Source organism: Rhineura floridana, chromosome 13 (genome assembly GCF_030035675.1).
Source record: "Rhineura floridana isolate rRhiFlo1 chromosome 13, rRhiFlo1.hap2, whole genome shotgun sequence".
Taxonomy (NCBI): Eukaryota; Metazoa; Chordata; class Lepidosauria; order Squamata; family Rhineuridae; genus Rhineura; species Rhineura floridana.
In genome coordinates this window covers 36325296-36395920 of record NC_084492.1, presented here as the reverse complement: position 1 = coordinate 36395920, position 70625 = coordinate 36325296, and the positions used below count along the sequence as shown (strand labels likewise).

Sequence of the window (70625 nt, the reverse complement as noted above, 5' to 3'; positions counted from 1 at the left end):
CTTCAGCCAAAATGACTCACCTTGAGGGTAGGGCTGTGGAGTCGGAGTTGTGGAGTCGGAAGCAATTTTGGGTGGAGTCGGTAGAAATGTACCGACTCCAACTTCAAAATAAATTTTGATTGATAAATTTTTTAAAATATAAATTCAAAATGTCAAATAAGCTTCCCATGAAGTCAGCTGTAGTTGAGCATTTCACCATAACTCAAGATGGAAAACATTTTGTGTGACAGTGTATGACACAGGACCCAGATGAAGACAAATGCTGTGATGCCAAGATCAGCGCATATTCAGGCAGTGATAAAAATGCTCCTATGAGAGCTTCCAAATTAAAAAGACATTTATAGCGCTTTCCAGGGCTGTGGAGTCGGAAGCAATTTTGGGTGGAGTCGGAGTCAGATAGTAGAAAAATAGAGGAGTCGGAGTTGAAGGTTTGGTGTACCAACTCCACAGCCCTGCTTGAGGGACCCTGGGAACTGCAACAGAGGACCATGTGTCTGAAAAGTCTGCTACAATTCACATACTGACCTTATTTGGATTCAGTGCTACAACTATGACAGAGCATTATAGCAGTAGATCCTAGTGAGATGTCCGGAGCACAGTCTTGTCCTGTTTTGTTGGATGAGCTTCAGTTGGTTCAACTCGAGGACATGGACAAGGTGCTTGGACAGGTACGTGCAACCACTTCGGTACTGGATCCTTGCCCCTCCTGGCTAATAAAAACTAGCAGGAATGGAACAGGTAGCTGGGCCAAGGAAGTGATAAATGCCTCTTTACGAGAGGGAGTGGTCCCGGGCTGTCTGAAAGAGGCAGTGGTGAGACCACTCCTGAAAAAGCCTTCCTTGGACCCAGACAATTTTAACAGCTACAGGCCAGTGGCGAATGTTCCATTCCTGGGCAAGGTCTTGGAACGGGTGGTTGCTGGCCAGCTCCAGGCGCTGTTGGATGAAACTGATTATCTAGATCCATTTCAATCAGGTTTTAGGCCCGGTTTTGGCACCGAGACAGCCTTGGTCGCCCTGTACGATGACCTATGTCGGGAAAGAGACAGAGGGAGTGTAACTCTGTTGATTCTCCTTGATCTCTCAGCGGCTTTTGATACCATCGACCATGGTATCCTTCTGGAGAGGCTCGCGGAGTTGGGAGTTGGAGGTACTGCTTGGCAGTGGTTCCGCTCCTACTTGGCGGGTCTTCTCCAGAAGGTAGTGCTTGGGGAACATTGCTCGACACCGCGGGCTCTCCAATATGGGGTCCCGCAGGGGTCAGTTTTGTCCCCCCTGCTTTTTAATATCTACATGAAGCCGTTGGGAGAGTTCATCAGGAGTTTTGGAGTGCGTTGTCATCAGTATGCTGATGACATGCAGCTCTACTTCTCCTTTTCATCTTCTTCAGGTGAGGCTGTCGATTTGCTGAACCGCTGCCTGGCCGCGACAATGGACTGGATGAGAGTTAACAAACTGAAGCTCAATCCAGACAAGACTGAGATGCTGTTGGTGGACGGGTTCTCTGATCGGATGGTGGATATATACCCTGTCCTGGACGGGGTTACACTCCCCCTAAAGGACCGGGTTCGTAGTCTGGGAGTCTTTTTAGACTCTTCCCTCTCACTTGAGGCTCAAGTAGCCTCGGTGGTTAGGAATGCGTTTTACCAACTTCGGTTGGTAGCCCAGCTACGTCCCTATTTGAGTAAAGAGGACCTTACATCAGTGGTACATGCTCTGGTAACCTCACGTTTGGATTACTGTAATGCGCTTTACGTACGGCTACCTTTGAAGACAGTTTGGAAGCTACAACTAGTGCAAAATGCGGCAGCCAGATTGCTGACAAGGACCAAGCGGTCCGAGCATATAACACCTGTTCTGGCCAGCTTGCACTGGTTGCCAATATGTTTCCGGGCTAGATTCAAAGTGTTGGTATTAACCTATAAAGCCTTATACGGTGCGGGACCACGATACCTTGCGGAACGCCTCTTCCGATATGAACCGGCCCGTGCACTACGTTCTGCTACGAAGGCCCTCCTCCGGGTTCCAACTCACAGGGAGGCCCGGAGGGTGATGACAAGATCTAGGGCCTTCTCAGTGGTAGCCCCCGAACTATGGAACAGTCTCCCCGAGGAAGTACGCCTGGCACCGACTCTGCTCTCTTTCCGGCGCCAGGTCAAAACCTTCCTATTCTCTGAAGCATTTTAAGTTACACTGATTTACTTTTAAAAATGTTTATTGTATTGGATTGTTGATTGTATTTTAGTATTATTTTGTTATTCATTGTATTTTTATGCTATTTTATGTTCACCGCCCAGAGAGCTATTGCTAGTCGGGCGGTATATAAATTTAATAAATAAATAAAATAAATGAGCCTGGATGAGGCTTGAGCTCACTTCACTTCCCCCTCCCTTTCTTTTCTTCCAGCTCAACAACAAGGAAATTGGAAGCATTTGCTTCTGTTTTTAACTAACTGCAGTTCAGAATGATGCCCAAGCCTGGATAAACTGTGGCTAGTCTTAACTATGGTTTATTGAAAGAGGGCAACTCCAGTCCATGGTTTATGAGCCTGGCTTGTTTCAATGAACCATAGTTAAGAATAACCACACTTTAGAATTCAGAATATACTGCTGTTAATGGAAAATTGGAAGAGAACGCTTCTGATTTCCTCCTCTTGGTTGCATTTCCCCCAGCCTGATGTTTTGGACTACAACACTCATTAGTCAACATGGCTGTGCTGGCTGATGGGAATTGGTAGTTCAAGGATCTGGAGGGCACCAGACTGGGGAAGGCTACACTAAACAGTAGCTTAGTGTTATAGTCCAACGAAGCCAATGCCTTGGGGGGGAAAGGTATGACGGTTACGCCATCTCACACAACACAGACACACCCCACGCGTTATTTCTTCATGTTAGAAAAACTCTGGAGACAGCAGGAAACCTTTCAAAAGCAGATTCTGCATGGTTACTGCTGAATACTATTATTGCTGTTTCGCATCTTGGCTGTCCTCCCTCTCCCTCCCCCCTCCATACCTAACAACTTCCTTTGGTAATTTTCATGCTTTTTGTTGCTCCTCCAAGATTCCTGGCTTCATTATTTGTTATTCAGTTAGTCACAAATTTTTGTTAGTTAAATATCAGTGCAACGTTACTGAAATGTTACTAATTCAGCCTTCCTGAACTGATGCCTCCAGATGTTCTGGACTACAAGTCCCATCAGTTCCAACCAGCCAGCACTAGCTGGGGGAGGCTGAATTAATTTATTGTTGGGATTTTTGTGCGTGTTTATACTGATGGCAAGTTTTATATTTTTTTGCACTGGCTCATTTGTACTCATAGCCAGATGCTTAGTTTGGAAGCATTCCCAAATCAGGCTTAGTTTAGAAGGAAAATACTCAATATAAAAACGTAAACACTACTTAGGTGTGAAGGTCCACTCTAAAAATACTCACAAGTGCGGGTCTTTGCATCTCCATTTGTTTTCATGATGTTCGTACACATGAACTGTCGGTTCTACGCACTCCATTGTAAATTTAGTATTATCCACCTGACGCAGAACAGAAAGAGGGGACAGAAAGCTCAGTGGTAGAGCATCTGCTTTACATGCAGAAGGTTCAATCCCCAGAATCTCCAAGTAGGACTGGGAATGTTCCCGACAGAAACTCTGGAGAACCACTGCCCATCAGTGTAGGCCAGCAATGAAGACCCTCAGTCCAGGGGGACTAATGTGGCCCTCCAGGCCTCTCTGTCTGGCCCTTGGGACTCTTCTCAGGTGCACACCTTACTGAGTGATACCCCTCCCCAGTCCTGCTTTGCACCCTTCTCAGCTATTTTTTTTGCCCGGCTGGAATGGATCTGTGAACACTTCTTGCTTGTTGGGATGGAGGACACAGAGGGATGTACAGGGTGAAGAAGCTAGCCTACTGGACAAGGTAAAATTCACATTCGTTGCTTCCCCAACTTTTGCCTCCAGCCCTGCTTCCCACTGGCATGTGGCCCCTGGAAGGCTGCTTGGAAGGGAATGTGGCCCTCCAGCTGAAAAAGATTCACCATCCCTGCTGTAGATAGTACTGGACTAGATGAATCATGGCCTGACTCCATAGAAGGGAGCTTCTTAGTTCCTGTTCTGAAGGGGACTCTTAATTGCACATGCACTGGAACATACAATTAGTGCACTGGAAATGGTCCAGCTTGATTCGTCTGCTGAGGAACCCACGACAGTCAGCCACAGATACTCAGCATGTTGCAATATTTATTTATTTATTTTATTTCTTAAACTTATATACCGCCCGAGGTATATAACCCAAGGGTTTGTAGGACATGTTCTAAGGCACACACTTGGTATCAGCTAGGCCTTCTGGGATACAACTGTTGCTTCCATGTTGACCGAGAGTGCGAGCTAGAACAGACCCAACACTCCCTTTGGGGCTGTGGACTGCAGGTCTAGAGCCAGTAGCGATGGTAAAACCATCTCTGAAGAAGGATTATTTTGATTTCTTACCCACCCTTCACCAGAAGGTCCTAGGGCGGGTTACACTATTAAAATCGGTTTAGAACAAAGACAACCAAAGCAGTAGGGTGGGCCCTAAAGAAATGCATTGTCTTGGGTGTCAAAGGCCAAGATAAAAATATGCATTTTCAGGATGTGATTGAAACTACTGAATGACGATGCCAGGCACAAGTTTGCGGGAAGGGAATTCCATAACTTAAGAGGCTGCTTCAAAGGATGTCCTCTCCCAGGCTGCCAGCCCTTGAATGTCTGAAGTACTAAGAGGGGCCCCTCTGCTAATCTTGTTACACACCACTGCATTTACTGAAAGATTTAAATCTCATCTTTAAGTATGAATGTGATCAGGGAAATTATCAATATTAAAACAATCCAGTGAAATAGTAGCTAGCTGCCAGCTGCCTAACCGCTAATGGCAGAGGACTAGTGGAAGGCCTTTGACAGCAACCTCAGTGCAAAGGCAGACAGATGTACAGGAGGGATGGGGAACCTTTTTCACCCCAGGGGACATATTCTTATCTGAGCAACCTTTGGGTGTGTGTGTGTGGGGGGGGCATATCCCATTGGTAGGGAGGGTGAGAGCCCAAAGTGGGTGGAACAATGAATGTGAATTTTACCTTTTTACAGTAGTTATTAGAGATGTAACATTTCTGGAAATTTTGAAGCCATGGAAGAAAAATGTTTTTTTTTCAGAAAAAAATGGAAATTTTCAGAAAAATGGGAAAAAATGCAATATTAGCACTTTTTACAGATTGAAGGTTCACTTTCAGGAACATCAAAAGTAATTACGTACAAGTTGGTTTGGCATAAAATGATTAAATTTGGTATATTAAAAGTACATTCTATTCAAACAATTATTACAAATTGAATTTACTTTTTAAAATTTTTACTTTTTTTGGGTAACAAATGGATCTACAAGATCCTGAACTGTAAGGAACACCTGAACTGTAAGGAACCTCTTTTGTTTAATTAAAACAGAAAAAACCATCAACATTAATAACAAAGAAAATCATTTATGTCTCCGCTAGTCCTCTACAGTGTCAAGCAGACATAAAGCATCCATTCCCATAAAAAGAACTGAGGGGGAAAAAAGGGGGGGACCAAGATTCAAAGAAACATTTTATTCATCATGCTACAATAAAACATTCCATAATCCATTCTTCTTATTTTTTTCCAATTTTTGGGGAAAAAAACAAAGGCTTTGGGGAAAAAAACCAGGTCCCCCCCCCCAATTTTTCTGGTTTTTTCCAGGCCTTCACATCTCTAGTAGTTACTTACTTTACTGAAATACATCCTTCTCCATCTTCCATCCAGGCAAGGAAGAAGCAGGGAAGGAGACATTCCAGCCAGGCAAAAGCACCTGAGGAGGGTGAAAAGCAGGGCTAGTGATGGGTGTGGCCTGGAAGAGTCCTGGGGGCCAGACAGCGAGACCTGGAGGGCCATAATTGGCCCCAAGGTTTCTGACCCCCTATATAGAGGCAGGCAGTCCTTGGGGTACCCAGGTCACAATCCATACAGAGCTTTGTGCTCCATTACTTGCCTTTTTAATATAATTAAATGAAACGAAAAAACCCCGAGAAGCTTCAAGCAACGCAAGATTTTCTGGAACACAGTTTTGAAACACACTGCTTTACGGTATGGTGCGAGTTCACGCTAACAAGGCAGGGTTGCCCAAAAAGACCTTTGAAAATGTTCCAGGCAATCGATGGATTTACTAAATGAAGGGGAGGGGGAACGGTGGTGATGGTGGGGAGCTTATATACCATTATGAGTGCGGGATCACTGAAGCCTTCTGCAATCCGGGAGGCGACCTTTTCAGCGACCTGGTTTGGACTACAAAAGGAGGGCGAGTTACTTATGATTCTGCTGTACTTCACACCAATCATAATGAACACAACTGAGGCATGATCACACAAGATCTAGCAAACAAAGGTGTATCAGCTAAACTGAATATGCTTCTCGATATCTCATCCTGTGCTGAAGAGGAAACATGCCATATCGTCTAGCAGGAGAAGGAAACCTGGGACCCTTCAGAAGCTGCTGCACAGCAACTCCCTTCATCCTGGAACACTAGCCATGCCGGCTGGGGCTGATGGGGTCCAACAACAACTGAAGGGCCACAGAGTTCTCACTCCTGGTCTAAAGCTAAATCAAACTTGAAATAAACTGCTGAGGTCATCACCTGCCCCCATTGTTTGCTCATGCTGGTCCGACCTTGTGTTTAGCTTCTGGAACGTGCATAGGCCTGTGGGTTGGAATAAGCTGGACACGGGCCTCCTTGCAATAGGCATTAAATAAAGTTTAAGAAACCAATGTAATGCTTATGCAACTTCTACAGCCTCCCATAAGATCCTTCAAGGTCTGTCTATACCAGTATTCCCCAAACTTGGTGCCATCCAGATGTTTTGGACTACAATCCCATCCGGCCACCAGGTTAGAGAAGGCTGGTCCACATAATAAACTAAACAGGGTTCAATTGCATTGCGTTTCCTGAAGGAGCCCTAGGAATTATTCTTTTGCAAGGCCACAAAAAAACACAGTACTAAAGAGAGAATTTGCTGCTTGGCATTTTGTCACAAGGGCCAACAGATTAAGGGTACTATCAGGTAGCTTCCAATGAAGTTCGTGCTCCCCCCCCCACTTTATACCAATTTTTGGATGAGTTCCGGGGGCAAGATGGTTGCAGCAACACACCTGGCATCTTTCACACGTTCGTTAGCTTGATAGTATCCGGCTATTACATAGCTGTTCTCTTTGCACCACGAATCAATCTGAAAGAGGACATCACAAAAACATCTGCAAGCAATTCAAAAACCATCGTAGCTCTAGGTTAAACCACACAGACCCTTTGTGGAATAACAAGCGATCAACTGGACTGAGATAGGCACTTGGTGACCATTAACAAGCCAATTAACTCACTGTGGGCAAACCTCTCTCCCTTTGACAGCTCTTGCAAGGGCATAATGAAAACTTTCAGGCTGCCAGGATACCAGCTGAAAAATGCAATCCTGACATGAAACACTGTTATCGTTAAATAATTTTATACAGAGCTTTGAATTTTTACTGAAGTTCCATACAATCTTTGTCTTGTTAATCATACCCCTTGCCAGGCGAAACCGGATACAATTATTCCCATTTTGCAAATACAGGAACTGAACTGGATGGCCAGAGACAATCTGAAGGAGAGGATGGACCAACTCAGGACTCCAGATACCAGCTCTGCTGTCTGAATTGTTGGTCTATAATGCCATGGAAAGCCATCTAGATGGGTTGCATCCAACTTAAGTTCTATTCAGAGTATACCTGCTGAAGTTAAAAGCCCTAAGTTAGCCATGCCCATTAATTCCAGAGGGTGTACTCTGAGCAGAACTTAAGTTGGACACCACCCTTTATATTTTACTATTAGTGGGGTGGATGCAAGAGATCTGGGTTCAGGTATCATTTCTGTTGTGGGTTTACTGTGTGGACATTCTCGTGGCTTCGGTTTACCTTCTGAAAAATTGAAATAGCGATCTACCTCACAGGGTAGTGGCTATGAGGGCGGACAAAGCAGACACCATGAAGCACTTCTACACATTGCTAGTGCTAAATGGCTGCTGCAGCAATATTTTCTTTACAGATACATCAACATTCCTGTAGCCTGACCTGCTGGGCAGAAGCATGGAGAAGACTAGCCAGAGAAGGGAGTTCAGGAAGAAAAGACAACAGAGGGGTTTATGAGGAAGAGGAGAGCCCCTTTTGCCCTTCCTTTGGTCACTTCATGTAGTGTGGAAGTGGAGGGGCAGATCCAGGGGAGAGGAGGCTGGCACGAGGGCAGAAAGCAGGTACGTGTGTGGATAGACAGATGGCAGAAGCGAGAAGAGAGGGAACATCTCATCCTTTGCCTCCTCTCTCTAGTCATTTCAGCCATGTGGAGCAGAGGGCTGGTGGTGGCTGGGCTTGCCAGCACCATCCTATGAGGGGAAGAAATGAGGGGAAGAGATGAGAAGACTCGCCATTAGCCCCATTCCAAGGGACCCACGTTCAAACTGACTGGCGATCAGGTCCATGGGGCTTAACGGAAGAGCAACAAGACAGTCAACTAGTGATAAGGTGAGGATCCTACTGTTTCTTTCCCCCTGCCCACCTCTGCCACAGACACTTTAATTAGCAAAGGCATTTGCATAAAGCTCCTTTCATTTTATCCTAAGGTATTATCTTAATTGGCCACAAGGCTTTGTTAAAGCGGCCAGTGAGAATGAAAGGGACAAATTCATCTTGGGTGTTAACGAGGCACGATTTAAAGTGATACATCCGCCGTAGCTCAGATGTGGGCCCACTTTCAGAGGCTTTTGAATCTATCCCATATTTGCTACTCACAATAAATGTGTCCAATTAAGATAATCCAGTGATTTTGGCAGGTGGAAAAAAACAGCTAGCAATTGTGTTTTTTTGCTGTCAATTAACTTTACCAAAAAAGGGGGGAGGAAATTAAGTGTATTGCAGAACATTTTGGATGCTAAACCCCAGCTTCCTGCAAAACATATCAATCTCAGGGTTAGCAGAATAATTACAGCCCTGAATTACACTGTCTACAAGCAGAACAAAGCTACACAAATAACCTCTTCTAGAAGAATGATATGGATTTATGTGTTTCATTAAATTGACATTTGCTGGTGGTGTTAATGCTTAAAGAGCCAACTGCCACAGCAATCATAACCCCCATTTCAAGGGTTTATAGATGCCATTTTAATTGCCACCAAGTTGAGATCTTGTAACTAAAAACTAAACACCTGGATAAAACATTCTTGTTCACAGAAAATATTAAGAAGCTGGTCTGAAATTTTCCTTTTGCTATTCTCTAGCAAACTCAGCTCCTACTCAACTGAGGAGGAGAGGGAGAGAAAAAACCTGGTCTGCTTTGCTAGTAGCAGTGTGTTTTTAAGTGCTACGGAATCCACTAGGAAACTGCCAAGGCCAACTTTGGATGCAGGAAAAGTTCAAAACATGTAGATTAATGAATTACCGTTACATATTTTCTTTAAAAAAATAGTTTCATTAATATTAGCTAGACTTATAAACATAACCAATGTAATTTACAAAAATCAAAACGTTAACAAGAACACACTTATGTCTTAGGTACATGTTGTAATTGTACTTATTTCTGTTTCAGGATCCTGAGGATTCCACTGAGCCCAATGCTAAATAAAACAAGTCCAGTTCTTTGCACTTCAGCTTTATTCCCAAATTTGAATGCAATGGGCTTTAAAGAATTGTTTTCCTTAAGTTGCAGAAATGCAAGGAAAGCACTTTTGTATCAGTTTAGTGTATCTATCACGTCTCGCGTGTGCAGGCCTTAAAACAAGCACTGTCGTAGTGTGCAATAAAAAGTTTCCTTATGACAACTTAGTAGTGGTGTTTCGCAGTTGACCAGGCCCTGATAACTGCCATGCTGATGGCTGGGAAGGAGTTTTCAGAGTGCCTGTTGTAAACAAATTCCTAAGAGTTACTATGTGCCATTGTGGCCTTAATCCATGCACAGGCAGCTTTTGGCAAGTTTTTGTGCTTGGTGGCATAAGACAATTTTTGCTCCCCACAGATGACTACCTATTAACAGGTCTAATGACCCTTGGGCTGGAGGGATTAATTTTAGTCTTTTCCTGCAGCATACCTGTTGGGCTCATGTGCTTAACTCATCTAGTCCTCTTCGTTAGCTGGTTAACTGTGGTCTCAACTTGTGCATGCAAGGGGGAAGAACTGGTGTGTGGATCATCTTCTCTTCTAACAAGGCCTTGTGAGGTTTTTTGGTTCTCAACTCTATGATCACTCTGCATTTCTCCATAAGAATGCAACTCCTTAAGCATACTCACACCTTGAGAATGACCTAAAGGGGATGGCATGTAGCACAAGACCCCTTCTTGCACCAAACCAACATTTAATTGGGAATTTGTGCTTTCCACACTTTCTCTCAATATCTCCTTGATTCACCTGCTTTGTTTCTCTTATTCTTCAGGCTATAATCCATCTAGAGAGGGTCTCAGCACGGCACTTTGTGGGCTTGGGATGAACAAATAAGCAGTATTGCTCGATCCAAATTCAAATATACATTTCATTTACTGGTATTTCTACTATCAATCTGCAAATAGGCTGTCAAACCTGAATGCCACATAGAAAACCACAAGGCAACTCAATAAAAAAGTTACACAAATATGGATAAGCACCTTGGCTTTCTAAGGCATCTTGCACTCTCCTTGATTACATTTTTTCAAACCTGCCATGTACTCTGATTTGCATGCCATATTGATTTACTAATTGATTCAAGTCTGGCAAATTCCAACTCAGCTGAAAATACATGAATGCAGTTCTTTCATAATTAGATTGTTTGAAAACTTGCAGTATTTCATGAATTCTACAGTTATTTCAATTTCAGAGCTACAATCTGATTTTGCAAAGATTTTCACTTGGTAGAACTCATGGTTGACATGATTTTTTATGTACTATAACCAATGTGGCTCGCTGGCCTAAAAGTCAAGGTTTAAGATCTTCCCAGTTCATCTAGCACTCAACAGCAACCAATTCCATTGCTGTCTGGCGTCCTTTGGCTACTATTGGTTTAGCTACTCTGATATCAGAGGGAATGTGAACATGCTGGTCAATATCAGAAGAGACCTCAGGGGTTATCCAGTGCCAAAGTGGCCAAATGTTTATTATTTATTTGACTGATTTATAGCCTCCCAATCAACAGATTCCCAGGATAGTTTAGCAAGTTAAAGACTACAACAAAACAAATTAAAACAGGAACACGGAAACACTACAATATTAAAAAGCAGCATAAAAGCAGCCAGCAGAATTAAAATGAACAGCAAGCAGTATAAAAACAACTTACAGAGCAGTCTCCCTCAACCTGGAGCCCTCCAAATGTTTTGAACTGCAACTGCCACCAGCCCCGACCAGAATGGCCATGCTGGCTGGGGCTGATAAGAGTTGTAGCCCAAAATATATGGAAGCCACCAAGTTGGCAAAGGCTGGTACAAATGATTAAAAAGCCTAGGAAAACAAAACGATATTTGGTGCCAAAATGACATCAGGGTGTGTGCCAGGTGAACCTCCTGGGGAGAGCATTCCAAAGCTGGGATGCCATCACTGGGTAGGCACTTTCTCTTACAGGCACTCCTCAGATAATGTGCCACATCTTTTACAAACAAACAAAGCATACGAGTCCTAGCTTTGGAAGCATAACCACCTTTGTTAATAACCCTTCATATCCTCTCATACAAATTACATGCCGAAGAGATGTGGCCTTCCCAAGGTCATCTGGCCACATCTATGGTCCTCCACTGTTTGACCCCCTCTTGCATGTAATATCCAGAGGTATGTTGCCTGATTCTCCATGAGTTTGTGTATAAGACAGCCTTCCCCAACCTGGTTGCTTCCAGATGTTTTGAACTATAGCTCCCATAATTCCAGTTTATTGGCCAAGTAGAGCTGATGGGAGTTGTTATACAAAACATATGGAGAGCATCAAGCTGGGGAAGGCTCCTATAAGGGTCCATCTAGTCCTGCATCCTGTTGCTCAGAGTGGTCAGCCAAATGTTTCAGGAAAGCCCACAACTGGTTCCCCAGCAGCTGACTTTAGGAGCTAGACTGCCTCTTTACATGGAAGATATCACGTTGTCCTGTTTCCAACAGTGGCCAGCCAGTTTTCTGAGAAGCAAACTCTCATAGCTAACAGTATTCAGCAGATCTATTTGCCATGAATTAAGGCAACAGATCATCAACTTGGCTGTTTGCCCTCCTGCCCACCTCCATCCCATATTCAGAAGTATGCTAATCTCCCAACAAGGAGGTACACTGCAAATTTAGCTACACAGATCCTATCAAAAGTCATTAGCTATCTTCCCCCAAGAATTCTGAGGGAAGACTTCTCCTACACATGGAAGTTTCATTTATATTATTCCACTTATATCACACTCTTCTTACATCACAGAACCCAAAGTGACATACGTGTGGTTCTCCAGCGGCCCTAACCAGACCCAGATCTGCTTTGGTTCAGCAAGGTAGTGCCCTGCATGCCTTCAGAGACAGACTTATTCCTGATGTTATCTGCTTTGTTTCTGGGTCTGATGGGGGGAGCATATGCTTCTGGAGAGGGTAAGCTCTTTGCAGAAGCAGAGGCAGCCAGAACCGTCACTGATGTCAGCAAGAGAAGGCAACAGCATCAATCTCCTCCGGTGAGAATTCAAGCTGCCATTAGGTCAGCTGTCTGAGGAAAGAACTATCTGTCAGCAGGAAAAGAACAGTCCTCCTGGCCTGGACATTACCTGCTCTGTTCCAGAATTTGGTCTTCCAGGGAAGGGTTACTCTACAAGGAGTCCTGGGTGACAGCCAAAAGGCTGAGAGGGTGTCTGTGTCAGAAGGAGAAGGAATTGGTATTGGTTTGTATTTATTTGTGTATGTGATACTGTACATTTTTGTAACATTTGTTAAGTTGCTTTTTAACAATTTTTTGGTAACATTTCTTGTTTCTAAAGATATCTTGTTTTAATAAATTTTAAAGTCTTTTGTTTTTGAGATGCTTTAAAGTGCTTTTCATGTTTTTGTTTGCTACCCTGGGTTCCTTCTGGGAGAAAGGGAAGCATATAAATTTAATAATAAACAAATAAATAAATTGATCTGTTGTTGTTTTAGTTTTCTGCAATCAGCTTATATTTTTATATATTAAGAAGTGTAGAAAATGTCTAAATAAATAAGTAAGGCAGCCAAAACCTGCATTGACCAGCAGGTGTGCAGAGAGGGAGCCTGTTCTTTTGTTTGAGGGAGAGGAAGTAAAATGATCAAGGGGCTGGAGTGACTCCACTATGAGAAAAGGTTTTTTAGTTTAAAAAGAGGAATGGAAGGAGGATCTAGCCTTACCTGGAGATGCTGCAGAGGGCTGAACCCGGATGCCAAGTAGACGCTCTTGGACCGAGCTACGGCCCTGAGGTTTACGGCCCCCTTCCTCTCCCCGCCTGCCACCCCCGGCCCTCTCACATACCCCCCAGCCCTCTCACCAGCGTGAGTGCCACCTCCAACATGGGCGCCAAGGCGAGGCTGCCGTGGAAAAGCGGGATACAATCCACGAAGAGCGTGTGGGCGGCCGGAGGGTGAGGCGTCGGCTCCCGCTCCCGGCCTCGACTATGGTGGTGCTGCGGCTGCTGCTTCTCGGCCACCAGGAGCCCATTGACGGCGCAGTGCGGGTACTTGGCGCCGTGGAGTACCATCTTGCAGTAGGCCTGCGTGCTCAGCTTCATCCTGGCCAAGGCTCCGCCTCAGTCAGCACAGCCGCCGCTTCCTCTTCCTCATGAGGCCCGGATCGGCAGCCCCAGCTCCGGCCTCCCTCACCACCACCGCTTCCGACTCCTCGGGCCTGCCGCCAAGCACCGCCCGTAAAGCAGAGAGGAGGCGAGGAGAAGCGGCGCAAAGATATCGCAAAAGGGGCCTCTCCAAGTCCCATAGCTAATCTCTATGGTTCCACATTCTTTATGTCCCGTGGTGCACCGCGGCGAACCTGCGACCATAAAAGTTTCAGCTTATAGAGGCGCAGTTCCGTGGTCTACATTCAAGATGGCCTGGTTATTTTTGAAGCCTCCCCCAATTTTTATTATGAGGGATAAAGGAGACATAAGATTCAGAGGGGGAAACAGAGGAGAAAAAGACAACAATTTATTTTTGGTGGCACCTGTAAGGCTAACACATGTTATTATGGCATAAGCATGCATCTGGTATAGTGGACAAGAAGCCTATACTATAACTTCTAAGTTCTACCAATCTCAAGGTGCCACAAGGACCTACCGTATGTTTAAAACACATGACTTCCCCCAAAGAATGCTGGGAACTGTAGTTTGTTAAGGGTGGTGGGAACTGTAACTCTATGACAGACAGTTCCCAGAATTCTTTGGTGGGTGTCATGCCACATGCTTTAAATATATAGTTGTGTGTGCAACCAAGGCTGCAATCCTAACCCCACTTACCTGGGAGTAAGACCCACTGAATTAGGTATGACTTACTTTTGAGTAGACATGGTTAGGCTTGAGCTGTAACCCCTCTGAAAGGTGGAAAAAAGGAATACAGGACTTTAGCATAACTGCTACTAGGAAACAGTGTCTCTGTCTCCCCCTCCCCCCCCAAAAAAAAATTAGAAGCAAAGACAGGAGTCAACATTGGTTCTAATTTAGGTCTTTCTTTTTGTGAAAGGCACTTTGCAAGCTCACTCTCTTCTTCCCATAGAGATAGGAAAACGAAGAGTGATACTTCCAGTTGTCTGGAAACCCAACTTTTAAGTTACTTTTGAATCTATATTTTCTTCATCTATATTCTCAATATAATTTTTTGGGAAGTTTTTGGTATGAGGCACTGTTGTGCGATAACAGGTAGACTACATCCTAGATTTCTATTATTTTTCTATACCAGCCTTCAAGAATCTGTTGCCCTCCACATTTTAGAATACAGTTCCCATCAGCCACAGGCAGCCTGGTTAACAGTCAGATATTGGCAGCTGTAGTTCAAAAGATCTGGAGGGCACCAGGTTGGCAAAGGCTGTTCTATAGGCAGTTCTCTCTTCTGCCCTGGAGAAGAAAATGCAAAAATAAAAAGCACTTACGAAGGACCCAGAAAGTCTTCACTTTGTGTAAGAAAAACAATTAAAATCTATGGGCTTCAACTGTCATCCATTTCTATGGGTATCTCTCATTTCTGCCTGGGGTGGGGAAAAATACGCTTCCACTTGGAATAATGTGCACAATTCAAAAACATAATGTAGGGAAAGGGTCAGAAAAAATTCAACCAAAATGATCAAAGGGATCATGGAGCATTTGAGGTTGCAGAATTTGGGGGCTTTTTAGTTTGGAGAAAAAGCAGGTAAGATGGGATATGACAGAGGCGTATAAGATGATGCATAGTGTGGAGATGGTGGATAATACTAGAATTCAGTGGGGCCATTTAATGGAGCTGAATTTTGGAAGATTCAGGACAGACCAAAGAAAGGACTTCTTCACACCATGCATAGTTGACATGGACAATGGACTGCCTTCAAGTCAATCCTGACTTATGGCAACCCCATGAATACGGTTTTCATGGTAAAAGGTATTCAGAGGTGGTTTACCATTGCCTTCCTCTGAGGCTGAGTGGCAGTGACTGGCCCAGGGTCACTCAGTGAGCTTCATGGCTGTGTGGGGATTCAAACCCTGGTCTCCCAAGCCGTAGTCCAACACCTTAACCACTACACCACACCAGTTCTCACCGGCATAGTTACACTCTGGAATTGACCCCCCCCCCCCCCGAGCCAGCCATGGACACCAACTTGGATGGCTTTAAAAGAGGATTGAACATCATGGAGGACAGGACCATCAATGGCTACTAGTAATTAGGCATGAACAACCTCCAGAATCAGAGGCAATATGCCTCTCGGATAGGGTTGCCAGGCTCAGGGCCTGAGAATGATTCTGTATCTTTAAGAGAAGAGAAAGTCAGCCAAGTGCAGGTGTTCTTGCAACACTGTAATGGGAAAAACCACAAGGTGGAATTCTCCCTTCCCCCTGCACAACTTTTAAAGATACAGAAGACCTTTTGAAGGCACCAAGCGGTCTTCTGTATCTTTACAAGTTGTGCAGGGGGAAGGGAGAATTCCACTTTGTGTTTTTTCTCATTACAATGTTGCAAGAAAACTGGCACTTGGCTGAATTTTCTCTTCTCTTAAAGATACAGAATCATTCTCTTGGGTACTAGTTGCAAGAGAGAGAGAGAGAGAGAGAGAGATTGTACTAATGTCTTTTTGGGGGGCCTTCTCATATGCATCTATTTAGTCCCTGTGGAATCTGCATGTTGAACTAATTAGGCCATTGGTGTGACCCTATTTGTTTATTTATATTAAATTTATATCCCACCCTTCTTTCCAGAAGGAGCCCAGGGCGGCAAACAAAACATTAAAAACATCCTTAAAACAAAATACTTTAAAACATATTATAAGAAAACATCTTTAAAAACCAAAAACCTTTAAAAACACATTAAAAAGCAAGTCCAGCGCAGACGCAAACTGGGATAAGTCTCTGCTTAAAAGGCTTGTTGAAAAAGAAAGGTCTTCAGTAGGTGCCGAAAAGATTACAGAGATGGCGCCTGTCTGATATTTAAGGCGAGGGAATTCCAAAGTGCCTGCTGCAGGAGAGCCTCACCTGCAGAGCACAGTGATCGACTGGGTATATAAGAGGTAAGATGATATTTCAACTGGCCTGGTCCCAAGTTGCATAGGGCTTTGTCCACCAGCACCAGAACTTTGACCTTGGTCCGGCAGCCAAGGGGCAGCCTGTTCTTAACGCAAACGCGGAGGTTACCAATCTGATAAAGGGTATGTTACTCTAACTTTTTCTTACATCTATCCAGTTGTATGGCTCTATGTCCCGTCGTACTTCGCGGTAGAGGGAGGAGGCGCTTCTGCCCGCCTAGCTGCTGGTCCCGCTGCTATCCCATCGTGCCTTGCGTTTCCGCTTCGCCTTATTTTCTTTCCTCTTTCCGTTCTCGTCCTCCGGGGCTTTAGAGGGCACGAGCGGTTTGGGGTTGGTGGTTGGTGGCGGCAGGTGAGGGAGGCCTCAGTTTCCCTAGAGAGGAGGGGACCTTGGTTGGGGGTCTTGGCTGGGGGTTGGAGCTTTAGAAGGGATGTTGGTAGGTACCCGGAAAAAAGGAAGGTCGGGCTCTTGGGATAGGCAGTTACAAGCAGCCCTTTACATGCTCACCTGGGAGTAAGCCCCATCGAGCTCATTAGGGGGCTTAATGGCCCCACCTTTCCTTAAAAGTAAGCCCCTCTTGCTCCCAGGTAGCCACGCAGAAGCGTTTTAGCTCTGCCTCATGTCCAGGGTGTAGGGAAGCAAGGCTGCAACTGTCTGTACCCTAAGCCTGGGTGTCAGTTAACTTGCTGAACTCGGTGGGGCCTATGCATGTGCCTAAATACTTGATTAGGGCTTATTCTTGGCAGTTGCTTCCTCTCTGTGAACTTGCCTGGGAGTAAGCCCACCCAGCTCGGTGGGGCTTATGTCTGAGTAAACACCTTCAGGATTGGGGTGTAATAAACCTAAAGCATACTTGCTTCCAGGGAGGCTTACATGGATGCTCTTGAGCAGATGTTGCTGAGCTACAGCCCTACAACCCCTGAATATTGGTCATGCTGGCTGGAGCGGGTAGGGGTTGTCCCCCAATAGTATCTGCAGGGTTGCACTTTCCCCACTGGTACTCTAGAAAGTAATAATAGAAGAAATTGTTCTGAATAGATTTGATAATCGTTTTTGGAGTATATTGAATATTTTGGGTTTCTTTCCAAGTCCTTTGGGAAGCTGGGTTGTCAACTTTGGAAGAATCTCATATCCTTTTAATGACAGTCACCAGGTGCTATTGATTCTTTATGCCATTAAAAGCTTTATTTGTTAATAGAACTGGGGTTTTCATGGGTTACTTGGCAGCTGATTGGGAATCATAGAATCGTAGAGTTGGAAGGGACCTATAAGGCCATAGAGTCCAACCCCCTGTTCCATGCAGGAATCCAAATCAAAGCATAGCCGACAGGGAAGGCATACTGGACTGTTCTAAGGCTGCTGCCCTATTCTTGTTTACCCATTGAGCATATGGGACACTTCTGAGTAAATATGAATTAGATTGTGCTGAAAATATATTGAAGGTAGGGCAAGGAAAATCCCAGGTACCTGCTAGGCTAAAATCCTAATAAAATGTAACAAAGGCACTTAAATATTAGCTCTTCCCTGAAATTTCATTGTGGTTTTGTTATTGCCTGTGGTTGTTAACTCTAGGAACATTTTCTGACTCATCTCTCTGCTTGGTAGAGCTTGCTTGGTAGAGCTTGCTTAGTAGGATGACAAAACTTCTGGTAGGTGGGTAGCCCTTTTGTGACAGGATATGGGACTCCATGGATGTTGGTTCTTTACCAGACTTTATGACTTTAAAGCCTAAGTCTTATCTTTTCCAAATGTCACTCATTAGTCTATATTTTGGCTTTCTATAAGGTCATTGGAATGGTGAGACTCCCAGCATTATGCTTTGCAAGAAAGAAAATATTGGAAGAAATAGTATGCAGGCAGCATTTTGCAAACAACCGCAAACAGTACTTGTAACATGGGAAAAATTATATTTCCTGGACTCAGTCCGATGTGTAACATTGTACCTTTTCCTCTTTCAGGATGTTGGCTTCTCGGGCATTTAGCCTTCTTGGCAAGCGGGCCATTTCCACTTCAGTCTGTGTGAGAGCCCATGAGCATGGTAAGCTGATAGTCATCTTAGCTAAATTATCCAAAACTGTTTGCATAGGTCTAAGACACTTCAACGTGCAAACTGTTCTACAATGATCTTTCTTCACAACAGCTCTTTTTAAAATAGGTTAAAGTAGTGAAGAGTGATTTTCCCTTGTCTGTTTAGAGAGCTTAATGACTGAGAGTGGTTTTTAAACCTGTCACATTGCCTTTTACAGCCTTAGTCTATTCCATGGATGGTGAACCTGTGGCATTCCACATGTTCATGGGAGATGGAGCCTGGCAAGCTCAGCAAGTATGACTGATTGTCAGGGATGATGGGAGCTGTGGTCCCATAACATATGGAGGGCCATTGGTTCTCTATCCTTCGTCTGTTGTAATGATCTAATAGTTCCAGAATTAACTGCTAACTGTTTTCTGTGCAACTCTTGATATTTTCTTCTGTGTGAAGGACCCGCTTGTATTAAGAGGAGCAGCTTTTTTTTGACCTCATGATCTCTGTCTTTCCTAGGAGTAATTCATGGGTAAAGCTTCCAAGCAAAAATGTTGGTACAATGCCCTTCTGCTCTAGTACCTGCGTTTTGTTCATGATATTCCAGTCTTTCTAGGACTGTATCTGTATGAGACTCTTATTTTCCTTGTCAAACAGGTATTGCAAAAACGGAAGATTACTCCATGCCGGTTTATTATGATGCTAAGGATCTTCCGTTGCCTGAGGTTCAATATACAAAAAGTCTCTCTTCTGAGCAGAAAACCCTGAAGGAGAAAGAGAAGGCATCATGGAGTGCCCTTTCTCCGGATGAGAAGGTGGCATGTAAGTATTTGTGGTGGTGCTAGGACAAGAGAAAGCATTGTAGCAGGTAAAGGTACGTTGGCTTAGCTAACGTCAAATACTGCAAGCCTGTGATCAGTTGCTGGACTTGCTGTGGGTATATTTCTTGAGCATCTCAAACTGCTTAGAAAAGGAATAATTGCATTCTGTCTTTTTTCTTCCTCCTCCGCAGTGTACCGCATCAAATTCCATCAGACCTTTGCTGAAATGAACAGGAAATCCAGCGAATGGAAGACTGTTATCGGCGGGGTGTTCTTCTTTCTTGGCTTCAGTGGCCTTATTGCCCTTTGGCAAAGGTACTATGGTAAGTAGGTGGCCTTTAAGGACCATCTTAACCATTATGGCAGCACCAGCCAAGTGTGTATAGTGAGAATTGCATTACTTCTCTCTAAGGCCCCATAAGTAAGGAGATGGGTGTGTGCGCATCCATGCACTGCACGATGTGAAAAAGCTATTTGAGTAGTGGTAGGGGAAGAACTTATGGGTTACACTTGCAAGTGTGTTTGCACCAACAGATGAGACTCTTAAGTCATTAAAGGGCATCTTTGTTATGCTTTGGCAATTTAAAGTAGCTAAACTGTTGGGAGACAAAGTCTGCTAAACATGGCCCCTTCAAGAAATTCCTGACTTGTGTTGGAGATAACTTTCTTCTACAGAAAGTGGAGGAAGTAACTAGAGGATCAGTTATCTTTGACTTGATTCTAACCAACAGAGATAACTTGGTAGATGAAGTGGCAGTTACGGGTACTCTGGGGGAAAGTGACCATGTTATACTTGAGTTCTTGATTTTAAGGGAAACAAAAGCTGAGAGTAGCCATACATGTATCCTGTACATCAGGAAAGCCAATTTTAAACAACTCAGAACAGTGGTAAGTAAGGTTCCATGGCAAGCGACCCTAATGAGAAAAGGAGCCAAGATGGGTGGGAGTTCTTAAAAGAGGCAATTCTAAAGGCACAATTCCATCAAGGAAAAAAAGGGGGAAGACAACAGAAGAAGCCAATGTGGTTTCACAGAAAGCTTAGGGATGAGCTGAAAACAAAAAAGAACACATACAGGAAGTGGAAGGAAGGCCAGGCCACAAAGGAAGAGTACAGAGAGAGATAGCACGGAATTGCAGGGATAGCGTCGGGAAGGCTAAAGCTGAGAATGAGCTGAGGTTAGTGAGAGATGGCAAAAGCAATAAAAAAAAGCTTTCTTCAGGTGTATCCATAGTAAAAGACAGAGAAAAGAAATGGTGGTACAGCTACTCAGTGAGGATGGCAAAATGGTAACAGATGGCAAAGAAAAGGCAGAAGTGCTCAATTCCTGCTTTGGTTTAGTCTTCTCCAAAAGAGGGTCTATGACCCTGCTGGGAAATGTGAAATTGAAGGGGCAGGATTGCAGCTTGAGACTGATAGACAAATGGTCAAGGAATACCTAATCCGCAGGCTCAGATCTGCAGGGTCCAATGAACTGCATCCTAGAGTATTGAAGGAACTGGCTGAAGAACTGTTGGAACTGCTGTCTATCATCTTTGCAAAATCATGGTGGATGGGTGAAGTGCCGGATGACTGGAGGAGGGCTAATGTTGTCTTTATCTTCAAAAAGGGCAAAAAAGAGAAACCTGGGAAGTATAGATCAGTCAGCCTGTCATTGATCCCTTGGAAAATTCTGAAGCAGATTATAAAGTAGTCAGTCTATGAGCACCTTGAAAACAATGCAGTGATTACTAGAAGCCAACATGGATTTATCAAGAACAAATCCTGCCAGACTAATCTTACCTCATTTCTTGATCAAGTAACCTCCCTGGTAGACTGTGGGAATGCTGTGGACATAATATATCTCGACTTTAGCAAAGCTTTTGACAAAGTGCCCCATGATATTCTGATTTGCAAACTAGCTGAATGTGGGCTGGATAGAACAACTATTAGGTGGAACTACAGTTGGCTACAGAATCATACTCAAAGAGTGCTTATCAGTGGTTCCTTAAACTGGGGTGGGGGAGGTAACAAGCAGGGTACCACAGGGCTCTGTCGTTGGCTTTGGAATGCGGGTGGGCAAATACCATCTTGTTCTTTGCTTTGGGCAGCAGAATGTCTTGGGCTGGCTCTGGCTGCCACGTAGTATGTTCAGTGTGAAGTGGGGGAAAAATACCTGTTAACACGTGTCCCAATGTAATTTACAAATGTATCAGAAACACGGAAATAGTTTTACAACAGTACTAATGATGCATTTTAAATCTGTTGTAACTAGGGTTGCCAGGTCCATGGCCTGAGTCTGATCCTGTATCTTTAGGAGAAGAGAAAGTCAGCCAAGCGCAGGTGTTCTTGCAACTCTGTAATGAGAAAAACCACAAGGTGGAATTCTCCCTTCCCCCTGCACATCTTTTAAAGATACGGAAGACCTCTTGGAGGCTGGGCCTGGCAACTCCTAAAGATACAGGATCAGTCTCAGGCCGTGGACCTGGCAAGCCTAGTTGTAACCCGCTCTGGGTCCTTTGTGTGAAGGGCAGGTAATAAATTTAAATAAAATAATAACACAAGCTAGAACTGATGGCTGGCTGGAAGATAGTTGTGGGATATCTTAATATGTTCTGAAGGCAGAGGTGACTTTCCAACAAAGTTGGCCCAGGCATGCTGGGAGGACCCCAAGCATTTGAGTTGCACAGAATTTCTGTCTGTTTGTTCAGATGCGGGTAGTTGGATGCCTGAAGGGTGGGGCTTCCTCACTCTGAAGGTCTTGCAACCATTAGCACATGCAATGCTGCTGCTGCTGCTGCTGATATTTCATCTCCTTTCACATAAGTCGCAAGGCAATTTACAAATGTATCATAAAAACTAAAATAGTTTTAAAAACAGTGCCAAAAGCAGCTACAGATAAAACAATGGAAAATACCTAAGGCAGAGCCCTTTTCATCCAGCTGTAAAAGCTTGTTGAAAGAAAAAATGTCTTCAGTTTTCAGAAAATACAGATAGTGGGCACCTGTCATGTCTCAGCAGGGATGCTGTTCGACAAAACAGGGACAGCCGTGCTGAAAGGCCTGCTCAGAGTTACAGTGGAGCAGGCTTCTGGTATTTAAGGTTAAGACTGATATTGAAGACATGCATTTCATCTGTGCACCCTTTGAGGGCAAATGATGCTAGATTTGCAGAATGGTACTAGGAGAACTGTGGTTCATACTGCTGACAAACAGGAGTTGTTGTGAGCTTATTGTAATATGCTCTTTGATTTGTAGTTTACGGGCCGCTCCCTCACACCTTTACGGATGAGTGGAAGGCCATGCAGACTAAAAGAATGCTGGATATGAGAGTGAACCCAATCCAAGGCTTCTCGGCCAAGTGGGACTACGACAAGAATGAATGGAAAAAATAAATGTACTCCAGGGATCACCACTCCTGTTCATGCCTGAAATGTTGAAACTATTGTCATCTCCATGTGACTTCGCTGCTTCTATGTATGGGGAAGAAAGCACCCCTCCATTGAAAGAGAAATCCTTAATAAATGTCTGGTTGCTTGACAAGTTTCTTGTGCTTTGTCCTAGAATGCTTTCATTGTGTAGCCAGTAATGGCTTGTGAAACTGCAGTGGTTAAACCCTGGGTGCTGTATTTTTGCAGAGCCAATATGCAGAACTGCACTTGGGGAAACGGGTCCAAGAAAGCATAAATTGCCTGTCTAGCTATTTTTTAAATGTAAAACCTACACAGCAAGATTAAAAGTTGCAGATTAAAAAATATGCATATTGTGATCATTTTATTTTGTTGGGATTTTTTTAAAAAAAAAAAATATGGGGCAAAGGACTGGAGTTTCTGGATGCTGAGTTACCTAATGCATCTTATTTGATTGATCAAACAACTCTGGAAGCATCTCTTGTATGCTGTTGTATTTTTAATTAGCACTTAGTGCTTCGAATTGCTGAGATACGACAGCAGAAAAGGGCCTGGCAATAAATGTTTCTAAGTGTGTTTTCTGCAAGACGGGTACTGCATGACACAGCACCATGCACTATGCTGCAGATTTCAATTGGTAGGGAAACCACGCCTCTCCATATAAAATTTTCCATATGAAAAGAGTACTACAAAGTATACTACTACTATATAGAAAGAGTGCAGATGACAACATAAGCAATAAATCTGCATGCAGTGGAGCCTATTGAATCAGTTGCTGGCACCTGAGTCGACTTGAGTTCTGCACATGAGATTAGCAGCTTCTGCTGCTGCAATGCAGCAAGGGTGTTGCCCAAGTGCTGACCTGCTGGAAGCCTTCTGAAAACTGGCACTACCTTCCCTGTAGCTTCCTGCAAAATGTGTGGGGCGGGGTATCTCTGGCTGAACTGGGAAAGGGAATGGCTCGATGCCAGCGATAAGCCACTATTGTAAAACTAGCTGACAAATATGATTGGAGATGAGATCAACATTGCACTTGAGCTGATTTGTGCTGCAGTCTCTCAGGGCAGCTTTAAGATTTAATGACACTATCTGAAGAAATCCATGTCTAGGAATGCTAATTCCTAATATTTGGCCACTCTCTAGGGTGGGGGTTCTTAACCCTTAGGGCAGCCTTTCCCAACCAGTGTGCCTCCAGATGTTGTTGGACCACAACTCCCATCAGCCTCAGGCTGATGGGAGTTGTGGTCCAACAACATCTGGAGGCACACTGGTTGGGAAAGGCTGCCTTAGGGGGTCCATGGATGGGCTTCAGAAGGTCCTTGAAGCAGGTGTAAAAAACAAACTTCCAATGCAATAAAATAAATTGTATTTATGGGGCTCTGTAGCTTTCATCAGATTCTCTAAGGAGTCTGTGACCCAAAAAGGTTGAACAATGCGCTAGAATGATTTGGAAAGATTACCTGAGAAAGGAATAGGCTTAGTACTGCACCTAGTACTGCAGATGGAACTTTCATACACACTTGTGTGTTTGCTGTTTGGTAGAGATGGTTCATATATTCAACTGGGAGCCAATAAAGGCATCTTTAAGTAAGGAATTCTGTGGAGAATCAATGCATGGCAAAGGGGAAGGAGTGGGATTGCTCCCTCTGATCTCCCTCTGACCTGCACATTGAGCTGAAAGTCTGAACGTAGCTGGTGCCTGTTCAACCAAGCAACAGCCGCATGATACTACAGAGTGCATGGGCTGCTTGTGTATGTATAAGCTTAGCTCAGATGTGCAGAAGACCTATGTCGGACCAAGAGCTTGACTGTGTACACTATTTCTGTGAAAAGGATTTGCATTATGCAGTGTTATTGGGACATTTCTACATGTGTAAGTTGGCCCTACTGGGTCTTGCCTATCCCCCTTTTAAATTTATTTAATTGTATTTCATCTATACCCCACCTTTCCTCCACGGAGCTCAAGGATGTGTAAATGGTTCTCTTCATCACCATTTTATCCCCACAACAACCCTGTGGGGCAGGTCAGGCTGACAGACTGTGAGTGGCCCAAGGTCACCCTGTGAATGTCATGGCTGAGTGGGGATTTGAACTCTAGGCTCCCAACAACTAACCAGACACAACTGCTGTGCCACACTGGCTCTCTTCTAGAGTTCTGGTGTCTAGTGCACATTAACCTGTTGAAAGGACTTCTAGTGCACATTTACCTGTTGAAGGCAAGTCCTATGCTGCTTGTGTTCCTTTAAAAAAGGCCACTTTTTGTGACTCATTCCCTGGTGCTAAGGAGATGCAGATCAGTTGATGAGCCAGCTGTGTCTTGCGTCCCTTGTGGCCTAGCAGTTCCAGGATTGCTTTGGTGGGAGAGTTTAACCTCTGAGCTTAAGTACTAAGCCCAGCAGCTTGTGCCTCAAAATAGCTGTAGCTGCTTTGACTGACTGTTCAGCTGCCGGCCTGCTTTCTGATTCTCTGTGTGCCAAGGGAGATGGCTGCTGCAACAGTGCCCTCTTTGGGTGAATCCTAATCATGCGCCAAAACAGAAATCCCCATGCCCTCTCCCTTTTGGAGGCTGGCACTGAAAAGATGCAAGCTAGGAAGGAATCGAGGTGTCTTGGCCAAAGGAAGCGCGACTGCAGCAGAAAGGAACTGGTGCCTTTCTTGACTGATGATGCGTTGGAAACTGGCCTGGCCTCAAGGGTCTGGTTGGTTTGTTTCTGTTTTGGAATCGGCTCCCACTAAGACCCTGAAACAGCAGAACTGAACTGGAGGCACAACATGAGTCTTTGACCTGGAGGTAGGGATGCACAAATCTGTCAATGTCTGTTTTTAATTTTTCCAGTCTTAAATTTCTGCAGCAGTTTGCAAATTTTCTTTCTTTTTTTAGAAAAGGTCCTCATGAAAATTCATCAGCGTTTTAGTGCAAATTTCTCTTAATATATACATTTTTGTATGCAGTTTTGCCTAATACACACCTTTTTGCAAAGCAATTTTCCCCTAATACAATGCATTTTTGTATGTTATTTTCACAGATATATGCATTTTTATGCACACTGTACCCCATTTTTGTACATGTTACTTGACTGGAGAACATCACTGCAAAATTTGGAGAATGGGGGATTTTGAAGGATGGCTGTGATTTGGTTTGCATCTTGTGAATTGGAAAGGCTCACCGTTAAATGCAAACTGAATCGAATTTCTCCCCCATCCCAGATAAGGAAGGGCCAGGGCCAAGTGTTCCCAGTAATCCTCCAATTTCTTTAGGGCGATGTTGGTTCCACCTCCCTCCAAAGGTTGTCTTGTTAAACAAGGCATAATCTCTGCATTGCAACAATGTGTTGGATGCTTTACTTGGCAGCAACAGCTGTAACAGTGACTCATAAAGCAGAGATAGGGAAAAAAGCATGAGTGTGTGTGTGTGGGAAGCATTGATGTCACACACAGGAGTCTGTAAGCAACTGACCAAGGATCCCATGTCACAGCTGGTGACGTAAGATCTGCAGATCTGGCCGAGAATCCAGAGTCCCCATTCCTCAGTGTCCTGTGCTGACCCTTAATATTAATGCTGCTGCGCTTGTGTATGTGACAGCTCCTGGTACTCTGTCCTCCCACTTAAGATCCTGCAGAGCTGGTAAGTGGACTGAGATTTCCTGCAAACTCCCCCCCCCCAATCAGTGCATGCTTTTCCTCAGCTATATCCCTTCTCAGAAGATAAATGCACCTTTTGGAATGAGTCAGAGGAAGAAAACGAGTCTCACTCATTAGGGAACCCCCTCCTCTCTTTATGTTTTTCAGCACTGTGGTTACCAAAGGGGGAACTGGAATGAACGACTGTGTTTTTTGCGTGTGAGCGTGCCTGCTGCAGATCTCAAACCTGGCATGGGGAGCAATATGAGTAAGGTACAATCCTTGCAGTTCATTAAAACGTAGCAAAAAAGGAGGTGGGGATTGTGTGTGTGTGTGTGTGTGTGTGTGAGAGAGAGAGAGAGAGAGAGAGATGGTAGAATTCTGCAACTGCCATGATGAATTATACAATAGAGCAGCCTTTGCCAGCCTGGTCCTCTCCAGATGTTTTGGACTACAACTCCCACCAGCCCCAGCCAGTGCTGGCTGGGGCTGATGGGAGTTGTAGTCCTAAACATCTGGAGAGGACCAGGCTGGCAAAAGCCTCAGTCAAGCCATTTATGTTAAAGAAAAGGTGTGGAGTAGCCAGTGGCATGGCTAGGGATGAACTCTGGCAGGCCGAAGTCTAGGGTCCCACAGCCCAGCCCCCTTCCTCGCATGACCAGAGAGTGGCAGATGATGGAAGCAGCAGCAAACAGGCCCAGCACGCTGGGGTCCATCAGGTCTGACACCAGTCATTGCAACAACCTTTATTTCATCTTATTTATTTAAAAACACTTCACAGTTCGGGGGTAGCCAGGCAGGCATACATATGGTTACAGATGCCCATTTTTATTTTTACTTTGAAAATGTGCTCATTCCCAAGTAAATGTGTGTTAGCATTAGGAGAGCAATAGCAAACTCCTCCTTTCCTTCTTGTAGTCATGATGGTATTGTGATTTAAGGGAGTTTGAAATATGAAACCACACATGCTCAGAGTATTTTTTGTCTTCATCGGGGTTGGCAATACTGGCTTTTCTGGGGAGGGGGGGCTTCTTGCTCCATCATATCAGGACTGCAGAGGCAGTTGTAAGCCATGGAATGGCAGTGTGGAGGGTGGAGCAAAGAGATACATTCGTGGTGCCATTTACAACTGAAGTCATGCGCATGGGCATCTACAGATTTCCCCCTTGAGACCACGAAGTCCACGGTCTAAATTTACTCAGCTGCACCACTGAGAGCAGTGGCTAGGAGGGTGACCTGGAAAGCCACCACTTAAGAATATAGGAAGAGCCTGGTTGCTGGATCAGGCCAAAGGGCCACCTAGTCCAGCATCCTGTTCTCACTGTGGCCAACCAGATGTCCATTATGGAAAGCCCATAAGCAGGACCTGAGCGCAACAGTATTCTCCCCACTTGCTATTCCCAGCAACTGACCTTCAGAGGCATACTTGCCCCTTGCCATGAACTCACTTGGTGGGCCCAAGCATAAACTACTGAGCCCTCCCTGTCTTTGGTATGACAATGACCTACCTTGCAGTAACAATGACCTACCTTGCAGGGGTGTTATAAGGATTACTAAAATACTAAAGTATTTATTATTATTAAATAGTAATGTGAGTACAAGAGCAAACAGCTGCACAGTGGGCATTTAACTAATATAGTTTCAATATATGAAGGTAGAAATATAGATGGATTTGCGTCTCCAGGGAACTCCTAACTTCCTACAATTTAGTTTTCAAAGTTAGCGAGCCAGGATTTATTCAGGCTGTCTTCCACCCCACCTCCGCAGTCTTGCTGCTGTTATATCAGAACATGTTCAGCAATATTTGTTGATGTTCTGGGTTTGTTTTTTTTGAAGCTTAGGGAACTGTTAACTTAACATGCAACTGAGGGCCAGGCAGTAGGATCAGTTTATGGATCTTCTCCCTAAATAACAAGAACAGATACAGCTTTCTCGAATTAAAATTAGATCCTCTAACCCAGACAGAGGTGCCAGCACAAAGCGGAGCCGAACCCCCTGTTTCTGGATTGAAATAATTGCTGGGAAGAGCTGTTCTCAACCGGCAGGCTCACTTTCTTGCAAAAGTAGGCAGAATAGCCAGTGGAGTATTAGGGCAAATGGGACGCTGCTCCTTAGTCTGTCGGCAGCCATCCCCCACCTGCCTGCCTTCTTACTTGCATCCAGTCCATGGGTTGGCACTGCCTGTCAGTTTCCACCCCCTCTGGCCACATCTGCACTATACATTTAAAGCACTATTATACCACTTTAAACAGTCATGGCTTCCCCCCCCCCCCAAGAAATCTGGGAAGTGTAGTTTGTTAATGGCGCTGAGATCTGTTAGGAGATCCCTTTCCCTTTGCAGAGTTACAATTTCCAGAGTTCCCTGGGAAAAGGGATTGATCGACAAGCCACCCTGGGAATTTTACCGCTCTGTGAGGGATGTAGGGAGTCTCCATACAACTCTCAGCACCCTGAGCAAACTACAGTTCTCAGGATCCTTTAGGGGAAGCCATGACTGTTTAAAGTGGTATGATACTGCTTTAAATGTATAGTGCAGATGGGGGCCTTAGTCAGTTTTGTCCTCCTAAAACTCAAAGAAGGATGGGGACAGAACTAGAATGAGTTGGCTCTGCCTGTCATTGACTCTGGCTCCACCTACTGTTGGCCTCCCTGCCTTCCATCCTACTAGTCCCAATGGGTGGCAACAGCCACCCAAGTGGATGGCTCATCTTCACAATGCCTTCTCCAAAGACAGCCCAGCTCTTGGAAAGTGTCATCTATCTGCTGGTCTTGGTTGCCCCCAGGAGGCAATGCAATTGGCCATTGGATGTGTGACAATTCATGGCATTATGTATTCATTTCACACATTTGTCATCATATGGCCCCTAAAGGGGCTTTATGTCCAACACAGAATTAAGAACCCTGAGAATCTCAGCATTCTTTATTTTATTTTTTAAGAAAAGTTTCTATCCATTCTGATTGCTAAGATCATCCCAAAAATGTGCGTGTGGCGGGGAATGCTAAAATGCTAAAATCTTGGAAACCAGAGAGGTGTTTTTTTAGTCTAGAGAAAAGGTGAGTCTTGATAGAGGTGTATATGAGATTATGCATAACGAGAGAAGTTTTTCTCCCCTGTCTCGTAACACCAGAACTTGTGGACATCCAGTCAAGCTGAATGTTGGAAGATTCAGGACAGATGAATGAAAGTCCTCCTTCACACAGTGCAGTGCTAAACTCTGGAATTTGCTCCCGAAAGGAGGAGTGGTGGCCACCAACTTGGATGGATTAGACTAATTCATGGAGGATAAAACTATCAACAGCTACTAATCACAATGGCTATGCTCTGCCTTCACTGTCAGAGGCAGTATGCTGGGAATCACAAGTGGGGAGAATGCTGTTGCACTCTGATCCTGCTTGTGGGCTTCCCATTGGGGCATCTGGTTGGTCACTGTGACAACAGGATGCTGGACCAGATGGGCCACTGGCCTGATCCAGCAGGCTCTTCTTACATTCTTATGCTATGATGAAGCATGACATTGCTGAAGTGTTTATATGTTTTCTAACTTTTTGCCCCTTGTCACAGTGAGCAGAACCAGAATAAAATAGGCAAGCTAAAGAAATATATGTGTGTAGATATCAGGCTCTTAGATTATTCATAGAGTTGACAGGCAGATGCAACTTGCATCTGAGCAAGGGTTTGCAAAACGTACATTCTGAAACATCTCGGTTTGCACCGAGAATTAAATCTGATGCTTGATTTCAGGACAGACAAAAGAGAATCCTTATTTTCACAACACTTTATGGAATTCTCCACCACAAGATGTGATGATTTGGATGGTTTAATAGAGGACTGGACAAATAAATGGAGGAGAAGGAGACAAGTTTATCAGGAACTATTAGACATGATGGAACCGCTATATTCAGTTGCTGCGGTGAGGGAACAGCAGGGTAGGGCTATTGCTTTAATGCCCTGCTTCGGGGAAGGGCTGCGGTTCAGTGGAAGAGCTCATGATTTGCACGCAGAAAGTCCAAGGTTGTTTCTCAAGGTAGGGCTGAAACCCTGAAGAGTAGCTGCCAATCACTGTCATCGACAATACTGTGCTAGGTGGATCCAGTGTGTTGTATCCAATGCTCTTCAGAGTAGACCCATTGAAATCACTAAACATGGCTACTTTAGGTCCATTAATTCCAGTGGGTCTCCTCTGAGTAGAAGTTAGTTGGCCAGAACCTAAACAGGTATTCAGTAGTGTAGTGGTAAATTCAGAAGTGCAGCATCCCTTCATGATAGTCATGCCATGCCCCCTCGCAGCCATGCCCTTTCATTCACTCGCTTGCTCTCCATCGTCATTTCCACACCCCTCAGTCTGTCCCGTGCATGCCTTCTCCCACAACAACAGACGTCCCTACAAGAGCTGAGCAGCATGAAAAGGGAGTGTCTTAGTTACCGAGAAGAGTCTTCTCAGTAGCTAACTCACCACCTTTCACTCTGATTGGCTCCAATCAGCAGGAAAGGACAAGGAAGCATGTTAGAAGAGCTTTCTCAGTGGCTAACACACTCCCCTTTCATGCTGATTGGCTCATAGGACACTGGAGATGTAGAGACTGGCTGGGACCATGCTTCCAAAAAAGTAAGTGGTCTAAGACCCCCAAAGTCCCCAGACGATTACACTCCTGGGTATAATGCAGCTTCTTGGAGATCTGGTTGGCCACTGTGTGAAGCAGAATGCTGGACTAGATGCACCTTTGGTCTGACCCAGCAGAGCACGTTTTAAATCTCTGTTAGCTACTGACTCGCTGTCCCTTCGAAGCGTTGAAGTAATATAACTAGATGTATTACTTAGGTCAGCCTTCGCCAATCTGGTGCCCTGTAGATGTTTTGGGACTACAACTACCATCAGCCCCACCTAAGGCTGATGGGAGTTGTTGTCCAGAAACATCTGGAGGGCACCAGGTTTTCGAAGGCTGACCTAAGTAAGATATTGGTGATGTTGGTGAAGGACATCCCTTAAAACATAGATCCAGCTGTTGTTCCTGATTAACTTTCCTCCTCCCACGGCCCAGAATTACTCAATGTCTTAGAAATCAATCTGATATTCTTTGTATTTAAATGTTACCATTACATGATTATGTATCTGTTTTGGAAGCCCTTTCCATGAGTGTCCTTTTAGGAAGAGGACCCCAATGGGCAAGGTTGCACCAACAGGAGGGGGAAAAATTCTGGCGTGTTATAAATATTCTTTGCTCTTTAGATGCAAGGGGAAGGAACAAGAGAGGGAACCTGTTTTATTTTGGAGCCTTTGCTCCAATGCCCCAAGTTCTGGCTAAGGGTTTATAAATAGTACCCTTGTTCATGCCGTGGATGCCTTCTCGTAGTTGAGCCTTGGGGTTGTTTGGAAGACATTGTTGCTATAGAAACACAAACAGAGCCTTGTTTCTGGTTTGAAGCCAGACTGCGTGTGTTTGAAAGGTCACGCCGGGAAGGCCTTATGTTTTGACTGCTTGGCGTGTTCCCTGAACCAAGCAGAGGATTCAGATTTTTGCTTTTCAAAAGCACTGAGTCTGTGCCCGTCCCAGAGTTGAGCTTATGGTCCTTTCAAAGGAAGATGCCTTATACTGAGTCAGATCATTGGTCCATCTAGCTCAGTCTTGTCTACACTGACTGGCAGCAGCTCTCCACAGTTTCAGGCAGGAGTCTTTCCCCATCCTACCTGGAGATGCCAAGAACTGAACCTGGGACCTTCTGCATGCAGAGCAGATGTTCTACCACTGGAGTATGGCTAGGGATGGGTGAATCTGGCAATCTCAGTTTCTTACAGTTTCTAAGTTCAAGTTCTCCACATTGCCACATCAGTTTGTGATTTCCTTTGGCCTAATACACACATTTTCTACACATTACTTTATTTGGGATTGCATTGCAAAATCTGGGGAAGTGCCAATTCCAAAGGATGGCTATGTTTCCGTTTGCACACTGTTTTGGAAAGTGCAAATTAGGTAAACTCACCTTTAGAGGCAAACTAAATTGAATTCCTCCCCCCTCCTTAGCTCTGGGCCATCCCTCCAAATCCATCTATGTTTCCTTTGCCCCCTGCTTTCTTCATTTCAGGAGCCTAATTTGCGGGGTGCGGGAGTTGCTGCTGTGGCTAAAGAACTGCGGTGTGTGTATGAGAAATCCATGGTAATCCACTGCAAATCATTCAGCAATCTATCAGTAGGTCCTAATCTACCTTCTGCCCACCGTTAGTCAAGAGGACTGACTGCGTCCTCTGGGAGTGTCGCAGAGGAGATAGTTCACAAGGAACAGCATGCGTAGCACTAATTCTTTTTCTTGCCCTCTTCTCAGATTGTGGGGGGCCTGTACCTTGGAAACATCAGAGGTAAGTCTTTTCAAGCTGCTTCTCTCTCCTAGCAGATGTTGACTCTGAGCAGGGCTTGGGGGCCTCTGCTTCCCCCCTCCCTCCCTCCCTCCTTTTTTGTGGGAAGTGATTAATCAATTATATAAACAAACAAACAAACAAATAAAAGTAAGCTACCCTAAACTGGCCAGTGGTCCACTGACCTTTGGTTCCATTTGTTGTGTAGTGCAGGATACAGCACTGATTCTTAGCCTAAGGCCTGCGGTCGATTAGCAATAGCCTTTTGCAGAGTAAACAGTGAAACTCGACTTCTGAGCTCTGCTCCCTGCAGCTCAAGTAAATAGTTGTGAGAGAAGGCAAGGGTTTGGTCCTGGAGAGAAGCATCTTTTTGGAACTTGCCTTGTACTACTAAGTCAGACCATTGGGAAGGTCCATAGCTCAGTGGTTAGAACATCTGCCTTGCATGCAGAAGGTCCCAGGTTCAATCCCCAGCATCTCCAGGTAGGACTGGGAGAGATTCCTGCCTGAAACCCTGGAGAGCTGTTGCCAGTCAGTGCAGACAACACTAAGCGAGATGGGCCCAAGATCTGACTTGGTATAAGGCAGCTTCCTATGTCAGTCTAGTTCAGTATTGTCTACAGTGACTGGTAGAGGCCCTCCAAGGTTTTGATCAGGAGTCTTTTCTTCATCTTACCTGGAGATGCCAGGGACTAAATGCAGGACCTTTTCATATAACCAAAAATAAAATTAAATTAAAAATCCCTGCACATAGAAAAATAGCTGGTTAGGGATAAAGGTTTTGACCTGACATGCTGCTTTTCTGTGTGCATGGGTATATTTATTTTTTTATGGAAAACCATTCAGTCATGTGGTCCAGTCCAGACACACATGGTTCCCACCTCTTCAGGGAGAAGTAATCCTACATTTGTTCATCCTGGATCTTAGAAACCTCTCTCTGCTTGCAGATTCTGAGGACAGAGAGAACTTGACGAAGAATGGGATCACACACATCTTGTCGATCCATAACAATGCTAAACCTGTGCTGGAAGTGAGTATGGAGGCGGAATGTGGAACATCTTGAGCAATAGCAATGGGGAGACATCAGACTGCTAAAGTGTTGAGCTGGAAAATATGTAAAATGCTTTAGAGACCCCAACTGCAGACTGTTTCCCGCCCCGTTCATTCACATTTCTTTGGCTTCTCCAGCTGAAGCATGAGCGAAGATTGTGAAAACAATGACAGGTTATGGGATGTCACAGCCATTAGAGGGCAGTGTAGCCACACAAATGATTATGGTAGAGTCCCACCCACCACCCCTTTAAACAATTGTTGCTTCAATTGTCGTGTAGTGCCCGATGGCCTAGTGAAGGGATGGGGAACCTGTGGCCATCCAGATGTTGCTGGACTGCAACTCTCATCATCCTCAACCATTGGTCATACCGGCTGGAGCTGATGGAGCCTGACGGTGCACAACATCTAGACCAGTGGGTTCCGCAATGTTTCCCCCCTGTAGTCCACTTGAAAATTGCTGGTGGTCTTGGCAGACCGCTCCATGATTTTTCTACCCGTTGTAGCCATTGCAATACACTGTGCTAGATGCTGCGTCATTTTAAATTATGCTTTTATTGCTTCTTTCATTTCTTATATCGTTGCATTAGAATTTGCATTCCATAGAATTCAAAATGTAATACAATAAAATATAATACAAGAAACAATAACAATACAATTAAAAATAATTGTGAATATTTAACACGGACATGCTATGGACCACCTGGATGAAACTCACAGACCACAGTCTGGGAAACCCTGATCTAGAATGCTGCGGGTTCCTCACCCCTGGCCCAGTGGGTAAAGTGTTTAATCTGGAGTAGGAATAACAGTGCTCAAGACCCCCCACTCAGCCATGAGATTAGGGTTGCCAGGTTCAGGGCCTGAGACTGATCCTGTATCTTTAGGAGAAGAGAAAGTCAGCCAAGTGCAGGTGTCCTTGCAACACTGTAATGGGAAAAACCACAAGGTGGAATTCTGCCTTCCCCCTGCACAACTTTTAAAGATACAGAAGACCGCTTGGAGGCTGGGGCTGCAACCAAGAGGTCTTCTGTATCTTTAAAAGTTGTGCAGGGAGAACGGAGAATTCCACCCTGTGGTTTTTCCCATTACAGTGTTGCAAGAACACCTGCACTTGGCTGACTTTCTCTTCTCCTAAAGGTACAGGATCAGTCTCAGGCCCTGAACCTGGCAACCCTACATGAAATTCATTTAGTGACATTGTGCATGTTATTCTTTAAGAGCCTAACCTACCTCACAGGGCTGTTGTGAGGGTAAAATGAAAACAAAACAGCACCCACGCACTCTTTCCTGAGTTTGTTTGCATTTTATATCTAGGAGGAAGGGTGGGATAAACAAATGACTGCTTCTGCTTTGGGGTATCCCTATACACAAGAGATGTGAAGCCCAAGGGTGTTCAGCTGCAGGCAGGGTAGGACAGTATTCCCTAGCACAGGTGTGGGAGAACATTTTGCTGAACTACAGCTCCCATCAGCCCCAGCAAGCATGGCCAATGGCTTGGGATAGTGGGAGTTGTAGTCTGGAGGGCTAAAGATTTCCCCTCACCTGCCCTAGCAGCACAAATGGGATTGCCAATGGGGTTGCTGGCTTCCCAAGAAGCTGTTCCCTGCACTTATAGATCAGCTTGATTTTCAGAAATCAGGAGGTGGAGCTTCTGATGATGGGCAAAGCATCTGCCTTGCATGCAGAAGATTCCAGGTTCAATCCCCAGCATCTCCAGATCTGAAAACCTGGAGAGCTGCTGCCAGTCAGTGTAGACACTATTGGGCTAGTTGGAGAAGTAGGGATTTTGAAGGATGGCTGTGTTTCAGTTCATGTATTGTTTCACTAAATGCAAATTAAGGTGGTTCACCTGTCAATATGAACTAAATCGAAATTCTCCCCCATCTGCAGGCTCGGCCAATGATCAGGGGATGATAGGAATTGTAGTCCATCAACATCTGGAGGACCACAGGTTCCCCTTCCTTTGTGTAGGCACGTACTGAGCTAGATGGACCAGTGATTTGACTCGGTATAAGGCACCTTCCGATGTTCCAACCCAGGTGCTGCTAAAAGCACGGTCACATTCACTGCTTGAAAAGGTGCCAAACCTAGTTGGAAGGTTTCTTCTGCGTGCAAACCTTGTACTCTCCCACTGAGATAAGGATGAATTCTTGACTTCAGCGTGGTGTAGTGGTTGGAGTCAGGCCCAGTGCCAGTGGATGGCCTGGCTGGACACTGGCTGAGGGAACCTGTGGCTGGCCATGCGATGGTGTGCTGGTTTGCTTCCCAATAATTTAAAAAACACACCATGAAAGCCAATTTCTTGGTAAGAGATAGTGACTAATGTTGAAGAGAAAGAAATCAAATATGGAGGAGGGAAGTCTTTCCTCCCAAGCCACAGCTGCTTGGACCGCATCTCTTTGCAGACTCACCAGACAGATGGCAAAATTGACAACACGGAGGTCTTACAACACGATGGAGTGAATAAGGCCAGTGATCAAAAGGGGAAACGGAAACACATGGATGCATTGAGCAATCTGTCACTCACAAATCTGGCAAAAGAATTGCAGAGCCAAGCTCCTGTTCCCATGCGTGGTGGCACTCTGGCAAAGGCTGAGGGAAGGGAGGGTGTCCCATCGCTGGGGGAGGCCAGGAAGCTGTGAGGAGAATAGTAATTACTCCTCAGATGCATATTGTTGTGTGATAGCCTGGGAAGGGAAGGGTGAGGAGAGCGAGAACGTAGCACCCGTCTAGAAGACTTGACTGTTACAAATCAGTTGCAACATTATCTGCAAAAAATATTTTTGACAGTAGTTTTTTCTTTTATAAAAACAACAACATGCATATAGATGAGCCAGGTTAGACCGAGAGGAAGTGGCTGGTCCACCAGAAAATACTCAGAGAACTGAGCTGGATGAGGTCTCGACTCCGTGGTGTACTTAGTCTGATGCTGAATCCAGACTTAACCAGTGCCCTCTCTTATTCTGCATCCGAACATAGAAAGCTGTGTTTCACCAGCTCTGGCCACTGACCCATCTAGCCCTGTATTGTCTACTTAGGCTGGCAGCAGCTCCTGGGAAGAGAGAGCTTGCTCCATTCACCTGCTACCTGAGATCCTTTTCAATGGAGATGCCAAGAATTAAACTTAGGACCTTCTGCATGCAAAACATGGAACTTAAGAAGCTGCCTTATACTGAGTCAGACAATTGGTCCCTCTAGCTCAGTGTTGTCTACACTGACTGGCAGTTGCTCTCCAGGGTTTCAGGCTGGGGACTGAAACTGGGACCTTCTACATGCAAGGCAGATGCTCTGCTACTGAATAGGGATGGAAAGATGTGTCACTTTCAACTCTCAGTTTCTGTTTTTTCCAATCTGCTACTGAGTAGGGATGGAAAGATGTGTCAGTTTCAGCTCTCAGTTTCTGTTTTTTCCAATCTTAAATTCAGTTCTCCACATTTATCCAGGAATTTTTGGGTTTTTCTAACCCTCATGAAAATTCTCCAGCATTTTAGTGTGAATTTTTCCCAATAAACACATTTTTGTAGCTAGTTTTGAGTAATGTACACATTTTTGCAAGCAATTTCTCATTATATAATGCATTTTTGTTTTTTTCACTCATGAATTCATTTTTGTGCTCACTTTACCCAAATATAGGCGTTTTTGTAAACATTGCTTGGGGACTGCATTGCAAAATTCAAATAAGTGCCAATTTCGAAGGATGGCTTTGTTTTGGTTCTCACATTGTTTTGGAAAGTGCGTATTTGATAGACTCGGCTTGAAATAAGAACTGAATCGAATTCCTCACCCATCCCTACCACTCCTATTAATGTGCTCTAACCACTGAGGTATGCTCCCTTCCTCAACCACCTGCCCAACCATCTTCTTGTACTGTGCCATTTTCACACCACACTTTTAAAGCACTACCATGCCACTTTAGACAGGCTTTCCCCAAAGAATCCTGTAGCTTGTTAAGGGTGCTGAGAATTGTTAGGAAACTCCTATTCGCTCCACAGAGCTACAGTTTCCAGAGATCCCTGGGAAGAGTGATTAATTGCAAAACCAGTGCTTGTGAATCTTCCAACATCCAGGTTCATTAGATGGCCCTTAGGTCTAGTATTATGAGAGAGTGGAGGGAAAAAACTTCTCTCTATCCAATTTCTCCATGCAAAATTGTATACCCTTCTACCATGTCCATCCTTACTCACTTTTTTTGAAGTGAACCCCCCCCCCCCAAGTCCAGGACTTTGAGGGAGGAAGCAACTTTGCAAGAGCAAAAATATATGTCCCTTCAGGAAGATGCCAGGATGGGGATGGGGGGTGGGTAGAGGAGAGAGAGAGCTCCTTTGTGAGTGAAATGTCTTGCTCTTAATTAGAGAGAAATATTTTATGCAGAAAGCAAATCCCTTTTAGTTCTTCCTGTCCCAAAATCAAATTTAAAAGTGACCAACACAAAAGTCCTGGATTTATTTGTATGGAGTTTCTTATTAAGAGGCACCTCTCTCAAGCCTGCAATTTTCAGACCAATTGCCCACAAAACACTAGAGGAGATTAAGTGATTCCTTTTTTATTCATCTCGGAACCTTAACAGCTGCTCTTGCAGGAAAACAACTACAGATATTCTTTTGAAATTTGGCAGCATACATGCCTTCAAAACAGGCTACTTTGCCTGAACATCTCATCCAATGCTGACTAATTTAAAATTTAAAAATTTTAAATTTAAAAAGTTATAAGTGGTTCCTTTAAAAAAAATATATCACATTTGAGAGTTGTCCAGCAGAAGAGCCTTTTTTCTTAACTAGACCTACAAATTTTACTCACTTCTGTCAAAAGGAAAAAACCCTATAGCCATTTTTAAATTTCCCAATAGTGAATTACTCTGTGTGTGGGGGGGGGGGATGAAGCAGATTGGACCTCCAGCCAGATTGGGCAATCTCCAAATTGGTCAGAACCAAATCAGGCTGTTTTATGAAGTGCTCAATTGTGGTTTGAACTGAATCTTGTGGTCAGTACACACTCCTAAAATGGAGCTCCAACGTAATGGATAGTTTGGCTGTTTATTAGATGAGACCGTGCTAAGCACATATATATATTTGAGGTGACACTGAGGGCTATCACAGAACAATAACAGATGTTCCTCTGTTTGAAAATATGTTCGAAAATATAAAAGCTAATAGTCTGGCTTTACTCTGATCTGCCTTCACCACTAAATGGAACACGAGTGGCTTGTAAAGTGTCTCTCTTTCTTCACAGGACATGACCTACCTCTGTATATCAGCCTCAGATTCCTCAGATCAAAATCTGTAAGTGCTTTCAGCCTGTATACAAAGGAAACATGCCAGCTTTATTTAGGGGAATGTTGCAGTTTTCCTCACCTGTTCATCACAGAAATGGTTTCAAGTCACCTGTTTTGTATACAACACACTGATCCATTTTATGTATATATTTTGTGTATGTATTTAGAGCAGGGGTGGGGAGCCTCAGGCCCAGGGCCAAATGTGGCCCTCCAAGCCTCTCTGTCAGGCCCTTCAGACTCTCCCTAGCCGTACCTGAGTGTTTTTGCTTGTCTGAAATGCGTCATTGAAATCTAATAATGTCTTTTGCCTGGGTGGATGACAAGGCTGTGAATGTGTGACGCAACCAGCTTGCTGTACAAAAGTAAGATACACATTTGCTCTTCTGCTCCCTTTTGCTTCTGACCCCGCCCATCACTGCCATGTGGCCCCCAGAGGAATGTGGCCCGCGAGCTGAAAGTGGTTCCCTATCCCTGATGCAAAAGCATGGCCTGATGGCTTTTTCTTCATAAGCACAGGATTCAACCCCCCCCCCGAATGCCATCTGAAAAGCTGCTCCCTCCAATGAAAAGGCCCTCCCTCCCCCTGTGCCAAATGGTCCCATTGAGAAGCTTGACAAGAAAACCCTCCTTTAGGAAGATTGGGTGTTTTTTTTTTACCCCCTCCCTTTCTACTCCTATTCCTTTTTCTTTTAGTCATAATATGCCTCCTGGCAGTGGTCCACAGGAAGGAAGTTTTGCTTTTAAGGTGCTATTTTCTGCACATTGCTTTAGACTCTGAATTTCACAATCTTGGTGAACTCGGAAAGGGTTTTCAGAAAGCCAGGATGAGAGTGGTGTGGCTTGCAGTGATCCTAAGTCGACGGGCTGAAGGTGGGTTTGGGGCCCATCATCACCCTGGTTTGCAAGCAGGGAATTATAGTTGGCTCCTAAACGGGTCTTAATGTCCCATATGGATAAGGGCACCCTTGGACTCCAGAATAATGTCCTCCTCCCCATTTTGTACACCCATAAGCATGCAGTGAAAGAGTGGGGAAACAGTTGAAGATGCTCTAACCATCTTGATCATGAGTAGAAAAGGATGGATAAAGGGTGCTGTAGTATGTATGATTAAGTGGCTGTTAGTGTAAATGTTCACTGTGCATGTGGACACCTTTAAAAGGTATTTCTAACCAAATTTTACATGGTGCTTTCTGAGATCAAGGAGCAGGTTTTCATTCTATGTTTGGATATAATTGGATGCCATTTTGAATCAAGATGGCAGACTGAACCTTTCAAAACTGCACTGATCTTAACCACCAGTTTCAAAACTGCACTGATTTTTTGTTGTTAGAATTCCTGACCAATGGCTTGTACTAGGCTGTTGGTACATCTTAAAATTAGTTAAAATTAACCATAAAATTTGAGAAGCTCTCTTAAAATGTCTTGTGAGATAAAAGAAGTGGGTGTATCCTGCAGAGAATAATAATGTGGACTTTTAAGCAAACAATGTTGTACTCAGAATCTAATAATAGATTGCTAAATTGTAAGGATTCATTCCCTTGCCAAACACTCGTCACCAGGCCCAAGTGAAGAAATCAGGGTGATGACATTTTAAAAACTAACAAGAAAGGGAGTTCACACTGGTTCAGCCTTATTTCCGTGATCACAGATGCCCTTTGCTGAAGTGCCAAGGGCCTGAGGTGGCTCTCATTTTTCTTAGTGCACCTCTCGTTCAGCCAGCTTATCATCGAGCAGGAAGTTTTTTGACAGGCACATACAGTGTGAAGGCCCCTTTTGCTCACATTAGTGCTGGCGCTGCCCACACCTTTGTTTGGTTTCATTTTTCTTCTATTTCCTTTTTGTAAGTGGACCATGAAGGTCAAAGGAGGTGCTGTTGTTCCTTTGCCAACTTCAAAGGAGTGGCACCAAAGGGCGGAGAGGAATGCGCATGATTATGGATGTAGGTGTGGATAACTATCAGCCATGCAGTGCAGTGAACTTGTACCTCTTGTTTGCAAATTTAGGAGGATTTAGGCTTGCATAGAGTAGTACTAACTTAGATGCTGATTCTTTTTGAAAGGGCATAAGAAGAGTCCTGTTAGATAGGAACATCCTTTGTTTGATGTTTTTCAAGCAGAGGCAAGATGACCTCCTATCAGGGATGCTGCACCAATGGGTTTCCTATATTGGCAAGGAGTTGGACTACATGATCTCTGAGGTCCCTTCCAACCCTTTGCTTTTATGGTTCTAAGTGTGCATAGGGTTACAGCAGGGGTGGGGAACCTCAGGGAATGCATGTGGCCCTCCAAGCCTCTCTTTCAGGCCCTCAAGACTCTCCCAAGCCATAGCCCTTACCAGCTTGGTTCCACATTCTCCTGAAGTGTGTTTTTCTGTCTAGAATGTGTCTGTGAACAGTGATAGTGCCTCATGCCTGTCTGGATGGAGGATGTTTGTTTGTTTGGGTGTGTGTGTATGTGTAGAGCCCTCTAACTTTTGTGTGGTTGACATGTAGCCTTCTGTAAAAAGATCCATGCCACATCCATTGCTCCACCTGCTTTTCCCTCTGGCCCAGCCCACCGCTGGAATGCACCCCTGGAAGGTCATACACAAGGGAATGCAGCCCTTGGGCTGTAAAAGCTTCCCACCCTTGGATTACTGTTCAACAAATGTAGCAGTTGGAGATGCAGAGGTTGGAGCATCTTCCCTAAAAGCTGCGCTTATGATGTTGGTTCATACGGAAAGCGGGATTGGACCAAGATAAAGGAGGTGTGAAAATTGGAGGGAGAAATATCAATAATTTAAGATATGCAGACGATACCATACTACTAGCAGAAACCAGTAATGATTTGAAACGAATGCTGATGAAAGTTAAACAGGAAAGCACAAAAGCAGGACTACTGCTGAACGTCAAGAACACTAAAGAAATGACAACAGAAGATTTATGTAACTTTAACGTTGACAACGAGGACATTGAACTTGTTAAGGATTATCCATACCTTGGCACAGTTGTTAACCAAAATGGAGACAATAGTCAAGAAATCAGAAGAAGGCTAGGACTGGGGAGGGCAGCTATGAGAGAACTAGAAAAGGTTCTCAAATGCAAAGGTGTATCACTGAACACTAAAGTCAGGATCATTTAGACCATGGCATTCCTGATCTCTATGTATGGATGTGAAAGTTGGACAGTGAAAAAGTGGATAAGAGAAAAATCAACTCATTTGAAATGTGGTGTTGGAGGAGAGCTTTGTGCATACAATGGACTGCGAAAAAGACAAATAATTGGGTGTTAGAACAAATTAAACCAGAGCTATCACTAGAAGCTAAAATGATGAAACTGAGGTTATCATACTTTGGACACATCATGCGAAGACATAATTCACTAGAAAAGACAATAATGCTGGGAGTAGAAAGGGGAAGGCCAAACAAGAGATGGATTGATTCCATAAAGGAAGACACAGACTTGAACTTACAAGGTCTGAACAGGGTGGTTCACGACAGATGCTATTGGAGGTCACTGATTCATAGGGTCGCCATAAGTCGTAATCGACTTGAAGGCACATAACAACCACAACATGATGTTGGTGTTGCATCTTTTTTACCTTAGTAAAGAAAAAAGTCATGATAAAAGGCTTATTATATTGGTGAGGTAGGGCAAGCATGGAGCGTGACAAATTATTCTCTCTGTTCAGGGCAAACAATCCTTAATTTTTGTTCTTTAATCTCAGGTTACAACATTTCAAGGAGTGCATCAGGTTTATTCATGAATGTCGGCTCCAGGGAGGAGGATGTCTCATTCACTGGTGAGCGGTTTTCCTTTCCTTTTTCAGGATGCGGAGCGCACTGTGATGCATGTGTGCAGTGCACACGTTTAAATGTCTCTGCAAACATGCACTTGCAGACATGCTTTCCTTAGACTTCTCAAAGCTCCAAAAGCTTGAACTAAAGAAACAGCCACAGGCTTTCCTTCGTCTGCAGTTCAGCTGGCACCAAAGTATCAGTTGGCTTGCTGTTGCAGGTTGTAGTTCCAACCGTCCCCAAACATTTTCCCTATGCAAGCTACAGCAAATTCACTTAAATTTTATGAACTAGTCAATGTATCATGTTGATTGGGCAGAAATCATTTGCAGAGGTGGAGCTGGAACACCTTCCTCTCCTCTGCTTTCTCCTTTCCCCCACCTTTTTGGATCCATTCCTAGCCAATGGCTGCATTAGCCAAGCAGAGTCAGTGACTTTTCAAAAGGGAAAAGAGCCACTCTTCTCTCCCGGTGTCTGCAATCGACTGTGTCCATCATTTCAAGGGGTTTTTTTCTCCCTACTTATCTCTCCTTTTGACAACCAAGAGTCATATCAAGATCATGTCAAGTTTTTATAGATGGTTTTTAATGGCTTTTATGTATGCAATTGTTTAAACTGTTTTTAAATATGCAATTTTTAATGTTTTTATTGTATTGTGAAATTGTTCTGATATGCTTCATTGGAAGTAAGGATGTGGGAGAAATTCGATTCAGTTTGGATTTAAAGCTGAATCTATCAAATTCGCACTTTCCGAAACAATATGCGAACTGAAACATAGCGATCCTTCGAAATTCACACTCATCAGAATTTTGCAATGCAATTCTCCAAACAATGTTTATAAAATGTATATATTAGGAGAAAGTGTGCATAAAAATGAACGTATTTGTGAAAATCGTACAAAAATGCATTGTATTAGGAGAAATTGCTAGCAAAAATGTTGCTAGCTATGGTCTGAAGGCACATGAGGTCAGCGTCAGGTCTGGTCATTGCCTGGATGAGAGACCACCTGGGAACCATATGTAAGCCGCCTTGGGTTTCTATCAAGAAAAAAAGGTGGGGTATAAATGTAATAAATAAATAAACAATAAATAAAAATGTGTAACTTGGTGAAAGCTGAATACAAAAATGTTTTATGAGGATTTTTTTTTAAAAAAAATGACTAATTACTGCAGAAAAGTGGAGAACTGAATTTACATTTGGAAAAATGAGAAATGGAGAGGACTGAAAATGATAGATCCTTCCAACCCTAGTTATGTTACACAGGAACAAGAAGGGTAGGCTAGAGATCTCTGAAAAATAAATAAATGAAGAGTCTAGGGTTACAACACTAATAATACACTTAAGAACATAAGTGGGACCCTGAAGCTGGATCGGGCCAAAGGTCCATGTAGTCCAGCATCCTGTTCTCACAGTGGCCAACCAGAATCCTATGGGAAACCCAAACACAGAACCTGAGTGCATTCTTCCCTCCTGCAGTTTCCATCAACTTATATTCAGAGGCATAGTGCCCCCAACAGTGGAGGTAGAACATAGCCATTGTGGCTAGTAGCCACTTATGGCCCCATCCTCCATAACACTTCATTGACAAAATACAAAATGGCGCTTGGTGTAAGAGGGTGGCCATTTTGAATTCCATGATGCATGTGTGTTGTAGCGTATATGTAAACCTGGAAGACGTCAAGGAACGGAAGGAGCCAGATTTGGGTGTTTCGCTCAAACCTTGTCTGGGTTTTCTTCACAGCTTAGCTGGTGTGTCTCGCAGCACCACTATCCTGGTGGCTTATCTCATGACGGTGACTGACTTTGGCTGGGAAGAGTGCCTGGCAGCCACTAAAGCTGTCCGTTCTTACGTGAGCCCCAACTTTGGCTTCCAAGAGCAGCTTCAGGAGTATGAAGTTACTCTGCTCAAGGAGGTAAGGTGTCATTGCTTCCGGCCTGCTAACCCAGTTAACACTTCAGAGCAACCTTTATGGGCTCATATGCTCAAGAGGTAGCCCCAAATGTCCTTTCCAGAGCTCAGTTAGCTATTTCCCAGACTGTTTTTTCAATTGCTCCATTCCACATACACAAACCTAGACTACATTAGGGATGGGGTTCGCTGCCCACTTCCAATCTGCTTGCATTCAGATAGTCTGTTGTTCCAAGCTCATCCACCCTTTTTTTGTTCCCACTTGCTTTGGTGCTTGTTACATTATGTTATGTTACATTTTATTTCTAGGCTGCCTTTCGGCCAAATAGGCCCCCAAGGTGGCTTACACACAAATAAAAATACAAGTACAAACTACAAATAAAAACAATGCAATTTACCAAAAAACAAAATCAAACTGACAAAATGCTAACATTTCTAAAAAACAAGAACAGCAAACCAAAAGCATTCATCTTCCTGGTAAAAGGCAGTCTGCAGAAAAATGTCACTAAGAGCAGGGGTGGGGGGCAAAGCAGGTGGAGAAGCTTGCCCCTTGATAGTCCCAGCATAGTCTCACCCCTGCAGCAGGTGTTCCACATGGTTTATTTTTTCCTATATATCACACCTACACACTGTTATGAATGCATCAGCTTCGATGAAATTATGAAGATAGTTATGTAAAATTGGGGAAAACAATTCAGAAAAAAAAAACCCTGTGCTGATTACAGCCACAGCCCGCCGCTAGGAATCAGTGCCGGTCCGAAAAGAAAGCGGACTGCTGAATTCAGTCAGAATCTGGTACTGAGTCCGATTTAGCGGATATTCTCCCCCATACCTAGACTTCAGTGTTGGCTGCCAGACAGAGAGGCCAGTAGGACACGGAGCCACAGACAATAATGATAGAGCCTGCTGGTTCTTGTTTTGCTCCTCTCCTCCTCCATGATGAATTCTGTAATGGCAGCACTGAGACTACGGAGGAGGAAGCTGACAGCCAGCGCCATCCCCTGGGCTGGATGTAAGGAAGCAGGCAGGCGGGCGGGCGGCTGGCTGAGGGCAGACAGGTTGGTGGGGTAGCACCCCATGTGCCCTAATAGACCAACCTCCACTGTTGGGGTGGATGGAGGTTATCCCTCTTCTTAGGAACACAGGTGTTGTGTTCAGCGGCCTGAGAAATAAGGATGTGGACTCACACTATGCTTATGAGATGAACATGTTTATTTTAGAGTACCCTCCTTGCTTACAATTACATGCAAACTGGTGTTTTTCCTTCCAGAATCTCCTTCCCCCCCCATATGCCTAGTGCTGGGATGCCTGGGGTGGACGAGTCTACGGCCACATCCACACCATACATTTAGAGCACATGGCTTCCCCCAAAGTCCCCAGGACCCTTAACAAACTACAGTTCACAGGATTCTTTGGGGGAAGCTATGTGCTATCCTGGTCTGGATCTGCCATAAACATTATAACAAGACGTTCAGTGCCATATATTTTCCCAGACCCAAAAGACTGGACCCTGATTTAAGTATATGAATCCCCTGAATCTCCGTTTTATTTGCTTTTATATTGCTTTTAGGCTGTATTTTTGTTTTAATGGGTGTTGTTTTTAGATTGTACATGGTGTATGCTGTTTATAGAGATTTTTAAAATCTCTAAGAGTCCGTGTGGCATAGTCGTTAGAGTGTCATACTCCCCACTCAGTCATGAAGCTCACTGGGTGACCCTGGGCCAGTCACTGGCTTTCAGCTGGACCTACCTCACAGGGTTGTTGTGAGGATAAAATGGGGAAGTGGAGAGCCCCTTGCACCACCTTGAGCTCTTTGGGGAAACAGGTGGGATATAAATAAATAAATAAATGGTTTAGAAATGCCTTTAAATAAAATAAAATGCTGAGTCACTCACACCATTGGTCTAAAAAGGCTAACGCAATTCCACTTTGCATCATGAGGAGTATAGTGCCCTGAATGTAAGAAGTGATAGTATCATGAGAATCAATGGTACCAACATATTCTATTTTGGGCAAACCTCACCTGGTTTTGGCCACCACAGTTTCAGAAGAATATTGACTATCAAACATGTCCAGAGGCATACGACAAAGATAGTGAGGGGCCTAGAGACTGAGGGTTGTATCTAACTATGTCCTACTCAAGAGTAGATGTGTCGCAGTTAATTAACCTAATTAAGGCTGCAATCCAATTCATGTCTGCTGAGAAGTAAGCTCCATTGGGTTCAATGGGACTTACTCCCAGGTAAATGTGTATTGGATTGCAGCCCTAGTCAAGTCCATTAACTTCAAAGGGTCTACCCTGAGTAGGACTTAGCTGAATATATATATATATATTCTGTTTGGTTAATCACAATTACGTTTATATATATTTTAGGTGATTATAGGGATCCAGAGCATGCTTGAGTGAAGTTCTGTTTGTTGCTTTCAAAACTGTCTTATCTATCTATCTATCTAATCTATCTATCTAATCTATCTAATCTATCTAATCTATCTAATCTAATCTATCTAATCTAATCTATCTAATCTATCTAATCTATCTAATCTATCTAATCTATCTAATCTATCTAATCTATCTAATCTATCTAATCTATCTATCTATCTATCTATCTGCAGAGATAGCAGTCTGAGCTGCTTGTGTGCCAGTGTGTGTATTCACCTAAGTAGAAGGCGTTTACCCTGCATTTAGATTGCTGAGAGTTAAGACTTAATAAAATAAGAAAAGCTATTTTATTTATAGAAATACATAGTAGATAGGAAAGGCATACCTAGTTCTAACTAACTAAGTTGGAGCCGCAGTGCCCAGACGTGGGTATTGCCCTCATGGCTCAGGAGTGAGAGCAAAGACAAAGATGTCTCTTCTTTTCTTGGACAGTCAAAGAAGAAGACAAAGGAAGGAGGGGCAGCTCAGCTTCCCTGAACATATCAGTTTACAACAGAAGGAAGTTAGGTAGAGAACAGCACAGGTAAAGGTAGGCAAGCCTAGCCAGCTGGAGGACCCTAACTCTATCTTCCTTCTGGAATACAAGCAAAAGAACCCAAACAAGAGTTGCTCTTGACCCACTTCCAACAGTCACAAGTTCAGCAGCATTCCCACATAGAAATGTACAGTAAAAAAATTGAAATAAAATTGTGGTCCCCCAAATGCAAGTTTCTGTTAAAGGTGGCCCCCTGTTCTAAAAGAATTGATGACTACTAATCTAGAGGGTCAATGGTAAAGTAAAATAATATTCTATTCATTTTTTAAAACAGGATTTATATGCCACTTCAAAACCTCTAAGCGGTTTACAGAAAATAATCTGATGTTAAAAACAAGTTAGCCTAAAGGTTTTTCAAAATAAAATCAGCAGTTTAAAAAATATAGGGTTCTCTCCAGCTAGGTTCTACTCAGAGTAGACCCATTAAAATTGATGTACCTAAGCTAATCGTGTCCATAAATTTCAGTAGGTCTACTCTGAGTAGGACTAACACCCATACATTTTAAATGCAGATGTCTGGATACGCTTGCTTAAACAAAAACGTTTTTAGCTGGCACCAGAAAGAGTACAGCAAAGGTTGCTGCCTAATATCAATGGACAGCGAGTTCCAAACAGGTGCCACTATTCTAAAGGATTACTTCCATGCAAGTGTGGAATGGATGTTATGTAGCATTTGTAAAAGTGAAGATTAAAGATTTCTCCTGACTTCTATATTTATTCCCTCTGATTGTCGAACTACAGTGAGATAGCAAGAGAAAGTGCTTGGTCTTTGCAGTGAATGTTTTGTTCTCAGTACCCCAACCCGAGAATACCCTGCATAGGCACATTGCATAGCTCAGAATGTCAGCTGTCTTCCAGCTTCTGTGAGTCTGGTGCCCTGTGCATTAACTTCCCTTCTCAGGAAGTTGTTGCTTTTTTCTAATCAGCAAAGTCAGGACATTCTGAGAAAAAAACCATCCTGAGAGTGGGCTGAAGGGGGCGGAAAGAAAGAGCTGCTAGACATATGATGGAGCAGTGCCACGCAAGAAGGCTTTCGGAGAAAACTGCCCAAGAGCATGCAAAATCATTTGAGCCCAGGATTTCCCCAAAGGGCACAAATTCAGCTGGTTTGGGTATCCCCCACAGAGTCAGCTGATGCGGGGCATGAGGCACATGACCTTGCAGGACTGAACATTCTCCCAGAGAGGGATGCTTGGTTGCTGAATATGTGAACCAGACCTTTTAACTCTACCACCTTATGTTCTGGGGCATCATGGGAGAAGGGATGGAAGCCACTTGTTGCTGCTGATCCAGTCTGATTCCAGCGAACTGGAAGGCTGTTCTGTCCTGTCTTGTTTCTTTCCACTATCTTTTGCATTCATCTGGTTCGATTCACACGCATCCGTGAGGTTGGAAGGAAATGCAGAGGGTTAATATCACAGAGTTCAAAAGGCCCTTCTTCCCAAAGGATCCCAGAGCAGCAAACATCAAGATGTTAAAATTATACACTTTAAAATAAAATAAACTTAAACATTTAAAAATCATTAACAGCCATTTAAAAATATTTAGAACATCTAAAAACATTTCAAAGGGCTGGAGATGGCAGAGACAGTGAAGGCTGTTGTTCATGTTAGCACAGTGGAGCTTCCATACTCAAAGGCAGTCTGCCCCTGAACTCCGGTTACTGGGGAGCTGTTGCCATTGTAGTCTGCTTATGGGCTTCCAGGAGGTCTCTTGTTAGCCACAGTGGAAAACTGGATGTTAGACTATATGGACCTTTGGTCTGATCCAGCAGATATTACAGAGCTAGAAAGTGGTAAGAACCCAATTTCGCTTTCAGCTGCAAATGAAAGCCACTCTGTGCTACAGCTTTATTTGTGGGTGGAGATGGTGAAGGTTGGGTGTGGAGGCCTGATGTTCTGTACCATTGGGCAAAGCCAGCCAACCGATCCCTACAGGAGATGCTGACAATGCTTGCTGGTGGCTGCTTTCATAAGCTCATCAAAGCACTTTGCCCCCACCACAACACGACACAACAATGTCTCCTCCCTCAAATGGCCACTGTGGCGGTTTATATATTTAAACTATTTCTAGGCTGGCTTCCTACTGAGAACAATATCAAAAGGAGCCACTAGAGAAATGAAAACAGCAATGTTGTTGCACTCCCCCCCACTGTAAGAATTTCCAGAGAAACATTGGTAACCCATTTTTGATTTCTTTTGGGAAGGAGGCTACTGGAGACGCCTCCCTGCTTTGCAATATTTGCGTTTCTTTACAAATATATCGGCTGCGTCTCTGCTGCTCCCTCATCAGTTCTCCAGGAAGAGAGCCAGAATCCTAAAATGCTTGCAGAGCCCATACTCAGCGCTCCCATCTCCATGCTGTTCTTAGTCTGTGTGTGGCTTAGAACTGGTCTTTTTCTTCATGTTGGGAAGGCCAGCAAAACAGCCAGTCTCCATACCAAAAGGAAAAGACACAGGGCAACTTTGCAAGGCTATTAAGGCAGCGTCCTGTTCCATGTACCCCTGCATGTCTAGCCCTAAGGGAAGAGCCATAGCTCAGTGGCAGAGCATCTGCCTTGCATGCAGAAGGTCCCAGGTTCAATCCCCGGCATCTCCAGGCAGGTCTGGGAGATACCCCTGTCAGAAACCCTGGAGAGCTGCTGCCAGTCAGTGTAGACAATATTGAGCTAATTGGATCACTGGTGTGACTCTGCACAAGGCAGCTTCCAATGTTTGGTCCATGGTTGTTCTGACTAGGTCCTTCACTGCAGTGACACCTGCATTGCGGAATACACTACCCAATGAAATTAGACAGGCCTCAACATTTCATCTGCGGTGAAAAACTATTTTATTTTTCCAGTCTTTCCCCAAGAGAATGAGTTAAGTTATGGGCAGTATCAATTCTTTTTTGAGGACTGTTTTATCAGGTTTTATTTTTATTGTTGCACACTACTATGGCATTTTGTAATGTATGGCAGTTTATAAATATTTCAAATAAATAAGAGGAAAAAACTAAACAAAAGACTCGGTGCCTCCCATGCCTGTCAAGGAAGAGGAGTGCAGGCGCCACTTCCAAAAATGCCCCTCTCCCCAGTTGCTACCTGCACAACCTATCGAGTGAGAGCACCCAAGGGGGAGGGGCTTCTGATGCAATTCATAAATTTGAGTCAGGTTCATATAGGTGGACAGTTTGGGCAGCTGGCTGCGGAAAACGTCCGGTAGTGAGAAACCAGTAGCCTTGGTGGCAAGCAACTTTTTGCTGTGTGGCAAGGGTTCCCAAACTGTGGTCCATGGGCTTCATTCAGGTGCTCTGCAGCATGTCTGTGAAGAATACTTACAATTTGAATTCTATGCAATTCAAATTGTAATCAGTAAAATACAATATCAGCAATAAGAGAAGCAATAAAAATATAATTAAAAAACCATGCAGCTCCTAGCAGAGCACATGGCAATGGCTACGACAGGCAGAAAAATGATGAAGTGGTCTGCCAAGACCCTCAGCCATTTTCAGACGGTCCAGGGGAAAAACTGTTTGGGAGCCACTGCTGCCTGTTGACATTGAGAAGCACAAGGTCCTAGATAATTATGCACATAACATTTGTCAGTCGCTTTATACAAATGAAAAAGTCCCAAAGTGACTTAACAAGATAAAATACAACAATTAAAAGCAGGGACGGCACCAGGGGACGGCCAGGTCGGGCCCTGTCTGAGGGTCCCTGTGGCCCCAAGCCCCCCCCTTGGGGTGGGAGGGTAGCACTCCCATTCTGCAATCCACGGCAGTGGTAGCTCCCGCCCTGCTGCGGATTGCAGAGTGGGAGCTCCCAGGAACCTCCCCCCCAATATAGTTAGTGCGAGCCAAGCCTGCCCCACCTACCTCTGTCATTCCTGTAAATCATGTGTGCTCTGCACATGCATGCCTGCCATCAACCAAGATGGTGGTGGAGGTTTCCCTAAGGGGCTGATGCCCCCACCGCCATCTTAGTTGATGGTAGGCATGCGTGCGCAAGCGTACACACGCCTGCCATCAACTAAGATGGAGGCAAAGGCTTTCTTAAGGGGCTGCCGCCCCTGCCGCCATCTTGGTTGATGGCAGGCATGCACACACTCTCCCTCCTGTGATTCCCAGCAAGTGGTATTCAGAAGCAAACTGCCTCCGACAGTGGAGGTCAACATAGCCATCATGGCTAATAGCCATTGATAGCCTTGTCTTCCTTAAGCAAGGAATGAAGGCAACTGCCGTTCATCCCTAACAACAATGCTTAAAGGTATACTGCCTCTTGTACATGGAGGATTCATAGAGGCCATCATAACTTATAGCTACTGACGGGCCTCTTCCATTAATTTGTCTAGTCCCATTTTAAAGGCATCTGAGCTAGCGGCCGTCACAACGCCATGTGGCTGTGAATTCCACAGATTAATTATGCATCAGGTGAAGAAGTCCTTTGTATTGTCTGCCCTGAATCTAGGGCCCTATTAGTTTCATTGGATGACCGTGACTTCTCGTATAATGACAGAGGATGTGAGTTGTTAAATCGGTAGTGGTGTATTCCAAAGAGGTTATGTTTTGCTGCTGCCCTAAACATATTTGCAGAGAAAGCAAAGAGTTTAAAAAAATGGGGTCCACAACATTTTTTAAGCCCGGGAGTACTTTTGGAAATCTAAGAAACTGTTGTGGACCCCACAAAATACCCATTTCACAGAAGAAAAATGGACAGTGCTCGGAATCTCTCACAAAGCAGGCAAAATATCCACATGGTCCCTCCAAAACAAAGAAAAGACAGACCAAAAAAATTTCCAAAAAACAGGCAACCGCTCCTCTCAAAAGCCAAAAACCTATATTTTATATTAAAAATGGGAAGGCTAAGGCGCCGTTTTGGGTGCCAAAAGGGATGTCTGAGGGTAGTAGGTTTAAAAGAAGAGTAAAAACAAAACAAACAGGAGCAAAAAAGAGACTTTAAATTTTGGCATAGAATTCTCATTCAGGGTGCAAACCAACAAAGCCCCCCCCCAAAAAAGCAGTGCCTCTTGGCTTTTGCAATGCATGCAGAGCTGCCTGCTTAGCTGCAGTTTGGCGTTATGGATCCCATTGTTTATTTGAAGGTCCTTGACAGAAAATAAACCAAGCTTCCTTTTTGCTGGGTGGCTAGCCAACAGCATTGCATCTCCACCCTGGAACAAAACATTGCATGCTTTCCTGATTTAAAAAGACGAAGTCACACATTAGGTTCCTGTAGCCCAGAGGGCAGATAAGTCATTACAAGCAACATTAAAAATTCCCACTGGAAGTCCCCTGTTAGCTGTTGGGAGCCCCCTTGAGGGCATGAATTATCATAGGATCAGAAACACACTGCTGTGAGTGGGAGATGGAGTTCACAAGGGATCCTGAAGGGGGGTGGGCAATCAGTTGTATGGGTTATAATTGCATTATTTCCTAATTCTTTGCTCTCGTGGTTTTAGATGAGTTCCCGCAACTTTTTTTCTGGCTTGAATTTAACACACAGGCTGTGATATTAAACTAGCTCAAAGGTCTTGCTTAAGCCAGATATTGATGACTCTGCATTTATAAACATGACGCCTTTTAAAATAATAATGATAATAATAATGTTTTTAAATTGCAATAATTTTGCATGGCAAGCAGAAGGAGAAGAGGGGATACAGATGAGTTAGTGAGCAGGATAACAGGAGATCATAAACAGGGGCCAGGTTGCCAATATTTCTGGGCCCATTTGCAAACAACAGAAACTGCTGTGGGCATGCCCCCTTCCCCAGAAGCAAACACAGTCTGCAGTAGGGTTGCCAGGTTCAGGGCCTGAGACTGATCCTGTATCTTTAGGAGAAGAGAAAGTCAGCCACGTGCAGGTGTTCTTGCAACACTGTAATGGGAAAAACCACAGGGTGGAATTCTCTCTTCCCTCTGCACAACTTTTAAAGATACAGAAGACCTCTTGGTTGCCAGGCCTGGCCTCCAAGAGGCCGTTTCTTTCTTTAAAAGTTGTGCAGGGAGGAGGGATAATTCCACCTTGTGGTTTTTCCCATTACAGTGTTGTAAGAACACCTGCACTTGGCTGACTTTCTCTTCTCCTAAAGATACAAGATCAGTCTCAGGCCTTGAACCTGGCAACCCTATCCTCCTTCTCCCCAGTCTCAGTGTTTCTCAGCTGGGAGGAGGAGGATGGGGACAAAATTAGAATCAGTTAGCTCTCCCTGTCATTGGCTCTGGCTTCACCAATTGTTGGGCTCCCTGCCTTCTGCCCTACCAGTCCCAATGGGCACCAGCTGCCTCACTCAGTGGCAAAGCTCCCATTGGTGCTAATGGGAACTTTCCTCCCACTGTAAACAGGAGATGCATGTAAGGAGTCTGATCTGGATCAAGACTGCAGCTGAGACAAAGAATTTAAAGCTGCCCCCACCGACATCACCATCCCAATCTGGCTTGTGTCCCTTCTTTCATGACAGCCATTTTTTTATTATTATAAACCAGCTATGCAAGAGCAAATTCCTATGTAGTCTGGCCCATGGTTGCCCTTAATCTGTGTGGTTTGTTGTTGACGGAGAGGCATGTTCCCATCCACACCACGGTGCTCATTCAGGTCCCCTATTGCCTTGAGTATAATGTCTCTCTATCTGTGCCTCTGGCCACACACTGTTAAGTGTGATATTCGGAAACCATTTCTTCCAATGGTGGAAGGTAGAATGTAACCATTGTGGCTAGTAGCCACAGATTTCAGCAATAAGAGCCTGCTAAAGGAGGTGGGGAGCTCTCCTTAGCTGGAGATGTTAAAGTAGAGGTTGTATAGCCATCTGATAGGGATACTGTAGTTACATCCTACAGTGAACAGGGGGTTGGACTAGATGACCTCCAAGGACCCTTTCAGCTCTAAAATCCTTTGCTTCTACAGACACACATCAGCTCAGTGTGTATTAACAGTGCTCTGGGCCTTTCTTTCTTTTACTTCTGTCTCCTTTAGCCCAAGTGGTTGCCGTTGTAGTTTAGCAACTACTGTATTAAGGCGTTTGCTCACAATGTATTATTGTATTGCTCCTTATACAGAGTTCCTGCAGAGCAATCGCTTGTCCCTTTCTCCAGAGGTCAAGCGGGCCATTGCCAACAACACTAATATATTTGTTAACCGATGCAAGTAAATACGTAATTCTAAAAGTGGTCCAGTTTCTTGGTTTGGCATTCTGGATTTTGTGGATAGGAATGTAGTAAACTGTTGGGGGTGATAGTCAGCACATACGTTTCTTTCCCCTCCCTCTCTCTCTTTTTTCTTCTTCTGATGCTAATCTGTTATCGAATCAAACATATGTGTTTTATGTTATATCTTTGAAGGCGCATTGCTTTCAAATAAATATGCTACTAAATTACTATGGGTTGGGGATCCACAATGCCGTTCTATCTCAGAGATGATGGACATCCCCCAGAAGAGAGGAATGTTTCCCAGTCCTCTGTTAAGTTAGAAATGGTGATTGCTTCCAGAAAAGTGAAGACAAATAAAGTCACTGAATTGCTATGAGATGAGATGGAAACATGCCTGTGAGGGATTGAATTGCTATCATTTCCAGCTAACCACTACATCATATTACAAACATTGTTGTACCAAACCACACACACGTACGCCCTTCATTTTTATGCAGAGGCTGGGACAGGTTTACCTTGCCCCTGAACGCTTAGAATGCTGCACTGCAAGAGGATACTTGACATGCCAATAGATTCCAATAGCAAACTTGTAAAGCTCTTGGCAAATGCAGAGTCAGGGAGTGGCTTCTAAATAGGACAAAAACCTTGTCTAATGTTTGCAATCAGACTGCCTACAAAACTAATAATATATATATTAAAAAATCCTCCTTGCCGTTCTTACCTTGTTTGCAGTTTTTCTCCACCAGTATCGTCTCAGATCACTTGTTCATACTTCTTTAAGAGCAGACCTTTCCCATACATCTCCAGAACAGCCATCTCCTGGTTATGTTGACTCTGTACATATATAGAAAGAAATGAGGTGTCAGATTTAGCCAGACTAGATGCAACTATGGTTGTGTACACACTAGTCGCCTACAGCAAAGCGTTTCCATCAGCCAAACCTGGAGGGGGAATGGGTTGATCTGCCAATCTGCAAAATCTCTTTGAAGCTGAATTAAAAACAAAGCACTCAGCTGCTCCCACCAGGTTTTACAGTAAAAACGGGCAGGGTTTGGCTAGTATTGTGTGCCCCCATTTTCAGAAGAGAGCACTGGAACTGGCAGAACAATGAGTGTGTTTCTACCCATTAGTAACTAATTGCATGTAGCCCAACTGGGTGCAATATTTATTGCATGTAATCAATTAGTGTACATTGTTTAAATATCAAATATGTTTATTGATCCAGCGACCATTACAAACAGTTGAACAAACATTAAAACCAGTTGCTCTGTAAACTGCTAGTCAGCAGGCATTTTAGCCCTAGTGTCAAAAACCGTGCTTAAAAATTTGGCACCATTTAAAATGACAGGGACTATAACACTTTAAACATGCTTTCAAAAGATACTGTGCGGTGGAGGTGAGATGAAGAGGATCGGAACTGAAGCTTGCTAGGTGGGGTGCATTTAACCCTTTCTATCCGCTGTGGTCCCAACAAAAATACTCCCTCTGAAGCTGCTGTTTGGCACAGTGTGTGTGTGTGTGTGGGGGGGGAAGGTGAGGACAAATGCAACAGAATGTACCATAGCAGAAACTTTTGGCAGAAGTTGGTGGAAGAGTGACATTTCTTTGATTGCTAGTGCACAGGAAGTATCATGTGTGTTAGAATCCAAAGAAGCTTCATACTAATTCCACATGCCCAAGAAGGTTTTGAATTTTGGCTTTTTGAACAGCAGCTGTTTCAAAAGCATTTCATAATATAGCATTGGGGAAGGGGGGGAGCTTCCTGTTTTAAGAAAGCCCCCAAAAGATCCCACTAGGTGCATGCAACATAGTGGTGCTGCATGTTCCACAGATTCATTTAGCAGCTACTTGGAGGAGAGCTTTTTGTGCTATACAATAAAATGCACTGTATGAAATAAAGGAGGAATAAAAATGTAATTAAATATCAAACAGGTTCTAGCACACCACATTACAAGTGTGCGTTACAGTTGCTGCAACAGGCAGAAAAATCACATTAAGTGATCAATCAATCAATATACAATTTAAATTAATTAATTATTTCAATAAATTAATAATTTTAATAAATTAATACATAAATAATTTAAACAAATTACAGTAATACATAATTAATTTAAATAAATAATTAAGACATTAAATTAAGGAATATTTCTTCTCTTGGCTCTTTGTGCCTCCCCTGAGATGACATGGTGATCCCCCTGGGGATCCTGACCCTCAGGCTGGGAACCACTGCACTAATACAAACATCACCTTAACCCATCAAATGCCTAGGAAAAAATGTAAGACTTTACCTGGCCCCAAAAAGAAGTCAATGAAGGCACCAGGCACACCTTGCTGGGAAGCGCATTCCACAGATGGGGAGCCACAACTGAAAAGGCTGTCCTCCTTGTCACCCCCGTCCGAGCCTCTCTCAGAGGGGGGGCCTCAGGGTTTACGTGCATTGCCCTTCCAAATACACTCTGTATCTTGGCTCATCATCCCTCATATCTTATGCAGCTCCTCCGGGATTTTGTCTTGGCAGTACCAGGCCTGGATTCAGCAGGAATATGGCAAGAACCCACTCAATGACCAAGAGGAGTTACAGCGTTTACTCTCCCAGCAAGAAGAGAAAGCAAAACAGCAGCAAGGGGGACTCAGAGACACTAGTTGGATCAATGCTCCGAACCCAACCAGCTCTCGGCCTCACACTACCTACGATAGCAGCCACAGCAGCCGGTGGATGAACAGATAACAAGTGCTCCTTTAAGACCTGGAAGAACTCTGCTTGTTGTCTCTTTCAGGAGAACACAACTTTGTTTTTCTGGCCTATGGTGTGGAATGAATAGATTAGCTGCGTCTTACGTAGGGCTGGGGGAGATTTTGATTCAGTTCGCATTCAAGGGCAAACATACCAAATCTGCACTTTCCAAAACAATATGAGAACTGAAACACAGCCATCCTTTGAGATTTGCACTTCTCTGAATTTTGCAATGAAGTTCTCCAGCCAAGTAATGTGTCCAAAAATGCATATGCTAGGGTAAAGTATATATATTAGTGCACAAATGCATATATTAGTGAAAAATAACATACAAACATGTATAATGTTCAGGGAAATTGCTTTGCAAAAATGAGTATACTAGGAGAAATTAGCACTAAAAATGCAAACTGTTGTGGAAACGTGAATGAAATTTGAGATGTGGAAAAATGAGAAACTGAAATTAACATATTTGCCCATCCCTAATTTTGGGCCATGCTGCTGTTGCAGTTGGCATTGCCCAGTGGTGTAGAGTCAAATTCACTTTATTTTCCCCTCCCTCATTCTGCCACAGACCTGTCATATGGCCTTGTTAAGTACGCTGCAGTGGGGATGGGGGAAGGGATCTCTCTCTGGGTTACATTCCAGGTGGCCAACTTCAGCATGACCATTGGGGGCTTTCCAAAGTCAATGCGAGACAGTGGGGTGATGGCTTTGAGTGAGCTTTCCTGGAAGAGACTTTTGAGATGTAACAACATTGGCATCTGGCAAGATGAGAAGATGGAGGGTGACTTGTTCATTTGTTTCAGGGGTGCTTTCCCAAGTGACTGGAGGGCTTTTGGCTGCAGTCCAGGCATTTTCATTTTTGAGCTCCTCCAAACAACCTATTTACTGAGCATTCATCTTGATTTGCTTGCACAAAGCTTATACAGAGGTTAGATTATATCCTGTCTTTATTGAGCATCTGATTTCTTTGCGGGGAGCTTATAAGACAATGAACATTCATCTTGATTTGCTTACAGGGTGTTTACATGTCTTCCTTTAATTGTTCATTCATCCCACCCTTTTCAATGCATTTCTCCATCACTTTCCTAACTGCAAAAAGTGCAGTTTTAAAAGTGGATTTGTTGTGCTACGGTGATAGAGTGCTTTAATTTCACAAGCCTTAATTTCCTGGTAAGATGGCACCCTTCCCCCCACCTTATTCCACATCCACAGGTCACATCCACACCATTTAGTGCAGTCTTATTTGGAAGTTACTTTTGTGAACTACAACTCCCATCAGCCGAATTCAGTGGCCATACTGGCTGGGGCTGATGGGAGTTGTAGTTTAAAAAAAGTAACTTTTCCAAGCTCTGCTTATACCACTTTGATATTCCTGGCTTTCCCCAAAGGATCCCCAGTCCTGTAGTTTGTTGAGAGTGTTGAAATGAACTACAGTTCCCAGGAATCTTTGGGGGAAAGCATGAATGTTAAAGTGGTATAAGACTGCATTAAACGTATGGTTTGGATTTGACCCGATCTACTGATCAATAATAGAGTGATCATCTTGCACTCCTAATAATTCAAGGCCAGCTAAACATCAGCACCCTAATGTTGGCTCTTTGTTTAAAGCCATATCTCTAAATACGAATAAACATGTAAAATTCAATGAAAACAATACAATTATTATTTATTATTTAAATTTGTTTATGTTTCAAGGGGTGGGAAGGGAATGAGGGCTTTCCTGAAATTGCCTCCACATCACTTTAATGAAATCCTCAATTTATTGTTTGTTTGTTTCAACAGTTTATATACCACTTAACACCATAGGTTTCTAAGTGGTGTTCAATGAGGTTACAGAGATGCAACAGACAAAATCAGTTAAAATTAACTATAGAATGGTAACTTAATGGCTTACTTAAATTGCGTTCAGAAATAAGGAAGTCTTCACCCAGCAGGTGAGGGGACTGTCTGATCTCAGCTTTCCACAGAACTGGGTTCACAATACTGTGCGGATTACTCTTGGTGAATACGAGCTGTGTATCCAAATGATGAGGAACCACTGACAGTGACTTCTGCAAAGATCTCAGTGATCAGGCATGGATATAAGGAACCTTCTGGGTCGACCTTACTATTTTGGCTGTGTGTATTTGGGCCAGGGATTTATTTTACCCAAACTTCATTCTGTTTGGGGTGAATTAAGGGTCTTCCCATCATTGCACATATATTCCTGATAAACCTTTCTACCGATAGAAGTCAAGTCACAGAGGAAATCTCATCTTCTACTTGATGCTTTTGTGTTGAGAATCACATTCTCAGTTTGACAAATGTTTCACAACCTCTTAGCAAGTGGAATTGTTGAAATTGACATGAGTTATTTGTTTCAGTATGGGTAGAGGAAAGTGACTAGTATCTTTCAGGCCCACACTGGAGAAGATCCTTACTAGTTTCATTTGGGAGCAAAAACCAATAAAATGGCAAAGGCTGAAAAGGGTCTGCAAAGGGTTAAAACTAATGCAGGGTTTTCTCCAAAATTAGCCTTAAGGTTATTCTATCTCAGCTCCTTTGAAAGTCCCCTATTTGCAGGTCACAGCATGTTGGGAGAAACTGTGTTGTCTGCTGCCAATGATCTCGTAGGAACTATCCAATTGCCACCTGCAACATTCATGCAACTGGACAGCATTTGCAATCACAACGACCCTTCTAGCAAGAGAAGGAATCACCAGCAACAATGGTGGACAGTTGGCAAGTTTTAATAAAAATTTAAATCCAGCCTTTCAATTCGTCTGTGGTATGATTCTCTATTTAGGAAAAACTTTGACCTTCCTGCTCTTTGTATTATTCCATTATTATTGTTGCTGTTGACGATGACCACAATATTTGCCTCCCGTTCACTCAAAGGTTCCAGGACAGATCACAACATTTTAAAAATACATCATTAAAAACAGTTTAAAAAATAAAATCACATCACAGTAAAAAAATAGGGTGGGTCCTAAAAATATACATCTCAGGTGTCAATGGTCAGGGTAAAGAGGTCCTGCATTTCCTTGACCTTTCAAAAATGGCAGCAAAACAACCATAGTTGCTGGAAGACAATGCCAGTAATCTTCACTTCCTGGCTTGCCACAGCCAATTTGAGAAGCAAATTCTGCTATTAATCAAAATGGGTTGGGAGGAAGTTAAGCAAAAGCCCAGACAGTGTGTCTGGTTGCTCTGTAAATGGTTCAGGAAGCTGACAGTGGAACACGTGCATTAGAAAGAGAAAAGAGAGACTTTTTGATAGGAATAGAAAGTTATAGTAGATACGTGATAAGCAGACATTAAATTTGCAATAGGTATTACCATGAGATAGAGGCTGCATAAGGGTGAACTGCTCAAATAGGAGCATTTTAATTTAGACATCCATCCATCCATCCGTCCATCCATCCATCCATCCATCCATCCATCCATCCATCCATCCATCCATCCATCCATCCATCCATCCATGCTTTCTCCAACCTGATGTCCACATAGTTTGGGCTACAACTCCTATCAATCTACAACCTGATGCTGTGATGGGTAGAGCTGATAGGAATTGTAGTCCACAACTCCTGCAGGGCACCAGGTTGGCAAAGGCTGGTCTTATCCTCATTAGATGTAGTTCTCACACTCTACATATTCTTATCTTCTGATGGTAAATCCCTGAAAAGAAAAATCATAGGTGAAAACCAAGTAGATACTGTATCAGTTTCTTTGAATGTGGCAAAACAACAACAACAGAAACAAAACCTCACAGTGTTCTTCTTCTTCATGGAGAAATCACAGAAGATGGGCCTGGTGTAAAAACTGAAATGTAAAATATTCTCTGTCCCAAGCTTGTTATAAAGCAGGCATGAGAACCCTTTGGCCCTCTAGATGTTGCTGAACTACAGCTCCCATCACCCTTGGCCATTGGCCATGTTGGCTGGGGCCAAGAGAAGCTGGATTCAGCAACATCTGCAGGGCCAAAGGGTCCACACCCCTGTTAAAAAGGGGGGTAACCAATACAAGTCTTACTCAGAGTAGACCCATTGAAGTTAATTGGCACAATTAATTTAAGTTCATTAATTTCAATGGGTCTACTCTGAATAGGACTTGGTTGGATACAACCTAAAGATCTTTCTAAGGTCCCAGTCCTAAATACCTTTATTTAAATAGAAGCTCCACTGAAATCAATAGGGCCGGGGTGGAAAATATCTAGACCTCTTGATGTTGTTGGACTCTGGCTCCCATGATATCGGACCACTGGCCATGCTGGCTAGGGTTGATGGGAGTTAAAGTCCTACAATACCTGGAGGTCACCACCTTCGTGACCCTCTGCGTTAGGACTTTTACATCAATCTGCTTGGAACTGGGGTGTCAGTGATAACAACAGCCCAGCCTATTGGTTTCCAGGAACTGGGAGGAAAATATGTTGTGATGAATCAACTTCCAGGAAACATGAAGACGAAAGTATTACTGAAGCCATGATGACTTGGACTACCTTCACTTCCTACTGCCGATTTTTCCTCCCACAACAAAGAGTTTGGAATAACCCTTTAATCTGCTTGCAGACAGTAGGTGTCACCACACACATGAAGAGAACTGCAAGTAGGGACGGAGCCTGACAATGGATTAAGTCATGATGATTCAAGTTTGCAACTTGATGAGCATTCTCAGATCCTTATGAACCAATTGCAGATACTCCTGCGCCTTTGAAAATAAAGGTGGCCTTATTCTTAGGTATCCTTGCCACTCAGGGATGCTGACACCCTTCATTTGACTTCGAATAGTGTTACAAATGTCCTGACGGATCAACTGCTATACTTGAAGCATAGGAACATGTAAAGTCACCTTGTACTGATTCAGACCATTGGTCTATCTAGCTTAGTAGAGTCCACACTGATGGAATAACATGCTTCAGTACAGTAGGGCCCTGCTTTACGGCGCTTCGCTTTACAGTGATTCGCTAATACAGAGGTCTCAATTAGATGCAATTAGACTAAAGCCCCACTCATACGGTGCTTGTTCCGCTTTTACGGCGGTTTTTGGGCATCGCACACCATTCTATTCAATGGGTTCCGCTTTACAGCAGTTTTCGCTTTACAGCAGGGGTCCAGAACGTAACCCTCCGTATGTGTGAGGCCCTACTGTACCCATATCAAAAGCAAATCATTCATCAGTTAATCTACCAAGGTAATATCCAAGAACAATTCATAGCAATATAGAATGCTGCCTTACACTAAGTTAGACTCTTGGTCTATCTAGCTCGGTGTTGCCTACACCAGGTGTGGAGAACCTTTGGCCCTCCAGATGTTGCTGAACTACAACTCCCACCATCCCTGGCCATTCGACCATGCTTGCTAGGACTGATGGGAGCTGTCTTTCAGCAACATTTGGAGGGGCAAAGGTTCTCCACTCCAGGTCTACACTGACTGGCAGCAGTTTCCCAGGGTTTCCTAGTCTTACCTGGAGATGCCAGGGATTGAACCTAGGACCTTCTGCATGCAAAGCAGGTGTCCTGCCACTGAGCTATGGCCCTTCCCTTAACGTTCTCTGATTTAATTTCACCTACATGCCTTTAAAAGGATTATTATATAAATTCATGTAGAAGAGGTCCACCCATGGTTATCAGCCATTATGGTCACGTGAAAACTCCAGGTTCAGAGGCCTCGGAGAACCAGTTGCTGGAGAGCAACCATCGTCATTCCCAATTGTGGGCAGGTTGGCAACTTTTGGGAATTGGATACTGGACTAGATGGCCCTTGATCAGATCCAGCCAGGTAAGGGCATTAATGTGAAAATAAAGCACTCAGGGGCCTGTGTCACAAATCTGCATAGTTGGTGTGGGCAACCTTTGGCCCTCCAGACACTGCTATGTTTTTAAGGACGGTGGGCGAGCAAGAGAACTGGGTTGCAGCCCAAGCAAAATTTAGACAAATAGTAAGGGGGACATAATAGAGGTGTATAAAATCCTGCCTGTTAGGAAGAAAGTTGATAGGGAGAGAGTCACCCAGTGAAGCCGAGTGCTGGAAGATTCAAGAGGGCAGGCAGGCTTCTTCACACACAGAGCTGGTGCATAGTTCAAGTATGGAATTTGCTCTCACAACAAGCAGCGATGGCGCCAACCTGGATGGCTTTAAAAGAGGATTGGACTGATGCATGGAGGGTAAGGCTATCAGTGGCTGCTAGCCATTCTACGTCCACTGTTGGAGGCAGCATAACACCTCTGAGTGCCAGTTGCTGGGAATCACAAGCCTGGAGAGCTATTGCCTCAGATTCTGCTTGCCAGGTTCCCCTGGGCATCTGGTTGGCTGCTGGGAAAACAGGATGGCTGAGATGGGGCACTGGCCTAATCCACTCTTATGTTCCTAAACAGAAGGGGTGGTGCAGCTTCTGGCATTCCACCACCCTGGAACTTGCCTGTAGTCGACTGCCTAGTGGCTGGGCCAGCTCTGCCTCTCAGGGACTAACGCTTTGGCCCAGGCACTGCAAAGCTCAGTTAGGCAGGTCCTATGGCAGCTGGTATAGCACAGTGGGAGGAGAGCCTGGCTGGGAGTCCAGAGTCTGTGAGTTCCAATCCCCGCTTGTGTCTCCCGGGCATCAAGGGCCAGCTAAAGATCACCACCACAGGGAGTGGCTCAGGGGTTACGTGCAGCCATGGGCACACTGCACAGTCCCAAGCAGCCTGGTTGCCCCCCAGCTGGCAGTTGCGGACAAGGAAGGGGCTGGCTTGTGCAGCTGCGGCAAGCTGAGCAGGCCTAGCCAGCTGGGGAGGACTAGCCTCAGAGGGAGGCAATGGTAAACCCCCTCTGAATACCGCTTACCATGAAATCCCTATTCATAGGGTAGCCATAAGTCAGGATCAACTGGAAGGCAGTCCATTTCCATTTTCCATATCTAGCTCAGTGTGTCTATGCTAACTGGCAGCAGTGACTCTGTAAGGTATCAGACAGGGGTCTCCCCAAGTCCCAGCCTTACCGAAAGATGCTTGGGACTGAGCTCAGACCCTTCTGAATGTAAGGTGAGTGCTCTGTCGCTTGTGACCTTTCTTTTAAGGACTCAAGGAGTGGGGCGATGCATATTTGTGGAGCAGCTTGATGTTCAGTAGGGCTAGCTACTTCCTGGGATTTCTTGTTGGGTCTTAAGATCAACAGTCAGGAAATGGTTCAGGGAACAGAAAAGTCTTTGGCGTGCACACATGTCCATTTACATGGCTTGCACAAAATGAAATGGAGCCTAAATTTGCGTATCAGTGCGTCGTGGGAGTGGACACGCAGAAGGCCTCAGCCACATTCAATTCCGGGCATCTCCAGGGCTCAAGAACCAGGGGATGGGACAGTTCTCTGCCTCAGACCCCGGAGGACTGCAGCCCCGTGTGTTTACGCAGCTCCTCAGACCGCGCGTCTTTTTGGGGTGTGTGGGGGTGTATGTGTGCACTTCAGACAGTTTTTGAGAATTACGTATCGGGCAGGAGTGCTTGTCCATCCTAATCAGATGCCAGGAATTTCCCAGATTCCAAGCGGCAGCATCACCCTTCCAAACGTAAATTGGCCTTTCTACAGAAAAAAACCCCTCTCAAACTCCAGAAAGTTCAGCCGAAACGGGCCCGTTCTCTCCTGCTTAGGCTCACCGTGGCTCAGTAGCTAGCGGCTCAGTTCTGCAGCGGATCGCTCCACCAGCCGCTTTAATTTTTCTTTTTTGAAAAAATCAGCTCCGAGGCTGCAGAAACGCCGACGACGCCACCGTCGAAACCGTTTCACAGCGGCGCGAGAGGTAAGGAGTTGGCCCAGGCTGGAAGGAAATCCTTCCCGCCCCAAATCGCTCGAAATTTAGGCTCGAGGGGGATTTTAGAGAGGTCCGGATCCAGAGGCGCGCGCATTTGCGCGCGGAGCAAAAGAAAGTGAAAGGGTAGGGAACGATGGAACGTTGACCCGGGAATGGAACGTTGGATCTCGAGAGGACTCCGCTTTTGCAGGCGGCGGCGGCCAGAGACTCAATTTCTCGGAAAAGAACGCCGTGAGAAGAAAGGCGATCTGCACTAGCCCCTTCCTATTGGCCAGCTAGCCTCCTTGACTTATCATTGGTCGAGAGCCCCCCCCCCCCCGAGGGGAGGCAACCTCATATCCTCCAGGTTCTCTAATAGATAGAGATATAGACAGATATATTGGCCAGGCGAGCTTCTGTTTCACCTTCCGTGACCGGGTTTCTCGCGTAGATAAAGACCAGCAATCGGCACAGATGTGGAGGTCGGTGTTTCGTGGGGGCAGGCGTACATTCCTCTTCTTGTTGGGGTTGCCGGTTAACTTTTTCTCTTGCAGAGCGAAAAGACAATTTAGCCTGGGGCTTCCAGCATGGCAAAAAAAAGCGCACAGCTCTTTTCTTCGCTGTTAGACTTGTGCAACTGGGGTTTATTTTTGCAGGCTTCCCGGTTGTTGCTTATCTTCATCGTCGTTGTAATCTTAGATCTGAATTGTTGTTATTGTTATCCTATGCACTCTTATTTGATAGTTAGTCAGTGTGCCTCACTGCTTTCACTATAATCACTTTCCTGGGAGTAAACCTCATTGAATTCAATCGAAGTTGGTTCCGAGTAAAAAATTATTTATTTATTTATTACTTGATTTATATCCCACCCTTCCTCCCAGTAGGAGCCCAAGGCGGCATAAAAATGCATAGGATTGTGCTCTTGCTTCGGAGTAAGCCCACACAGGATTGCACATCTCTCTTTTCACCTTGTGTTTGTGCATTTATGTTGTGCCACTGTGTTTTGAGTGGGATTTAAAAGAAATTGTGTCATGGGTTTTTAAAAATTGTGTTCCATGCTGGAAATTCAGAACAGATTTACACATCTCTAAACCTGTGCAAAACCTATCACAAATAACTTAATGCCTATTAATATTAGGAAGGCACCTTTGTTGCACAGGTTTTGATGCCTGCTAAAAACTTAGTTTAAGTAAGCCTACACAGACATATAATTTTAATGCATACATTTGTTCTTTAAACTGTTGATTTTATCTATAGTTTGATCATTTTAATAGGTTTACTGTTTTTAAAGTTTGTTGGTTTTTATCAGTTTTCTTATGAAAATTTTATTTATTTATTATTTATTATTTGATTTATATCCCACCCTTCCTCCCAGTAGGAATATATAAACTGTATAGTTTTTTTATCAAACAGTGTATAAATCTTGTTAAATAAGACAATTGGAACAGCTTGCAGGACTATCTGTTGTGGAATCATCTGCACGCTTACTCAGAAGCCAGGTCAGGTCACTTATACTCCCGTATAAGTGTGCAGTATAAAATAAAAAAGACTAATAATTGTGAAAAATTTGCTTACTCTACTAAAAGTGCTTATAGAAATGATTGTTCATTAAAATGTAGAATGAATAATAATTATAGCAATTTTTGCTAGCTGGTTTAAAAATAAAAAGATGAGTGAGAGCAACTGCTTTTAAACTGACTTGGAAGGATGATTGCTTTTTACTGGGAGAACAGAAATCTTTTTGGAACAAACACTCAAATTTTCAAATTCTAAAATGAATTTTCAAGGCGATATCTTGGTTTGCAGTTAAGTGTGGCTATGCCAAACAAGCCATAGGTAGCACATAAGATGAGATGTGCTGGATCAGACCAAACACTTGTTTTCTGTTCCCACAGAAAGGGAAGGGGTGTAGCTCAGTGGGCAGAGCATGTGTTTTGTGTATAGAAGGTCCCTGGTTCAGTCGTCAGCATCTCCAGACTAGACTGGGAGATATTCCGTGTCTGAAATCCTGGAGAATTCCTGCCAATCTGTATGGTCAATACAGAGCTAGACAGACCAATGCTCTGACTTGGAATGAGTCAGCTTTCCATGTTCAGATGTCCTAATGGAAAGCCCACAAGTGGAACATGAACAAAACCGCACTCTCCTGTTTGTGATCTCCAGCAACTGGAATTCAGAATCAAACTGCCTCTGATACTGGAAGTAGTACATAGCCATCATGGCTTAGTAGCATGGAGGATAAGACCTGTCCCCCTTTAAAGACATCCAAGCTGGTGGATGCCATCACATCTTGTGGCAGTGAATTCCACAGTTTAATTCTGTGCTGTGTGAAGAAGTAACTCCTCATCTTTACACTCCAAAAAAACCTTAGAGATGATCACTCCTATCATTATCCAGCATAGTTACCTCTCCTGTATTCTAAAAACATAGAAACATAGGCAGGGCTGGCGCCAGAGGGTGGCCAAGCTGGGCCCTGGCCGAGGGCCCTTGTGACCCTGAAGGGCCCCTTCTGAGGGTGGGAGGGTAGCGCTTCATTCTGTGATCTGTGGCAGTGGCGGCTCCTGACCCTGCAGCAATTTGAGGGGCTGAAGCTCCCAGGCACCCCCCATACAGATGCCTCACCTGCCTCTTCTGTTGCTGTGAATGCCATGTGTGCGGCGTGTGCATGCCTGTCATAAACTAAAATGGTGACAGGGACTTCCTTAAAGGGCTGACATCCCCACTGGCATCTTGGTTAATGGTAGGCATGCACGCGCAGTGCACATGGCATCCACAGCAATGGGAGAGGTAGGTGGAACATGCGGGCAGGTGCTGTGGGCCCAGAGCAGACTGGTGCCCAAGGACCCAGTTATACCTGACACCGGCCTGAGCATAGGAAACTGCCTTCTGTTGAGCCACACCATTGGTTCTTCTAGCTCAGTGTTGTCTACACTGACTGGCAATGGCTGTCCAGGTTTTCAGGCAGGGACTCTTTCCCAGCATTACCTCTACCTTGAGATGCCATTGAGGATTGAACCCAGGCTGTTCTGCATGCAAGGCAGATGCTCTGCCACTGAGCTATGGCCCTTCCCCAACAGCCACCCCTGATCTGCCTCCAGATTGTTTACACTGATTGGCAATGGCACTCCAGGGTTTCAAGGCAAGGAGTCTCTCCCAGCCCTACCTGGAAATGCAGGGGATTGAATCTGGGGCATCCTGCATGCAAAGCAGAGGCCTTATCACGGAGCCACAGTCTTCCCCCTGCAGAAGGAAGAATGCTTTTGAGATGGGATTCTTGCTTGCAAACATCAACTTTAGCGTTTTTGATTTTTTGCAAATCTCTCAAGATTATGGATGCAATCCGTGTCACAGCCAGGCTAATTGGAACTTGCATTGCTTTACCTTTTCATCTCTTTTTAAATCAACAACAAACTATTTCCCCCTTTTATCAGTGCTCAGGTTACACGCATGCACGCACATGCACACACACACCTCCCTATCCATATGGTGCCTATGTTTACAATAAGAATAAAAACATCTGCACAATAGATTAAGTCCAAAGCATTTTTGAGTAAACTCTTTATCAAGGGAAATGTTTAATGCTTGGGAGAACTCCTCAACTCTACTGGAAAAGTTGCCCCGAGTGCTGGAGCCAGGCTAAGCCAATGTGGCACCCTCCAGATGTTGATGCCTCGAACTCCCACCAGCCCCGACCAGCATGGCCAATAACTGGGAATGTTGTGAGTTGTAGTCCACCACACAAGCTAATCCTTGGGCTACAGCTTGTCCAGAAGAGGATGACTAGGATGGCAAGGGGGTCCGGAAATCAAGACCTGTGAGGAACGGTTGAAAGTGTTGGTTATGTTTAGCCCGGAGAAGATAAGATTAAGGGAGAGAGTTTGTCTTCAAATGTCTGAAGGACAGTCCTGCAGGAGTTGGAACAGACACAGCAACACAGGAAGCTGCCCCATACTGAGTCAGACTCAGGCGTGTAGTTGTTCAGGATCTCAGGAGGTCTTACACCCCTTATGTTTTGGGGAGCAGAGTCCCTATATGTCTAGCATCCTATGAGCCAGTCAGCATGAAGGGGAGTCTGTAAGTCACTGAGAAGATTCTTCTAACATGCTTTTTTGTCCTTTCCTGCTGATTGGAGCCAATCAGAGTGAAGGGAGGTAAGTCAGCAACAGAGAAGACTCTTCTCAGTAGCTAACACGCTTCCCTTTCATGCTTATTGGGTCCTAGGGACATCTGTTGTTGTAAGAGAAGGCATTAAGAAGGATCTCATTCTCAATCCAGCAGCAAAGGAGGAGTGGTGGTGTCTGTGACTATCAAGAAGGGACTCTGCACGTCTGCATTTGCCACTAAGGTACTGGTCAGGCTACTGGCCCCTCTAGCTCAGTATTGTCTACCTGACTGGCACGAGCTCCCCAGGGTTTTTTGGGGGGAGGAGGGACTGTCTCCCAGCTCTGCCTGGAGATGCCAGGGTTTGAACCTGGGCCCTTCTGCCTGCAAAGCAGGTGTCCTACCACTGAGCTATGGTCCTCTCCCCCAGACTTGTTCCCCATTGCTCTGGAGGGGAGGACTGAAATCAGTGGGTATAAATTGCAGGGGAGCAGATTTCAGCTAAATGTTAGGGGCAACTTCATAATGATAAGAGCTGTTTAACAGTGGACCAGACTGCCTCTTTTGCTGGAAGTATTTAAGCAGAGGTTGGACAGGCATCTGTCAGGGATGGTGTAGATTGGCCATGGGGAACTTTTGGCCCTCCAGAAGTTACTGAACTACAACTCCCATCAGTCCTGGCAAACATGGCCAATGGCCAAGCTTGATGGGACTTGTAATCCAGCAACATTTGGAGGGCCAAAGGTTCATCACTCCTAGATTCTTGCATAGAGCACAGGGTTGGTCTAGATGACCCCATGATGCTTCCAGCTCTAAAATCCCTTGATTCTATGATTTCCTTTTGTGAAGATTCTTCTCAAAATGCGTTGGGAACCATGTCTATAGTTCAGCTATCTCTTTTTTGTTCTTGGGTTTTTCTATGGCTGTTACTGATGCTCTCTATTTGTATGCTAGATATTGTAGTTTTTGGCAGGGGACAGAGAACAATTTAAGTAAGGAACTTGGCATGGGGAAAGGGTTGGA

The 70625-nt window shown here is 44.3% G+C and overlaps 4 protein-coding genes across 7 annotated transcripts in view; 3 read left to right on the top strand and 1 right to left on the bottom strand.

Moving 5' to 3' along the window:
• Positions 1–14073, bottom strand: part of EMC8 (ER membrane protein complex subunit 8) — a 16065-nt gene extending 1992 nt beyond the window's left edge. Inside the window, exons 1-4 of the mRNA XM_061593707.1 lie at positions 13514–14073; positions 7179–7255; positions 6248–6317; positions 3430–3524 (exon numbers count right to left, since the gene is read on the bottom strand). Of these exons, the coding sequence (XP_061449691.1) occupies positions 3430–3524; positions 6248–6317; positions 7179–7255; positions 13514–13753 (482 nt within the window). The 5' untranslated portion in view covers positions 13754–14073. The remainder of the gene's footprint in view (positions 1–3429; positions 3525–6247; positions 6318–7178; positions 7256–13513) is intronic.
• Positions 14074–16749: 2676 nt separating this feature from the next.
• Positions 16750–23080, top strand: LOC133368973 (cytochrome c oxidase subunit 4 isoform 1, mitochondrial). Of its 2 annotated transcripts, none has more exons than XM_061593709.1 (5): positions 16750–16842; positions 18679–18758; positions 19398–19562; positions 19753–19884; positions 22796–23080. In XM_061593709.1, the coding sequence occupies exons 2-5, from the start codon at positions 18680–18682 to the stop codon at positions 22930–22932; spliced, it is 513 nt and encodes a 170-aa protein (XP_061449693.1). In that variant the 5' UTR covers positions 16750–16842; position 18679; the 3' UTR covers positions 22933–23080. The 2 variants fall into 2 exon arrangements, with proteins under 2 accessions (XP_061449693.1, XP_061449692.1); XM_061593708.1 differs by lacking the exon at positions 16750–16842 and adding an exon at positions 16923–17071.
• Positions 23081–25525: 2445 nt separating this feature from the next.
• LOC133369298 (dual specificity protein phosphatase 22-A-like) lies at positions 25526–60507 on the top strand. 2 transcript variants are annotated; one of them, XM_061594462.1, is made up of 8 exons: positions 25526–25738; positions 26737–26841; positions 32888–32921; positions 33866–33948; positions 39201–39250; positions 42948–43022; positions 44759–44930; positions 57543–60507. In XM_061594462.1, the coding sequence occupies exons 2-8, from the start codon at positions 26821–26823 to the stop codon at positions 57750–57752; spliced, it is 645 nt and encodes a 214-aa protein (XP_061450446.1). In that variant the 5' UTR covers positions 25526–25738; positions 26737–26820; the 3' UTR covers positions 57753–60507. The 2 variants fall into 2 exon arrangements, with proteins under 2 accessions (XP_061450446.1, XP_061450445.1); XM_061594461.1 differs by lacking the exon at positions 25526–25738 and adding an exon at positions 26389–26572.
• Positions 60508–65891: 5384 nt separating this feature from the next.
• The window catches only part of IRF8 (interferon regulatory factor 8), a 22981-nt gene continuing 18247 nt past the window's right edge, over positions 65892–70625 (top strand). Inside the window, exons 1-2 of one of the 2 annotated variants that reach the window (XM_061594465.1) lie at positions 65903–65983; positions 69723–69846. Coding sequence is in view for 1 of the 2 variants with exons in the window: in XM_061594464.1 (XP_061450448.1) it covers positions 65976–65983 (8 nt within the window). In the remaining variant the exon portion in view is untranslated. Of the gene's footprint in view, positions 65984–69722; positions 69847–70625 lie in introns of both variants that reach the window. The other variant, XM_061594464.1, reaches the window with a different exon arrangement.

Excerpts from the sequence above, each read along its gene's own strand:
- LOC133368973 (XM_061593709.1), top strand. The coding sequence starts at position 18,680 with ATGTTGGCTTCTCGGGCATTTAGCCTTCTTGGCAAGCGGGCCATTTCC. Across the intron at positions 19,563-19,752 it reads TCCGGATGAGAAGGTGGCAT|TGTACCGCATCAAATTCCAT; the intron begins GTAAGTATTTGT and ends CCTCCTCCGCAG. Across the intron at positions 19,885-22,795 it reads CCTTTGGCAAAGGTACTATG|TTTACGGGCCGCTCCCTCAC; the intron begins GTAAGTAGGTGG and ends TTTGATTTGTAG.
- LOC133369298 (XM_061594462.1), top strand. The coding sequence starts at position 26,821 with ATGGGGAGCAATATGAGTAAG. Across the intron at positions 43,023-44,758 it reads GGAGGATGTCTCATTCACTG|CTTAGCTGGTGTGTCTCGCA; the intron begins GTGAGCGGTTTT and ends TTTTCTTCACAG. Across the intron at positions 44,931-57,542 it reads AAGTTACTCTGCTCAAGGAG|TACCAGGCCTGGATTCAGCA; the intron begins GTAAGGTGTCAT and ends TTGTCTTGGCAG.